The 72,089-nt window shown below is 37.8% G+C and overlaps 1 pseudogene; it reads left to right on the top strand.

Moving 5' to 3' along the window:
• The first annotated feature begins 36,133 nt into the window (after positions 1–36,133).
• Positions 36,134–38,089, top strand: LOC114321690 (putative UPF0481 protein At3g02645 pseudogene; annotated as a pseudogene).
• Positions 38,090–72,089: the final 34,000 nt, after the last annotated feature.

Genomic DNA, 72,089 nt, shown 5'->3' with positions numbered 1-72,089 from the left:
CTCCGGATTGAGCTTCATTTGGTACTTTCGTAGGGTGGCGAAGGTCTCTCGCAGGTCGTCCAAATGATCAGTGGAGAGCTTGCTCTTGACTAGCATGTCATCGACATATACTTCCATGTTCCGACCTATCTGATGATGAAAGACAGCATTGACCAACCGTTGGTAGGTGGCGCCAGCATTCTTCAACCCAAATGGCATCACACGGTAATGGTAGGTACCACGGTCGGTGATGAAGGATGTGTGTTCCCGATCAGACGGGTGCATCAGAATTTGGTTGTACCCGGAGAAGACATCCATGAAGCTGAGCATTTGATGACCGGTTGTGGCGTCAACCAGCAGATCTATGCGAGGAAGGGGATAGCTGTCTTTGGGGCAAGCTCAGTTGAGGTCAAAGTAGTCGACACAGAGTCGCCATTTACCGTTGTTCTTACGGACTAGGACCACGTTTGACAACCATCTAGGGTAGTCCACGTTCTTGATGAATTGTGCCTCAAGGAGCTTATCTACTTCTGCAGCAATGAGAGTGTTGTGCTCTGGATGAAAGATGTGTTGCTTCTGGCGGAAGGGTCGGAAATGGGGTTCAATGCTGAGGCGATGGATTATGAAGGAGGGGTCGATACCTAGCATATCGGAGTGGGTCCAGAAAAAAACATCTTTGTGCTCGATCAAGAGGGCGGTAAGGTCGAATTTTGCCTGGGTGGATAGTTGGCTGCCGATCTTGGTAGTTTTTGCTGGGTTGGTGGGATCGATGAGTACCTCGACAAGTTCTTTCACTGGTTTCCCCCTAACCAACTCGTCATCGTCTCTGACATCGAGTCCTTCAATGATCATGGCCTCCTTTAGCTTGACTTTTTTAAGTGAGGCAACATAACATTCTCTGGCCCCAGTCTGCTCTCCCCTTACTATTCCGACCCCAAGATTGGTGGGGAACTTGATGGCAAGGTGGTAAGTGGATGTGATAGCTTGGAAAACATTTAGGGCAGTGCGGCCAAGGATGATGATATAGGTAGAGGGGCAGTCAATAACAAGGAAGGTGAGTACCTTGGTGGCCTGACGCGGGTACTCGCCGATTGTGATGGGAAGATCGATAGAGTCGATGGAGGTCACCCGGTCGCCAGTAAAACCGACCAAAGGGGTTTGGAGAGGAGACAGACTTTTTTTCCCGATCTTGAGCTGGCGGAAGCAATTGAGGAAGATGATGTCTGAAGAACTGTCGTTGTCGATGAGAACCCGTCTGACATTGTAATTGGAGAGGAGAGCGGAAATGACGAGAGGGTCGTCATGGGGGTAACGGATGCCTGTGCAGTCGGCGTCCGTAAAGGTGATATGCTCGGTCCACTGCCGGGGCTGTTTGGGGGGTCGGTCCAACGTGGCAACTTCTTTGTCTGAGCCCTACCTTATTTTTCTGAGTTCTGCCCGCTGAGCCGAGCGGGATGGTCCACCACAAACAAGCCCACCGAAAATAACTCAAATTTTTCCAACAGGTGGGGCAGGGTTGCCTTGTGCCCGAGGTTGCTGTGGAGGGCGATCATGACCTTGGTTAGGTTGTGCTGGTTGTCGGGGAGGGGTGCGCCGGCGGTTATTTCTAGTAGGTTCAGTCTGTTGTGTCTGCTGAGGATGAGTATCCGTGAATCGACTGACACGTCCTTGACGAATTAAGCCCTCGACCTGATCTTTGAGGTTAACACACTCCTCGGTATTATGGTCGTGGTCCTGGTGAAAACGGCAATATTTGGACTGGTCTCTCCGACTTGAAGGAGTTCGTGATGGTTGGGGGCATTTTAGGGGGTAGTCCTACTGAATCTGATTGAGGACTTGTTCCAAGGGGGAATTAAGGGGTGTGTACCGCTCGAACCGCCCGGGCGGTCGGGCTGGTGCCGATCGGTCGGCTCGGGGGGGTCGATCGGTATACTGACTTGTTGGGTTATTATACTAGGTATGTCTGGTTTTTGGGTCTTTTCGTTTTTCCCGGGGGTCGGGTTTTTTGCTGTAGGGTCTTGGCGAGCGGCTAGGGAATCTTCGGCATTCATGTATTTTTGGGCTTTGGATAGTAGGGTTGCCATGGAGGTCGGAGAGTTTTTAGAGAGGGAGAAAAGGAAATCAGACGACCGTAGACCGGCCATAAAAGCCGTAAGGATGAACTTGTCATTGTTTTCCGCTACCTGCAAGGCTTCGGTATTGAAGCGGGTAACGAAACTACACAGCGACTCCCCCTCGGTCTGACAGATGTTGAGGAATTGGGTTGTCGGACGCCGCTGGCGCTGGGCTCCAATGAAATGGCTGAGGAAGGAGTCACTGAGGTGTTGGAAAGTGGAGACAGAGTCTACTGGCAATTGACTAAACTAAAGTCGAGCTGACCCCTTGAGTGTCACGGGGAAAGCCCGACACATGATTTCATCAGGGAATGCATGGAGGATCATGAGGGTTCTGTAGGTCTCCAAGTGGTCGACTGGATCCGTCGTACTGTCAAAAGAGTCGATGGTGGGCATTTTGAACTTGGGGGGTAGAGGTTTGTCCCGGATGGAGGCGACGAATGGTGAGTTAGCTGTGGTGGAGGGTTTATATTGTATGTTCTGCATGACTCCTTGGAGTTGGAGCTTCATGGCTCGGAGTTCTGCATCCCAGAGAGGAATGTGGTCACCACCGAAGGGCAGCGGGGGCTGGACGCTGCTAGCCTCTCCTTCAGGGGTCGGTGCCTGGACCGATGGATGTGGGGCTTGGGGTGGTGGATTTATATCTGGGGGAGGGGGGCGTAAGCCTTCCAGGTTTGGTGGATTAGGCTGTTGGATAGTATGGCTTGGGGTTCGCTCTTGGTTGGGTGGGATATCTGGAGGTGGTGGGGGAGGCATAGGAAGGTTTCTTTGGAGTAAAGCATTAATCAACACTTGGTTTTGCTCGGCCAGGCGGTTAATGCTGTTGGTGAGCTCGGTGAAATACTGTGGTGGGTTGTTTGGATTGGGAGGGTCGGCTTGGTGGTCAGGAACATTGGGGTGGGAAGCCATGGATCTAGTTGTGACCATTCACCTTTGCAGGTGGTGGGAAGGGGTTATTGGAAAAGGGCCTCCGGCAACAATGAGCACAACTGGCGCGCGGAATAAGAGGATTTCCACAGACGGCGCCAACTAATGATACAGTTCGTTCCAAGGAACGGGTCAGACTGATTCACGCTTCTCAATCCTACGTCCGAATAACCAAGCCCACCGGAAGACCTGCACAAGAGTTCAACGGGGAACGGGGAGTCCCCCAGCGAACCCTCCGACGAGCAAGTTAGAGAGAGAAGTAGAGTGTAGAGATAAATTAGAGATAGGAAGCTTAACCTTCTTTCTGTCTTCGACATTTGCTTATATCCTCTGGTAATCAATTCGTTGTCCCTTCCGACCTGTTTTCTTGGCCGAAAGTCTATGCTCTAGCTTACCTTGTTCATGATGAAGACGTTCTATCCCGACAGAGAGGACTTGTCACAATAAATGCTGTGAGGGGCTTCATTAATGGCGATGTGCAGTGGCAATAACTTTGCAGATCTTTGTCTGCTTATGTGGCTTGCTCTTCTCTTGACATGTGTCTTGATGTCATTGGTTCTTCTTGCTACATGGGGCTTCGGAAGTGCTGGGCCTTAGTATTTGAGTTGTGTGTTGAGCCCTAAATGGTGGACTATGATCTTTATGGGCTTATCCATGTCACAATCCAACCAAAAAAAAAAAAAAAAACACGGCATTTCGAACATAGTCGGCCATGTCCAATTACAAAACAAGAAGGTTAAAAAAAGGACTCTCTCTCTCTCGCTGTCTCTCTCTCTCTTTCTCTCTAACTAACCAGAGACAGAGAGCTACCATTGATGCAAGATTTTTTTATTTTCTTTCCTGTTCTTGAACAGAGAAACCCAACATGAAACAGGGTCAAAGACATTATGTTCTCTGTCAAATCACCCTCTTTTCTTCTTCTACCAGTCTTCCTCATATTCTCTTCAACCTTGTTTTATTGATTCTCTGATGGAGCTTCTCAGAATCTTCACCTTCAAACCATTCACATTTCAGGCAATTCTTCTATTCCTTCTGCTTTACACATCCATTAACTAATTTCTTTTTGAAAAAAGATATATAATTGATTGTGGTGTTTTTTAATTGTAGGAATAGCCAATGAGAGTGAATATGGAGTGGTTTGGTGGGGAACGAGGTGGTCTGCTCTTGAGGGACCATCTTTGATTTTGGCTGCTGAGAGAACTCACAGGAAAGATCCATTTGATAATTTCAAGTACTACACTGGTGGATGGAATATTAGTGATCATCATTATTTCTATGTAAGTCTTTTTAAACCCTTGTTTCATTTCAATATCATGGTTTCTTTTCTTGTCTTTGATATTGTGATGGTTAATGTTAAATTCTAGATCAGTTATCTCTTATGGGTTTTGTGTATAAATAAGGTTTCAGTTTATTTGATTCTTTGATTTTGGCTGGAGTTGTAATATTCTTAGAAATTTTGTATTGATTGAGTTGTTCTTTCACTTGGATTTCCCTCTTTTCTCTTTCTTTTAATTTTACATTGATGAAAAATTTTATAGTTCCTCAATAGAATCCCTCATCTTGATTCTTTAAGACCCATTTAACAATTTTAAGTACTACATTGGTGGATGGAATATTAGTCAAACTATTTCTATAAAGTCTTGCAAAACTTTGTCCCATTTCAAAATCAGTTTTCTTCTTTTTCTTTTCAAGGGTTTTTCATAATTTTTGTGCTTATAGACCCTCGTTTCATTTAAATATTAGTTTTTTTTTTTTTCCCCACTGATTTTGTGACAGTTAATTATAAGGTAAAACTCTACGTCATTTGTCTCATATTGGTTTTATGTATTAATAAGTTTTCAGTTTATTTGATTCTGTAATTTGGGTTTTGGCTGGAATTGTGACAAGCTTAATTTTTTAATTCTGGTTTTGTGTATTTCAGTTTTTTGATTCTCCAATTTGGGCTGGAATTGTGATATGCTTAGAAATTTTGTATTAATTGAGTTGTTCGGGTTTCCCTCTTTTCTCTTTCTTTGATTTTGCATAGGCGAAAAAATTAGAGGTACTCAATTGAATCCATCGTCTTGATGTTTTGCATCTGTCATCTCATATTGTCATCTTCTATATGTGAGCTTTTGCTGTGAAATTCAGTTTTATAATCAATGATGAATAGTGATTTTGTAATCAATGATGAATACTAACTGGCTATTTGATTCCTTTACTACATGTTCTTTAGCCAGACCCCACTTTAGTTCACGCATCGTGCATTGAGTCGCCTTTCTTTATTTTCTCTTATATAACATGAAATTCCTTACCCTGAATTATTTCTCATATTTACTGTTTGGCACTCTTTGTAATACGATTTTTCTCTTTACAAAAAAAAAAGAAAAAAAGAAAAAAAAAAGAGTACTGATATATGTTGACAAATTTAGCACATTCTCTCTCTAAAAGTTGTTCTCAATGCAGTCTGTGGCTTTTACTGGTGCTCCCCTGTTTGTTATTACTGCAATCTGGTTTGTGGGATTTGGCCTTTCTCTGCTCCTCCTCTGTCTCTGTTGTAGCTGCTGCCAACGTCGATACTATGGCTATTCTCGAACAGCTTATGCACTTTCTCTCATTTTTCTGACGTTGTTCACCATTGCTGCAATGTCTCTCTCTCTCTCTCTCTCTCTCTCTCTCTCTCTCTCTCTCTCTCTCTCTCTCTCTCTCTCTCACACACACACACGCACAATACCTACGAGTTTAAATTGAATATTTGGATTTGGATCGATTTATCTGAGAGTCCATTGTTGTTCTATGTTTTTTATTTCAACATGGGATGCGTTGTTTTGTATACTGGACATGGGAAGTTCCATACTAGTACATTGAATACATTGGACTATGTCGTGTGGCAAGCTAACACCACCGTTGAGAGTCTTGGGAGTGTATTGGATTATCTTGAAGCAGCTAAGCATATCAGAGTGGATCAACTTTTTTTGCCTCCTGATGTTCAAAACAACATCAACAAGGTCGAAACTGACATTAATACTGCTGCTACAACTTTTGAACATGAGGCAAGGAGAACCAGAAAGATATACAGAGCGTTCTGAACTCCATGTGAGTAGATCCTTACTATATATATATATATAGATATACTAGAAGGTGTTCATACTGTTGGTCAAATATCCCAACGACTTCTGAATTCAGTGCCTAGTCACACCTAACTCAAGTGATTTTATCTCAAAAAATTACTCACAAAAACTCTTTTTTTTTACAAGTATAAAATGATTAAGGGATGTAAAACCCTTACAATTTTGCCTAAACTCTCAATAAATTTTCTCACAAAAAATATAATTCAATGAAGCACAATACAATATTTCAGAATATTTTAATACCACCTATTTTTCTCTTCTTCACTTCTAAATTTTTCTCCGACCAAAACACTTTTATTTATACCCAAAAAATTCTTCTCGTTGAGAGTGGAGAGACGCTCCTTTTCAGGTTTGCATGTCACGTAGAGACAGAACCTACGCTCCTATTTTTGACTTGTTAGCTTGAGCATGCGGAGGAAATACATGCGAGGAAACCATTGAAAGATGAATAGTAATTTCAATATTTTCAAAATATTTGCCGTAAAATTAAATGATGCACAGTGACTGTATAATAATTTTTCTATTAAAATATTTGAATGCACAGTGACTTCTTTATTAAAATATTTGAATGCAGAGTAACTTCTCTATTAAAATATTTGAATGCACAATGACTTCTGGATTAAAATATTTTTATGCACAGAAAAATCTATTTAAATAACATTTAAATTAAAATTTATATACTCCTTTTAAACTTTTTGTAATTATTGTAGAGATTTTAGATACATTCTAGTAAAAATAACTAATCATCCCATGTGAGTACATCAAATTTTATCAAAAGAAAACAATTCACCAATATCGCATTTGTCAAAAGATAAATAGTGACTAACCGTATTTTTCAAAATGTGAATAGTAAATGTTATAAAATATTTTTTGTAAAATCAGATCTTGCATAGCAATTTCAATTTAAATAATATTTATAACAAATACATCAAATAATATATATTTTAAACATATAATATTTTGTGTCAAAAAATATAAAATATGTAAAAATCACAATTTATATGATAATATTTTAGATATCATCAAAATTAAATCACATAATTAACATTATTAATTTTAGAATATTTATACTAAATTAAAATAATCCTAATAAAATAATATATCAAAATTATAAATTCTAAAAATATAAATATCTCTAATATCTTGTCCAACATCAGAATCTTTCTATACAACAATGAAATTATCAAAATTGTTAATTAAAAATACTATTAAAAATTATTAGTTGATGTACGGGCACGAAATATTCTTTCCGTGTAATCCTGTTGATCAAGTCTGCGCTCCTCCGTACGACGTCGCTTTATCCCCTGAAAATACAAACGCGAGCTAGCTGGCGGGTGTGTGCCGGATACCTCTCTGATGCCTAAGTCAGTAAAACAGACAAATAGACAAAAGCTCTGTGTATTCGAGAATCAAAGTTGTGTTACCTCTCCATAGGTGATGTTTGTGAGCTTTTATATGTTCCGTGTGGCACAATCCTAGTAGGACTTTTACTCCTCCATGTAGAGTCCTTCTAGGATTCACTCTCCTGAAAGATAATGCTTATCCTTCAACACCCCCCTCACTGCTTAAACCAAGTGAGATGGTCTTACCATGGCCGGAGTCCAACATGACCGAGGTAAGCATGGCTATGCTAAGCCGCAGACTAGACCGAGATAACTCTACCTCAGTTCTTTCATTCACTGCTCCTACCACGGTTTTTCCAGTGCTGACCATAGTATTGCTTAGACAATGCTAACCATTAGCTAGGTCTGACAGAGCTAGTTGCGCTATACCGTGACCATACTAACTCTGAGTGTGGCAACCTGGCGACCGAGCTATCCGTAGTACTCTCCTGGACCAAGATAACAATAGGCTCTCAGGGAGCAGACTAACTTTAGGGCCGTCTGGAACCGAACTAACTTCAAGGTTCTGGGACCGGACTAATTTTCAAGGTCTTTTTACTCTGCCTTCCGTATTGTGGCCCATAACGGCCCATTGCCCAGCTCGGCCCAATTTATAAATATAAATTACCCTCTCAATTGCCCCTTAATTCCATCTGCGTAGCATGATAGGGATTACCTGTTTTACCAACCGAACCAAAAACTCTAGTCTTACGACCGAGCTAAACTTTTAAGCCTTTCCAACCGAGCCAAAACTCTTTAGCCTTTCCAGCCGAGCTAAATTCACACCGGGCTCTAGCTGTCTGGTCAAAACGTCTCTTCAATCACACCAACTTAATCGCTTCTCATTCCCATGACACGTGGCATACTCTGATTGGCCCAAGGCAGCTGTCACGCCGTCTTCATACTCCGTGCTTTTTGAACAGTCCCGCTCTTTTTTTTTCCTTCCTTCTACACAAAACACATTCTTCATTTTGAATCTATCAACCTACTATTCATTTCCTTCATTCTCTCTCCCTGGGCTTCTATTTCTTCTCGACCCTGAACTTTGCTAAGTTCGTGTTCTTCACTGCCGTTGCTTCCATCTTCGATTTCTTCCTCTTGACCTGGTAAGTTTACTCAAATCTGCCTTGTTTTTGTTGTTTTTCGCATTTGCTTTTATAATACATGTATTTTGTGTGTTTTTTCGAAACACATACCTTTCTTTCGTTGAAGAGCCATGTAATAGAACCTCCAATTTTCCATGAATAAACTGAAAAACATTGATTTTGATCCAAAATCACAGTATAACCGAACTAAAAGCTGTTTGTAGTTGATGTCACTTTAGCCAGACTTACCAACCGAACTAACACTGTACTAGTAATTTCAACAAGTAAAACATCTTTTGATTTAATTTTGCCGAGCTAACAAACCGTACTAAGTCTGCGTAATAGTGTGCTTGATAGTCTCGACCACGGCCGAGCTATAACCTGGGGCTTAGACCAGCCTTCGTAGTTCAGACCGAACTAAGAGCGCTGCCCCTAAAGGCTCAACCGAACTAACAAAACCCATGCACAAACCGAGATAACAACCTTCCACAAACCGAGATACCAAATCCCTTCTACAAACCGAGCTAGGACTATATTTATCTTGCCTTTATTTCTTTTAGCACGGTCCCATGATCTGTGCTTAACACTTTTCTTTTCACTTTGCAGACTTTAGGTTGCCCGGGCCCTCCTTTGAGCGCTTAACCGAGCTACTCAACGCCTTTTTCCGACCGAGCTAACACCAGTTTAATTTATTCATAACTTAATAGAGAATGGGTAAATATAGGTTTCTAGTAGACACACCTGGTGAGTATAACATTCCTGACGATGTCCATCTCACCTTAGCCAAACAAAATATCATACCATGAGGAAACCAAGGTTTTGTACTTTTTACCCTCATGTCCATTATAGAAACCGGACTAAGATTTCCTGTACAGCCTTTACTTTGTGAATTCCTTAGGCAAACTAGGATATGCCTCACCCAACTCTCCACAAATTCATACCGCATAATAAATGGTATAGCCAAGCTAAACCGCTGAGCTGGCATTAACCTCGGCTTACCCGAACTCTTCTATCAATATTCCCTAGGATCAAAAGAAGATGGCTAGGTCTATTATCTAAGAATACGCCGCCACTGAGAGAAAATAATAAAGGACACACCGGACAAAGACTTAAATGATGACGATTTTTTCTGGGTATCTGGGAATTTTGAAGACCACCAAGCCCAGATCCCAGGCCGCAATATAAACTGGAAGAAAGGAACCCCCGGTATAACTACCTCGGCTTCTTTGCATGCCTCCCTTTATTTTGGTTTCTTGTTCCTGAACCGAACTGACAGTTGTCTTCTTTATGCAGATTCAGCCCACCTCAAGTCACTGTACAGCTACCCCAATCTAAACATACTTCGCACCGCACTACGATATCCTGAAAGAAGTTGGGCCAAGCTACTAAATTTTGAACCGACATACAGATACAGCAGTCGACGAAAAGCCAGAGTAACAGACTTCTTGCTGGAGGCATCTCCTGAACCGAATCCAACTTTGCCTGATCAACTTGGTCCGAATTACTGCCGAAGAAAAGATGGCAAAGAGGAACAGAGTAAGGGCCCTCCTAACTGAAACAAACTGAGCCGGGGTACCACCACCCATCCAGACTCAGGAAACCGTGGTGGCCCTTCCATCTCAACAACCCTTCTCATCTCGCCCAAGCAAACGTGCCCGGACTACCCAAACCGAGCAATGCCTTGTTGATGAAGACGAAACCATTCTTCCACCAAGCCCGCAACTGGAGCTTTCCGACCGAGCTGGCTCCTCCAATTGGGCTCCCAAAATCACTTTCCAGAACCGAGCTATTCAGGACACCGCCTCAGTGGTCGCTGAAAAAGATCACCTAATGGCATTCAATCTTGCCTAGAGTGTTTGCCTATCAACAGACATGGAGTATCACAAAAATTTGACCGAGCTAAAGGCCATCCGTTCGGCCACCAAATCCATGGTGCTTGTAAGTAGCTTCATTTGCTGATTTTTCTAATTTTGCATTACTTTCTGCTAGGTTTTACTACAAGTCACTTCCCATTCTTTTCCAGGCCTTGCAAAAGAACCACATTGCTCACAAGCGTGTATTAGAGCTTCGGAAAACCGCAAGGCAAGCCATGGCTGAAGTAACCGAGAAAAACGCCGAGCTGGAAGAGGCTAGGAAGGAGATTGCCGAGCTAAAAATCGAGAACGGTCGCCTGACCGGTCTTGTTAGCTCGGCTGAAGCTGAAAAACAAAAGGCTGTAATCGAGCTAAAAGACAAGTATTTGTGCCAGCTTGCAGAGCTTGAGAAGAAGAAGGACACCGAGATCACCAAGCTAAAGGAAAGTGTGAAGGATGTCGAACTCCGGGGTTTTAAGGAAGGCGAAGCCCTCTACGTCCAGCAGTGTGAGGCTGCGAAGGATCTTTTTTTTAAGTGCGGTTGGCGCGGGGCCGTGGTGCAGCTCGGTCATGGACCTGAGACCGAGGTATTCAATCCTCCTCAGTACTTCATACCGAGCTCACTAGCGGAGTACGTTGCTACCCTTCAGAAACAATTCCTTGAGGGTTCAAATGATGATGAAGAAACCGAGCCTAATGACACCCCGGTCGTCAATGATCCTACTGATCAATCAGCTCGGTTGGAGCCAATGGTAGAAGAACTGACTAACGAGCTGCCGACTGAAACCATGCTTCCAGCTGACACCGAGCTCTCAACCGAGGCCGTGATACCGTCTGAAACCGGGCTCCGTGTTGATATTGATACTGATCTTGATGATCTGTTTGACTGATTTTGTTTTTTCTTCTTTTTGTTGGGCAAAAAAGTTTGTAACCGGGCTGAGTCCCCAACTATTGTACCTTTTCCTTGCTTTTGAATGAAAAAACCTTGCATCTTTCTGTTCGATCTGTGCTATACCTGCATTCACTTTTGTACACAAAGTAACATTTTCCTGCCGAGATAAATATCTCGGTCCTATACTTTGGAAATTTATTACAGTTGCCAACCACTCTTTAGCTGAGATGCCTACCTCGGCTGAAGAGTACTAAGAGTTGGTTTAATCCAGCCAACCACTCTTTAGCCGATATCCTTACTTCGGCTGAAGAGTACTAAGAGTTGGTTTAATCCAGCCAACCACTCTTTAGTCGAGATCCTTACCTCGGCTGAAGAGTACTAAGAGTTGGTTTAATCCAGCCAACCACTATTTAGCCGATATCCTTACTTCGGTTGAAGAGTACTAAGAGTTGGTTTAATCCAGCCAACCTCTAAATTGGTTATTCCAGCCAACTTTAGAATAAAGTGTTTGGTTATTCCAACCAAACGTCCTGCAACCTGGATCCTTATCCTGGGTTTAAGAGGGGTGTTGGTTATTCTAGCCAACCTAGAGTAAAGTGTTTGGTTATTCCGACCAAACGTCCTGCAGCCTGGATCCTTATCCTGGGCTTAGGAAGGGTGTTGGTTTTTCCAGCCAACCTCTAGATTGGTTTTTTCAGCCAACCTAGAGTAAAGTGTTTGGTTATTCCGACTAAACATCCTGCAGCCTGAATCCTTATCCTGGGCTTAGGAGGGTTGTTGGTTTTTCCAGCCAACCTCTAGATTGGTTTTTCCAGCCAACCTAGAGTAAAGTGTTTGGTTATTCCAACCAAACATCTTGCAGCCTGAATCCTTATCCTGGGCTTAGGAGGGTTGTTGGTTTTTCCAGCCAACCTCTAGATTGGTTTTTCCTGCGAACCTAGAGTAAAGTGTTTGGTTATTCCGACCAAACGTCCTGCAGCCTGGATCCTTATCCTGGGCTTAGGAGGGGTGTTGGTTTTTCCAGCCAACTATGTTTTTAATGCCCCTAACTTACTAAAACAATCTTTTATAGAAGGAAACAACTATACTAAAAAGAAACTACTTGTTTTATTGAGAAAGGGAAAAATTACACATACTTAAAAAAAGCTAAAAATAAAATAACTTGAGATTTGCAGTATTCCATGGTCTGGGAATTGCTTTGCCGTCCTCATCTTCTGAGTGGTATGCCCCCTTGCCAGCTAATCCGACCACTTTGTAAGGTCCTTCCCAATTAAGCCCTAACTTGCCATCTCCCGGAACCACGGTGTTTCCTATTACTTTGCGCAGCACCCAATCTCCGATCTTGAATTGCCTTGGATGCACTGTTTTGTTGTATTTCCTGGATAACTCTTGTTTGTATGAGGCAATGTGAACCAGCGCTCTTTCTCTTCTTTCTTCGGTGAGGTCGAGTTCCAATGTTATGGCCTCTCCATTCAAGTCTGGATCAAAATTTTCGCTTCTAATTGTGGGGAGGCCAACTTCCAGTGGGATTACCACTTCCATGCCATAGGCTAAAGAGAATGGTGTCTCTCTAGTTGATTACCGAGGTGTGGTACGGTAAGCCCACAGAACATGAGGCAGTTCCTCAGTCCATTTGCCTTTTGCTTTTTCTAACCTCTTCTTCAATCCATCCAAGACAACCTTGTTTGATGCCTCTGCTTGGCCATTTGCTTGGGGATACGCTGGTGTAGAATTGTAGAACTCTATCTTGTATTCTTCACAAAAGCCTTTAAAGATTCTTTCATCAAACTGAGTGTTGTTGTCTGATATTAGGGCTTTAGGTATGCCGAACCAAGTGATAATATTCTGCCAGACGAACTTCTTCACATCTTTTTCCTTGATTGATGCCAATGCCTCTGCTTCCACTCATTTTGTGAAGTAGTCTGTTGCCATAAGAAAGAACTTCCTGTTTCCGGGTGCTGTTGGAAGTGGTCCTACTATGTCTAAGCCCCACATTGCGAAGGGCCATGGGCTGGTTAGTGGTAGGAGCTCTCTAGCTGGCTGATGTATTTGGTGTGCAAACTTCTGACATTTCTCGCACTTCTTTACATACTTCTCCGAGTCTGCTTGCATGTAAGGCCACTAGTATCCTTGCAAAATGGCTCTGTAAGCTAACGATCTTCCTCCTTGGTGGCTTCTGCACACCCCTTCATGTATTTCGAGCAAGAATGCTTCCACTTTGCTGGGGTGAACACACTTTAAATACGGTCCTAAGAATGATTTTTTGTACAATGCCATAGAAGGGGAGAGCCAAAATTGCTGCGACTTTGCTCTAATTTTGTTGGCTTCCTTCTTTTCTTCCGGTAAGACGCCGTCTTTTAAGAACAGTATGATGGGATCCATCTATGAGGGGCCTAGTTTGGCGCAACATACCTTTTCTGCTTCTAGGTCTTCAATGCTTGGTCTTGGTAAGTAGTCAATTAGCAACGAATGAGGGATGGATGTATCTGCCATTGAAGCAAAGCCTGCTAGTTCGTCTGCTCTGCTGTTTTCCTCCTTGCCAATCTGGTCTATCCTTACAGCTTCGAATCTTTTGATCTCGTTTCTGACTAAGTCTTGGTACTTAGCCATTCTGTCATCCTTTGCTTCGTAGTCGCCAGAAATTTGGTTTACCACCAGCTGTGAGTCGCTGTAAACCATTAGCTCGGTGGCCTTCATGTAGAATGTTGATTTGAGACCTGCAAGGAGTGCTTCATACTCTGCTTTGTTGTTTGATGCTGGGAAGCCAAGGTTGATTGCTTGCTCCACAATTAGGCCGTCTGGTGAGATAAGGACTATGCCAAGTCCTGCACCATGGCGGTTGGATGCTCCGTCCACGAAGAGCTTCCACATCTCTCCAACGAATAACTTCTAGCAAATGGAGGGATCAGATAATGCCGTGGGGTTGAGTATGTTGCTAGTGTTTTCTTCAAGGTCCATGCTTGCTGTCTGCTCCTTGCTATCTGGTTGAACCAAGTTTTTATTCGTTGGTGAGTCTTGGCTGGGTGTAGCATGGTTCGCTTCTGTCTTGCTCTCTTTACTTTGGTCTGCCTTGGAGTTTGACCGAGTATTTTGCACCAGGGGTTGCGCTATTCCGGTGTCAACTTCCATCCCTAGTTCGGTTGTGTCAGTCAGGTCAACTGGGCAGATATGACGACTTCCTGGGGTGAATTCCGCGACAAAGTCTGCCAAAGTTTGAGCCTTTATTGCGATTTTGGGCTGAAACTTGATGTCGAATTGTCCCAACTCTACTGTCCACTTCAAGATTCGCCCAGAAAAGTTTACCCTCTCAAACAAAGCTTTTAATGGGAAAGCTGTGAGGACGACTATGGTGTGGGTGTGAAAGTAGTGCGACAACTTCCTTGAGGCCATCATCAAGGCCAATGCCAGTTTTTCCAGTGGCAAATACCTTGTTTCGGCACCCAGCAATGTCTTGGTGACATAAAAGATGGGCAGATGTTGGACTCCTTCCTCGCGGACTAACACTGCGCTGATTGCGTGCTGAGAGACTGCCAGGTACAGGAAGAGTTCTTCTCCAGGTATTGGGGTGACAAGTAGTGGTGGACAAGACATGTATTCTTTCAAGCTTTGCAGAGCACAGTCGCATTCTTCATCCCACTCGAACTTGGCTTTCAATGCTTGAAAAAATTGTCGTAGTCTGTCTGACGACCGGCTAATGAATCGGTTGAGTACAGCTGCCATGCCGATGAGATACTGTACTTCTTTTACTGAGTTAGGTCTCTCCAGATCCTGAATAGCTTTGATCTAGGAGGGGTCTGCTTCTATACCCCGGTTGGTCACCAGAAAGCCCAGGAATTTGCCAGATCCTACACCGAATGCGCACTTAGATGCATTAAGGCGCAACTTGTGCCTCTTCAGAATCTGGAACATCTCACCTAGGTCCCTTAGATGGTCGTTCTCATCCTTACTTTTGACCACCATATCGTCGATGTAAGCTTCCATTGTTCTGCCTAATAACGGCTCAAACATCTTGGTGACCATTCTCTGGAATGTTGCCCCTGCGTTCTTTAGGCCAAAGGGCATGACCTTGTAGCAATACAGTCCTCTTGGAGTGGTAAAGGACGTGACCTCCTGGTCTGGTTCGTACATGGCGATCTGATGGTAGCCTCTGTACGCATCCAGAAAGCTAAGCGGTTGTGCCCCGCTGTTAGGTCTACCAATTGATCTATCCGTGGTAGGGGGAAGTTGTCCTTTGGGCATGCTTTGTTGACTGCCTTATAGTCAACGCAGACACGCCATTTGCCATTCTTTTTTGGCACCACGACTGTGTTGGAATTCCATCTGGGGTAATGCACCTCTCTGATAGCTCCTGCCTCTAGCAGATTTCCCACTTCTTCCGCCACTATCTCGGCGTGGTAGAGTGCCGATCTGCGAGTGCGCTGAATGATTGGTCTGGCAGATGGGTGGACATTGAGTTGGTGACAAATGAAGTTTGGATCAATGCCTGGCATGTCGTAGGGTGTCCAAGCGAACACTTCGATATTAGAGGTCAAGAATTTCAAGACCTCTAATCTCTCAGTGCTGGACAACGACAAACCGAGCAAAAAGAACTTATCCGGGTTCTTTTCATCTATTCTTACCTCTACCAAGTCTTCTACTGCTTTTTGATCGGCTGCTTTGCCGACATCTGCGAACATTTCATTGCTCTCAAGTTCTTCCACCGAGTGAACATATCCCTTGGCGGCGCGGCTGCCATTAATCGTGACGAAACATTGCTTGGACATAATTTGATCTCCAAAGACCTCTTCAATTACTCCGGCTTCGTTGGGGAACCGCATTACTTGATGGTAGGATGATGCTACTGATTTCATGGCATGGAGCCATGTTCTTCCCAAGATTATGTCGTAAGTGGAAGGGACCTTCAACACCCAAAATTCCACTTGTTTTGTCACGTTTCCTGCCCTGACTGGCAGGATAATTTTGCCGACTGGCCATTCTGGCATTGAGTTGAATCCGATCAGGGGGGATACAGCTGGTGCCAGGTCTTTGTCCTTCAATTTCAGTTGTTTAAAGGTGTCATAGCACATTATCTCACATGAGCTACCTTGGTCTATCAAAATTCGCTTGACGTCGTAGTCCTTGACGCAAAGGGTGACGACCAGTGCATCGTTGTGAGGGCAATATATTCTTTCCAAGTCCTTGTCTGAAAAAGACATGATGTTCGTGGCCTCCGTTCTTCCTTTCTTGATTGTGGGTTGTGCACTTAGAATCTCCCTTAAGTGCTCAGCCTTTTTGATCATGCCCCTGAGCTCACATACGCGCTCAGGTTCGCATATCTCATGTATTACGTTTATCACGCCTTGAGGTGGGGCGTCGATTGGCATTCCGTTCGGGTGGTTGTTATTTTGGGGGGGCTGGCTGCGCCCCTCCTTCAATGTATTTGTCCAGGTGACCGGCCGCCACCAACTCCTCTAGATGTTGTCTCAATGGTGTACAATTTTCAGTGCGGTGCCCCTTTTCTTTATGGAAGGTGCACCGTGATCTTTCGTCGTAGTCCTTCTGAGCCTCTCCTAGCTTGGCAGGCCATCTGACGAAAGGTTCATCACGTATCTCGCTTAGAATTCGGTAGATTGGCTTTTTGAATATCGTGGTAATGGCAGTGCGGACTCTTAACCATCTTTTATCCTGGTCTTCTCCGTCGTCCCGTCTGCCTCGTCCGTTTTTGTTCGGACGTTCTACCGCGTTGATCTTTGTCGCGGTCTTTTTATCTGGTACTGCCGTCGTGCTAGACTTTGCTTTAGCACAGGTGCCATCTTCTTCAACCTGAATGTGCTGGTGCACTCTCTTCATTAAGGCCTCCATCGTGGGAGGCGTTGTCATAGTGATTGAGTCCCTTAGTCTGTTCCCGACTGGAAGGCCTCTTTTGTACTGTGCGATGGCGAGATTGGTGGGGCAGTCCCTAATCTGGTTGAAGGTCTCCCAATAGCGGCTATTGTAGGATTTTAATGACTATTTTTCGCCCATGTCGATAGAGAGCAGTTGATCAATTTCCACCGGGGTTTTGGTGTTCATTCTGAACCTTGTTACGAACGCCTCCGCCAATTGCGCCCAGGAGGCTATGCTGCCTTCTGGAAGTTTTTCGAACCAAGTCAAGCCTAGGTCACCAAGGCTTGATGGGAAGAGGATGCACATCAAAGCCTCGTTTCATCGATATACCGCCAACACCTGGCGGAAGTGGCTTAGGTGCATATAAGGGTCTGTCTTCCCTTCGTACGTGGTAAATTTAGGCTGGATGAAACCTGAGGGTAATGATGCGTTCTTAATCGCCGGAACGAACGGCGAGCTATGTAGTCTTGCCAACGCTTTATCTGTTGGTTCGTAGGCAAGGTGTGGTACTGGCATTCCAACCTCGACGCTTCCATGCGTCTGAGGAGCCAACCGCCAAAGGGCTGAAACTCTGTGCGGGTCGCATGCCCTAGCATCCTCCTTCTGTCGCGCCCTTTCTTCAAGCACAATCCGTAAGTCGGACAATCTAGGCAACTCCGTTTTCCTGGATGATGTATGGTGCGTGTGTGAGGGCCGCTAGGTACTTCCCTCTGTGTAAGACCTTAATGATCTCGTTCTCTCAGACCTGGAGTAACGACTTCTGGAAGTCCTTGATTGAGTGTTGCTCGTCCTGAGGCTTCTACTTTCTGCTTGCGATGTCGTGGTATGCCTACTACGATCTTTTGAGTAGCGAGGAGGCGCATTGCCTTCGCACCCCTCTCCTGTCGCCACCCATTTTCCCTTGATCTAGTGCTTCATGGCCTCCATGTCCGCCGCCATCTTCCTTATTAATTCATCTTGCTCCTTCACGCGGTCTTCCAGAACTTGAGGATCAATCCTCCGCCTTTGTCTGTCAGGACTTCGTGAACGAGAGTGATGGGAGCTGTTAGTCCGCCTCCTCCTCCTTGCATCCCTCCTAGGATTTTGTCGCTATGGCTCCAAGTCCGCCATGGGAGGGATAGAAGGTAGGCCTTCGCGCCTTGGACCCCCCTCTGGTGTTTGTCCGTCGATGGCGGACTGCGGCAAATCTTCGTTGTGCGCCATTGCTTCTAAAGAGGAAAAGCTTGATTAAGAGGTTTTGTTCTAGTCTGATCTTCCCACAGACGGCGCCAATTGTACGGGCACGAAATATTCTTTCTGTGTAATCCTGTTGATTAAGTCTGCGCTCCTCCATACGACGTCGCTTTATCCCCTGAAAATACAAACGTGAGCTAGCCGGCGTGTGTGTGCCGGATACCTCTCCGATGCCTAAGTCAGTAAAACAGACAAATAGACAAAAGCTCTGTGTATTCGAGAATCAAAGTTGTGTTACCTCTCCATAGGTGATGTTTGTGAGCTTTTATAGGTTCCGTGTCGCACAATCCTAGTAGGACTTTTACTCCTCCATGTAGAGTCCTTCTAGGATTCACTCTCCTGAAAGATAATGCTTATCCTTTAACACCCCCCTCACTGCTTAAACCAAGTGAGATGGTCTTACCATGGCCGGACTCCAACATGACCGAGGTAAGCATGGCTATACTAAGCCGCAGACTAGACCGAGATAACTCTACCTCAGTTCTTTCATTCGCTGCACCTACCACGGTTTTCCCAGTGCTGACCATAGTATTGCTTAGACAGTGCTAACCATTAGCTAGGTCTGACAGAGCTAGCTGCGCTATACCGTGATCGTACTAACTCTGAGTGCGGCAACCTGGCGACCGAACTATCCGTAGTACTATCCTGGACCAAGATAACAATAGGCTCTCAGGGACCGGACTAACTTTAGGGCCGTCTAGGACCGGACTAACTTCAAGGTTCTAGGACCGGACTAATTTTCAAGGTCTTTTTACTCTGCCCTCCGTATTGTGGCCCATAACGACCCATTGCCCAGCTCGGCCCAATTTATAAATATAAATTACCCTCTCAGTTGACTTGACGATTGATTAATGAAAATGATTATTTGTTATACGACTAGAAATTTTAAAAAGCAAAATGTAATTTTCAAAATTATAGAAATAATTAACATTTTAAGTAAATCTCAAGAGTCACATTTGTAATTTATCCTAATATTTAACTATCAATCCTATTGTTTGTACTATGTATATTGTACCCTGTGTTGGTGTCTAAAGCATTTCCTTTTCTCTATATCACGTGAAATTTTATACTTCTAAAATACCCATTATCATTACTTAAAATTTCAGTTAATTTTTTTTTATTTTTTATTGCTGTCGTCGTTGTCTATGGTAAATTTCTTTTAGAATTTTTCAATTATTTTTTATGAACTTTTAAAATTTTTCTACACTCGATGAATCTGAAAGCTAAAATATATTACACAAATTTGAAACGAAAAATAAACAATAAAGACAAAAAATTCAAAAAAATGACTTTTTAAAGCAGATCCCAATACATGTTTTAAAACATCTTCATATATTTTCACAACAAAAAGTCTAGTGTAATAAAAATTATTTCTTGAAATCTGTCGCAAAGTCGTGTCGGTTAACCTATTAGTTGATCCTAGTTTGCCAGTTGATCGGACAATGATTTCGCGACAATTTTTATAAAACGTTTTTCGTGATTTATAGCATTTATTTTCATAAAAACCCATTCTTCCACTCTCATTTTTTTTATTGACGAAAATCAATTATTAATTGATGGATTAATTCTTAAACCCCGAATCTTTCTATTGTAAATTCTTAAATACTGATACCATGCTATCATACCACTAGATCACGAGGACATGTGTTATTTTCATTTGTATATGTATCCGTACCCGCACCGCGTTAGGATGACTTAGGTATGAGACTCTACAACTCAAAGTGTCCTTTAGTGAAATTAAAAAATTCAGAAGAGACTTCACGTTGGTGGTTAAAATGAAGCCAAGTTTAGGGTTTTAACCCCACATGCAGCTAATAAGAAAGAAAAACATGGTACAAAAGAATTGAAATTGTGGAGACATAATTTTTGAATGACAACACGTGGCCGAGGTGTCACCGAAGTGCCAGCTCAGGTTCCACGTGTCCTGGTTATGACGCCGAGATCGTCTCGGCTAGGCCGAGGTTATCTGCGAATATACCAAAATCCGGGATAAACGGATAAGGGACAAGAGTCCTAGAATGAGAGAGGACTTCAGTTTGGATAGAGATAAGACTCTTGGAGAGTTTATCTCAATCCTACTGGGAGTCCAAGATTAGCAATAATCCTAAGTCCATTGAAGCTAGGCTTTTATTGGGATTAGGTAAGTGTTGGCTATAAAAGAAAGGTACCTCCATGGGTCTAAGGTATGCTTTTTGTATTCTGAATAGTGAGTTAAGCACTTTTGCTATCTTTGAGAGATAATTGACTTGATCGTCGGAGTGCCCCCGGGTGGACAAACCACCACCGGAATCTCTTCTTTTTATGACAGGTCGTTCGGACTTAATCTATTCTGCCAGTGTTCTCCAGTTGAGTGCTTGATTGGCAGTGTGGTCGGAAATTGACACACACAATTTGGCGCCGTCTATGGGAAAGAAAGGAGAATAGATGGTCAACGACGGACAGAAAGAGAAGGTTGGGGACGACACCCCTACTAAGAGTGGGAAACATATTGACCTTGACGTCGAAGAAGATAATTGCAACAAAGAGACTCGTGATAAGAATCACGGAGAAAAAGACGTCGGCCAGAAGGGCGACATGCCAAAGAAATCAGACCGAAGCGAGTATTATAACGACGATGACCTCCAGGTATGGAAGCATAGATGCCTGCGGAGGGGCGACGAGATGAAAGGAATGGCGAACAAATTGGCGGAACTGCAAACGGTCATCAATTTCATGATGCAGAACAACGTCATGCAGTCACCGTTCCCTTTACAAGATACGCCAATTCTAGTGGTCAAGAAAGATGCCCAGAAAGGGGGGCAGAACACAGTTCCTGTAGTCCCTCAACACGACAGGGCAAAGGGGCATTCTCACCAGCCTTCACGGGAGGTCGGGCGTGGAGAATCAAAGAGGGCTGGAGAATAACGCTTGGGAGTTGGAATTTTCAAGCCAAGATCGGTTTAATACTTGTTGAAATTTTATGAAAAATTTACAAGTTGAAGTTAAACCGATGACGTGTTTAACACTTGTTAAAATTTAAATTTATAAGTTCAAGTTAAACCGATGTCATGTTTAACACTTGTTGAAATTTTAAAAATTTACAAGTTGAAGTTAAACCAAGATTATGTTTAACACTTGTTGAAATTTTAAGAAAAATTTACAAGTTGAAATTAAACCGAGGTCATGTTAACACTTGTTGAAATTTTAAAAAAAAATTTACAAGCTGAAGTTAAACAGCGGTCATGATTAAAGGAAGGAATGATATACGTTCTATCACCTTAGGATGTCGAGGTAATAAAACCTAGGGGGCAGTTGTGGGGACATAATTTTTGAATGACAACACGTGACCGAGGTGTCACCGAAGTGCTAGCCGAGGTGCTACGTGTCCTGGTCATGACGCCGAGATCATCTCAGCTAGGCCGAGGTTATCTGCGAAGATACCGAAATTCGGGATAAACAAATAAGGGACAAGAGTCCTAGAATGAGAGAGGACTTCAGTTTGGATAGAGATAAGACTCTTGGAGAGTTTATCTCAATCCTACTGGGAGTCCAAGATTAGCAATAATCCTAAGTCCATTGAAGCTAGGCTGCTATTGGGATTAGGTAAGTGTTGGCTATAAAAGAAAGGTACCCCCATGGGTCTAAGGTATGCTTTTTGTATTCTGAATAGTGAGTTAAGCACTTTTGATATCTTTAAGAGATAACTGACTTGATCGTCGGAGTGCCCCCGGGTGGACGAACCACCATCGGAATCTCTTCTTTTTGTGACAAGTCATTCGGACTTAATCTATTCTGTCAGTGTTCTCCAGCTGAGTGCTTGATTGGCAGTGTGGTCAGAAATTGACACACACAGAAACAATGGAAGCAACCTCAACACACTGTCGTCAAATGTTTTCAAAAGCAAAAAAAAAAAAAAAAAATTATATCAAGAAATAGAAATCAGACTGTTAAATGTTGAATGTTCATTTGGAAGGAAGTCCATCAAAAACTAGGTTCATTTTTAGCAACCACGAAGGCAAGTAATGTTCATTTCCCTTTGTCTTGAAGTCAAAGATATATATATATATACATATTAATAGTCAATGCTATGGGTTTAAAAAAACGATTCCTCTAAATTCTGTAATTGTGGGACCGTTTGGGAACATATCAAAAAATAAAAAATAAAAAATTAAAAGTCAATTTTTAATTTATTTTGGATCACATCACATCTCATATAAAAAAGTCCAAACAAACTAAAAAAGTCAAAAAATTAACTTTTAACAAACTTCCTAAATCACATTGTCTCCCTATTGACGTAGTTAAGATTCATTTGAAGTGATTCATTATGCTCCTCTTATCTTTAGTTTTCTCTAATTAGAAGTGAAATTGAGACTATGGGAAATTAAGATGATGAATAATTTTTCTTAAAAAAATTACTAAAGAAGTTGTCAAAAATGGGTTAAATGTGAAATGTGATATAAACGTTAGTGTGACTCATATGATATGGAGGTGTTTGAGTTTGACGTTTTTTTGGTGATTTTGTTTTTCATTTTAGTTTTTAAAAAAGTTTTACACTTTAAGTTCTATTTGACTAGATGGTTCAGAAAAATAATAAATAAAATAAAAAATTTGAAAAAAAAAAATTTGTAATTTTTTTTTTTTTTGATTTTTAGCGAACTTCTTTTTGGGTTTTTTCATATTAATTTATTAATATTTTTTAGATTCTTCTAAACTAGACAAATCAGAAAAGTAAAAAAATTATGCACAAATTTCAAAAAAAATAAAAATAAAATTAAAATAAAATAAAAAAAACTTTTTTAGCTAGATGCCAAAGCTGCATTAGGGAGAATCTTATGATACACGCCTATTTTTACGGTATGTATCATACATCCGGTTATGTCCCTAGTGGGCTTTGGTTATTACTTTAGTGTGACTAATTATTTGATAGTTTTCGAACAAGGTTTTACACTATTCTAATTTTGATATTTGTCTTGGTGTCACCAAAGAACTAACATGGCTCTATTTGGGATGTTGGGTTTAGTGGGTTTTTTTTTTTTTAGCTAAAATAGTCTATAAAAATAAAATAAATTAAAATAATTAATAAAATAAAATATTACATTTAAATTATAATCATTTCATTTTCTCTCACAACCATCAAATCAATTATATTAAAAAAAAAAAAAAAACCAACTATCATCCAAAACACAACTTTTTTAGCCAAATTAAAATTGCTAAATAATTAAAAAGTCAACTAAAAGAGAAAGCCATGACTTTTCTTATTATAACCAATGAAATTCAAGTTGCGGTAACATTATTTGCCTCAAGATTAATAAATAATTTTCTCTGCTTTATTGATGTTTTGTATGCCACATTGTGGTTCAAAATAGTTGTGAGGCAACTTATACGTCAAATTACAAAAAGATGATACCTTAATGGTGTTTAGTTATGGCCTGTAGTTGTTGTTGGTTATAATTCATAATGATTGTTTTTTTTTTTGTTATGAATCTAGCAGTGTTTAGTTATGATTAATAATGCTGTTACTTATGCATCAAATTAATGGTTTAAATTCATTTTTAAAAGATCTAATAGCTAAAAATGTTGGTGTATGTAAAAAGGAGTGTGTATAATAGTTTCTTCCATTGAATTTAGGAAAAATTACAATCCAATGATAACTTCTAAAAATAACAGATTTATGAAAAAGTTTAGGGATATTTACGTGTAGGTCTTAAGTGAATTTATTGTCTAATAGGTCCTATGAAAAAAATGTCATGAAAAAACGTCACTAATTATAAGTTTTAAAGACAATTTATAAAAATCATGACAAAAAAAAGTCACTAATTGTCAATTTTTAGCGACATATAAAAAATTATCACAAAAAAATTATTTTTAACGATAATTTTACCAAGTCTTATTTTCAATAGGACTTGATGGGAATTAAGTTCAACTATTAGGACTTATTAGTAGTTTAAGATTTTGTTATTAAAGTTTGTAAACTTTATCATTGATCTATAATTTTTTCTAAAACCTGCACTGTATTGCTATTTCTCCTTAAATTTACATCACACATTTTATTTTTAAATAATTTCTCAAAATATTTTTTCAAAATTTCCAACTTTTTTTCATTATATATCCACACTAGTAGAAGTGACCAAAAAAAAAAAAAAAAAACAAAAACAAAAACAAAACAAAACAGAAAAACAAATTAACAAAATCCTCCTTTTTTCACAGCTATTATGTATACATCTATTTCACATCATATATATATATATATATATATATAAAAGTATAGTGTGTTTTCTTTTTGGACTTTTCTTAAGTGTGCAACTTACACCTTACACTTACACCTTTTCTGTTTGCTGTCCTGTTTCATGTTTACACCTTCCACTTACACCTTTTTTGTGTTTGTTGCATATGGTGTGCAACCTTAAGGGGTTGCACACCATAACAGGACCCTTTCTTTTTTAATGTGGTACATTCTAAAGGCTTATTTAAAAAAAAAAAAAAAAAAAAAGGTACATCAACATGTCTTTTCCATTTACATATAAAGTTCTACATAAATTCAATTTCAATTATAATAACTAATTTTATATGAACTCTATTTGAGAAATACTTATTTTTCATATATATAATTATAACTTAATTATTATGATATTTGAAAAAAAATTATTTTTATATCTATATAATAAGATAGAATGGTTTTTGAAAATGTCCAAAATGTATCAGAGATACATTTGGTTTTAATGGTCTAGATCAATCCTAAGTATATATCAATGGTTCATATGCATTTAATTCCCACCCAAACACTCATCTCTCTCTCTCTCCCCCACGTCTGTCCATTCTCTTTAACTCCCTCTCTAGACGCTCTCTCTCACGTTCTCTCTTCAACTCCCTTTATGGTGGATCTCTCTCATCACCCATAATCTTCTTCAAGGTGTTGTAGTACAGAGAAAGAGATGGATGTTGTGTTCTAGCCTAAGATCAACCAATAGAGAAAGAGTAGATGCTGCCACTCACCACTACTGCCGCTACTCATCATCTTCGATGTCATTGATCAACATCAGTCTACTGCCATAGCAACTCTGCGACTGTCCACCACCATTGAAGAGAAAGATCAAATTCAGCAAACAGCAAAAACACAATTCAACATACAGATTCGTACACATACATACATAAATCAATGTCTCCCACTTCGCTACCAACGCTGCTCTCGAACTCGGCTCCCTTCAAACTCGCACTCGCAAGGTAAGATTGAGAATTGTTTTAGTTTTTTTTTTTTTTCCGCTTCAGAATTGTTTTTGCCTCTCTCCTTCTCTCTCCATTTTTGTTTTTGGAATTTCCCTTACTGCAATTCAAACCCCAATATCGTCTTTATTTTTGATATTGGCCTCAAGGTTTTGATAATGGCATCAATCTTTCAACACCAAAATATAGGTATTTTACATTGTCTTTTTATTTCCCTCTCTAAAAATTCGCTATCTTCATTGTACATTTTAAGGGTTATTTTAGATTGTTTATGGGTTATTTAGATTGGGTTCCATACTGTTATTGATTTGATTCTTTTGGGAGTTTATTTTAGAATTTTTAATGATTGTGTAATGCAGAGAAATTTCCTTTCGTTCAAATCAATGTTCCAAGTAAAATTGATTTTGTGTGCATGAGCTCCATACTGTTATTGATTTGATTCTTTTGGGAGTTTATTTTAGAGTTTTTAATGATTGTGTAATGCAAAGTGAAAAATTTAAACATTCTGAAGATATTGATTTGTGATTATGTATCAATTTTAAACAGTAAATAACAATCCCAAACAAATAATCAAGATAAATCGACATGACAATTATAATGTGCAAAAACCATAATTGGAGCGCCTCCAATTGTGATAGAAAAATCACAGGCCAAAACTACAAAATAATCCATTAAGAAGACACAAAGGAATTACACAAGTGTACTCTTAATTACCTAGCGAATCCACGCCCGAATCGAACCGACCCCTATGTGCCTCTTCCAGCCCGGTCTTTACCTCGGAATTGTGTTTCCCAACGTTGAATCCACAATGCTGATTTCGAATCCACAACGATGAACTACTTCGAAATCCAGCAAAGCTTCAGGTCCAAATTCTCCGAAATCCACCAAAGAACAACTCTCTCTTTTGTATTGAATAAATAAAGCAAATAAACCCTTTGATATAATCCACTCAATTCATGATGTAAACTCTCACAAATATCAAAGGAAACAAGTAAAGAAACTTTGGAAGAAAACCCTAATATCCAAAAAAAAAGATCTAGAAGCCGTACCCTAAAACCTGACTGAACCGCAACTTTTATAATAAACAGATTCGCGACTAAAATGTGTGTGACTAAACAAGGTCTACGCTTGAGCACAGGAATGGCAGCTCGAGCAGAAAAAAAAAACAACTCCCAATACTTTTGCAAGCAAGTGAAACTTTTGAAACATCTCTACAAGGCACAATTTGGGTTGGATTCACATCTAAAAACTTATAACCTCACTGAAATAAAAGTTGAGTAAAATTATAACTAAAAATAGTTTTGTCAAACAGGATTGCCAATAACAAAAACCTAACACGGAGAAATTTCCTTTCGTTCAGATCAATGTTCCAAGTAAAATTGTTTTTAATGAGCAAACACTTTGGGTGTTTTTCAAGTTTTGTTTAAGTTGTTTTAAACTCTTAAGTCATCTGTTTTTAGTTCTTTCTTTCTTTATTTCTTTCTCTTTTTTTATGTTTATGTATTTATTTATTTTTGGGGTTCTAATTTTTAAGTTGTTGCTTATAACTTTGCCTTTTGGGTTCTAATTTTTGGGCTAGTTATAGGATTATGAAAAAGTTGGGGCACTTGCGAGGTCAATTACGAAGATGGAATAATGAAGTGTTTGGTAATGTGAATGAAAATCTGAAAAAAAAAAACTGAGGATGAATTACATGAGTGGGAGCTAAAGGCTGAGTCTAGAGAATTGCAGGAGTTTGAGAAAAGTCGCAAAAGAGATGTGCTAAGTTCAGTTTGGGACCTGAAGAGAAAAAAAGAGAACATGTGGCAGCAAAAATCCAGGTTGCTTTGGGCTAAAAATGTTGATAAGAATTCAAGGTTTTTTCACATGGTGGCTAGCAGAAGACAGAGGAAAAATTTACTTGATTCTGTGGCAGTGAATGGGTCTTTGGTGGTTCAGCCAGACTTGGTTAAGCAGGCAGTGGTGGATTTTTTCGAGAAGTTGTTTTCAGAGGAGTGGGAGAGTAGGCCTACATTAGTTGGTGTAAGTACTAAAATAAGTGAACAAGTAGTAGCTATGTTGGAATCTGAATTTACAGAGGAAGAAATCTGGGTTGCTGTGAAAGAATGTGATGGGAATAAGGCTCCTGGGCCGGACGAGTTCAATCTAGCTTGTTTCCAAAGGTGTTGGTCCATAATGAAGGATGAGGTTATTCAAGTGTTGAAGGAATTCCACTTAAATGGGAAGCTAGCTAGAGGTGTAAATAGTTCGTTTATTTCACTCATTCATGTCCTATTGGGTTGGCTGATTTTAGGCCTATAAGTTTGATCAACTCAATGTATAAAATTCTTGCGAAGGTTTTATCTAGACGATTGAGGTAGGTTCTTCCACAGATTATTAGTGAAGCGCAGTCCGGTTTTTTGAGTGGTCGATGCATTTTCGATGGAATTTTAATTGCTAATGAGGTGGTGCACTGGTAGAAAAAATCCAAGAAGAAAAGAGTTGTTCTTAAATTAGATTTCGAGAAGGCATATGACTTAGTGAATTGGGGGTTCTTGTGTTCCATGATGTTCAATTTTGGTTTTGGTGAAAAGTGGGTAGGTTGGATAAAGGCATGTATATCATCAACTAGGGTGTCTGTATTAGTTAATGGGTCCCCAACTTCAGAATTTTCGCCTCACAAAGGTCTAAGGCAAGGTGATTCTCTCTCACCTTTTCTCTTCAACTTGGTGGCGGAAGGTCTGAATATCTTATTAGAAAGAGCAAAAGAGTTTGGTCTCATCAAAGGAGCTTCAGTGGGTCACAATCAGTTTAAGGTGTCTCATCTTCAGTTTGCAGACGATACAATTATTTTTTGTGAGGCAAGTTGGAAGGAAATCCTTACGATGAAGAGAATATTGAGATGCTTTGAAGTAATGTCTGGGCTTAAGATTAATTTTCATAAGAGTAAAGTTTGTGGGATTGGTGGTGAAGATGAATTGGTGCAGGCATTTTTCAAAAAGCTGAATTGTTTAACTAAAAAATTGCCCTTGAATTACCTTGGTATGCCTCTAGGTGCAAATCCCAGGTGTAAAAGAATGTGGCAGCCAGTAGTTGACAAATTCAAGAAAAAGCTAGCACTATGGAAAAGGAGATGCCTATCATTTGCAGGTAGATTAACCTTGATCAAGTCTGTATTATCTGGACTGCCTGTGTATTTTCTGTCTTTATTTAAAATGCATGTGGGCATTGCTAACAAGTTGGACATAATTCAGTCTACTTTTCTGTGGGGAGGTGATGAGATGAAGAGAAAAGTACATCTTGTTAAGTGGGAGGAGGTGTGTAAAAATAAGTGTCAGGGTGGGCTTGGCGTGAGGAAGCTTAGTGAATTTAATGAGTGCTTGTTGATCAAATGGTGGTGGAAATTTGGAGTGGAAGACAAGGCCTTATGAAAAAAAAGTGTTGTGCAGCAAGTATGGTCAGCATAGAGGTAGGTGGAATCCATTGTCAGTAGAGTTAGGGGGCGTTTCTGTTTTATGGAAGGATATTCTGTTCTTAGCTGCTTGAAATCCATATTTGAGGGAGTTCTTTTTCTGTAATTTTAAGATTATGATTGGAAATGGCATTAGGACAAATTTTTGGGTGGATGTGTGGTGAAATAACCAGAGCCTTTCTCTTGTTTTCCTTAGACTTTTTTCCTTATCAATTCATAAAGATGGTTCAGTATCTGATTTTGTGCAAAGGAAAAATGAGGGTGATGATTGGAATCTTATGTTTAGAAGCCAACTGTTTGCTTGGGAAGAGGAGGATCTGGCTGACTTGTGTGAGTACCTTCGTGTTGTACCCAGTTTAAGGAGTAATGTAGAGGATCAGTGCACTTGGCTGGCTAATCCATCTGGTGTTTTCTCTATTGCCTCTGTGTGGCATTGGATGGCTTCGCATAAAGGGTGTAATCTCAGATTCGTGATGAATATCTAGAAAAATATAGCACCTCCTAGGGTACAATTCATGACTTGGTTAGCCTGGAGAGGTAGGATGAAGTCTGCTGCTTTTATGCAAAGGGTTGGGGTGCTCAAGTCTAATGCAAATATTCTTTGTGTTTTTTGCAAGTCAGAGGTGGAGACTCAGAGTCATGTCTTGCTGCATTGTAGTCGTATTTGGAAAGTGTGGTCTGAGATTATTGATTAGTGGGGTTTGTGTCGGGCCATTCCTGAATCAGTTCAGTCTTTGTTTAGTTGGTGGGCTGGTTTTAAGGTGAAAAAGAAGGTAAAGATGTTGTGGAGAATTGTTCCTATGGTTGTGCTATGGTCAGTTTGGGAATTAAGAAATGCTTGTTTGTTTAATAATGAGCAACCTCATTTTGTGAATTTGGAGAAGTTGGTGAAGGTTAGAGTGGCATTGTGGGCAAAGTCCAGGTTGAAGGATTTGCATTATTCTGTGCATAACATTATCTCAAATTTATGGCAGATTTGTTATTCAGTGTAATGGGGGTGATACTGGTGTATTGACTGTAAGCTAAGGCTCTGTTAGTAGGTTGGGTATCTGGCTGCGGTTAACGTCTGTTTTGTGGCTGCTGCTGCGATTAAGCTTTAGTGCCTTTTGTTGCTGTTGAGAACAAATTTCGCTTTTGCTGTTGCTGATGCTCAGCTAAGGTGTCCGCTATTACCTGATTGATAAAGAGCATATAGGTGTGGAGTCTGATTTAGCATCAGTGTTAGTATGTTTTGGCTATCTGCTAAGAGATGGGTGAAGGTCTATGCAATTCTAAAAAAAGGGTTCATTAGGGTGGTCTTGGAAAACATAATGGTCTGCATTCTGTATGCTGCTGATATATGATGTTGCAGTTGGAGCCTCATTGATTTGGAGATGCCATGGGCACTGGTTTGCTGTGTAGGTGTATGCTCTTCTACCTTGGGCTCTGATCTGGAGTGCTGAATGATTGAGTGGTTACTGGTTGTCTTTGAGGTCTGCTGATTGGTGCTCAGGTCTACAGAATGATGTGTAGTTGCTGGTTATTGGCTGCTTAGTTTTGCTTCAAGGGAGCTGGTGCAGTTTGCAGTATTGGCTGCAGATGCTCTGAACTGATATTCAATTTGTTGAGTGCTGTTGTTGTGATGGACTCTTCTGTTATGTGGGTGTTCTGCTTCTTGGATGCTCAGTTTGTTAAGTGCTGCTGATGTGTTGGTCTTTTTTGTGCTATGTAGCTGGTGTATTTGCTGTGTGGGTGTTCTATTTCCTGTTGCTGATTTTTTTTATTTGAATTGTCCTGTTGTAGTGTTGTTTGCTAGTTTTGGTTTGTCTGGTGAGGTTGTTTTGCATGTTTGTGGTTGGTTCCTCACCAACCCTTGATGGTGTGCTGGCATATGATTGAGCGGTCTAATTAGTGTCAACCTAGTTGGAATTGATATGGCTCGCTATGATGCTTTTTGCACTCATCATCTTTTTACGTTATCTTCTTTATTGATGTATTAGATTTTCCTCTTCATCAATAAATTTTATTTTCTTTGCTGATCAAAAAAAATAAAATAAAAAATAAAACTTTGCCTTTTTGTTATCGTTTTATTGGGTGTTTTTAGATTTTAAATAATTTGTTTTCAACTTTTGTATTTTTTCTGTCCTAACTTTTACCATTTTTTAACTATTAATTACGTTTTTTTGGGTAATTCAGTTGTTAATGCAGCTGTTTTTTTACTGGTTCTTGGGTGTTTTCTGGATTTTTTTGTTATCATTTTTAAGAAGGTTGTAAGATATTAATTCAACTAATTCTTATCATTTTAGAATTCCATTCTCCCAAACCCACAATTTTTTTGAATCAATCTAATACATTTTATTTGAATTTCGTTCTCCATAATCAATTACAACCCATCCTCCACAATTAATTAAACTCATTTCGTTCTCTCTCTCACGGGTCTCTCATGGGTCATTTGTTTATTAAACCCATTCAAGCACGAAGAACTTTGTTATCCACCCGACATATAATAAGATCTATATTTATATTTGAAATTTGATTAAACAGTAGGTATGAACTGGTAGTGTATGAAGATCTGTGAAGTATTAATTCAACTAATTTTTATCATTTTTAGAATTCCATTCTACCAAACCCACAATTTTCTGAATCAATTTAATACATTTTATTTGAATTCGATTATCCACAATTAATTACAATCCATCCTCCACAATTAATTAAACTCATCTCATTCTCTCTCCCACGAGTCTCTCACGGGTCATTGCTTATTAAACCCATCCAAGCACCAATAACTTTGTTATCCACCCGACATATAACCGAATCTATATTTATATTTTGAAATTTTTTTTTTAATATCTTTATCAAAAAATGGCACAAATTTCAGAAATTTCAACATTATATAAATTACAAATACATTTTGATCCTAACATTATTTATACCGTGCCTTTAGGTATAGGCATACACTAGTAAATTAATAAGACAGAACGTGCTTAAGTATGTGTATCGCACGGATCAAATTAATTTTTTTCTATATTTTATATTTTTTTTGTCTATCTTATTGATGGCTTAATATTAATTTATATTTAATTTTTTATTTATCATAAAATTAGTTATTAAAAATATTTATATTTAATTTAAATTTTATATCCCTATATGCAATATGTATTTATAATTCAAAAAGAATATTAATGAAAAAATCAACACTCTACATAATTAATTTATGTATTTTCTTTTTAATCCAATCACAACATATTTATATTTAACCTTTTAAATAAATTTTGTGTAGTTCTATTTCTACATATTTTTATTTTTCAAATAAATATAAAAATAAATAATTAAAATCACTTTTAGTTTTATATTACAAATTCCTTTTCTAATTTAACTATTATTTTTAATATCAAAATGAGTGTTTATTTTACTATCTTATAATCTTATATATATCATATAAAACTATTATATGATAATTACAATTTTATAACATAATAGAACTAAAAGTATCAAAATAAATAAATAATTTAACTAAATTTATTATATATAAGTATTCGAGTAACACTTTTATGAAATGATGAGGTTAAGATTATTAAAATAAGTAATTTGAATTTAAATTTTATTTTAAATTAAAATTAAAATTATTTTTTTATAACACATATCATAATATAAAATAAAATTACATTAATTAAAGTTAATTCCATTGTGATTTTATGTCAAACATCATATTTATAGAAGTGATTTACATATACGTGTAATGTCCAATTTGATATTAATTGATTAAAATAATAGAACTCAATTTTTTGGTTAAATTTTTAGAAAATAAATTAACAAATATCAAATAATAAATATTATGGAGTTTTATTTTAAAAAATAATGATTTATCGAAAATGATTGTGTATATTGAAATAATGGTAGGCGTGGTCGGCAGAGAGGTAGGTGTAGGAGTCTTTGGATGTGTTTCGGTCATAGTCCTTGGTCAAGGGAGTTTTCCAGCATGGTTTTTCCGGCCATGGGAGGTGTGATGGCGTTCTCGGTCGGTTCAATGAAACTCCTACAGTATATGGAGTCACTGTTGTGCGGCTTGCACAGTAACGACTGTTGTGCGGTTTATGAGCATTATTTCAGACTTTATTTTCATCATTTGAACTGTTTAATATTTAAAAAATATCGAGTAGAATATACCCGTAAAAAATCAAATTAATCGAATATTTATAGACCCTTCATCAACTCACATTTGTATTCAGTTTAATACTTATATATTTATTTTTTATATATACAAATTTAAATTGATGAAGGGTCTATTAATATTCGATCAACTTAATTTTTTACAAATATATTTTACTTGATGTTTTTTAAAAATTAAACGATTTGAATAGTGAAAATAAAGCTTGAGATAATTTTCATAAGCTGCATATATTGGAGGTGTTTGTTTCAACTTTTCAGAGCCAACTTATAGTTTTTAGCTTTGAAAAAGTTATTTTGGATTGTTTGGTTAAACTTATTTCAAATAGCTTCTGATTCTAACAGCTTATTTTAACTCAAAAAAGCTGATTCTGAGAAGCTGCTCACCCCTTGCTTCTGATTATCAGTTTCTGTTGTAGACATGTTAATTTATAGTTATACTCTTAAATTTTTTTATTTTTTATTTTTTTTAAAATAGAAAAAGACTCAAATGAACTATAGATTATTATTATTATTTTTTATGAGAAATGTAGACAAACAAAAAATAAAAATTAATTGAAAAAGCTATTTCACAGCTTATTTAACAAACACTACTCAACAACTTAAATCTATAATCCAACAGTTACACTAAACAGATTAACAACTTCTGATTGAAGTTATAATTTATAATATATTAAGTTATAATCTATAAACTGTTTTAACAGGTACACCAAACAGACATTTACTGTTGTGCAAGTCATATAACAGTGGCCCTGATCCTGAAACTACATGGTGGCAATGATCCTTACACGTGCGTCACGATTTTTGATGCTATGGATCAGTTGTACTGCAGCCGTGGGGGTCTTGTCTTTGGTTTGTGTGGGGCTATTGAAAAGAAAAGTGTTGTAGCTTTTGGTGGAATAAAAGAGTGTGAATTGATGAAAGGAATAGTGATTTGGAATTGAAAAGTAGAGCGTGGTTTGTTGAGAATAGGAGTGCAGCATGCGTGTTGAAAAGAAGATTTTTGTTTGTTGAAAATAGGGGTGCAGGAGCAGCATGGGCATTTTTGTTTTAGGTTGTGTAGGTTGATTTTGTAAGAATTTATGTATTTTTATTTTTTTAATTAAGGCCTCGTTTGGCAAGAGGCTATTTTAACCAATTAGTCAAAAAGTTACTAAATTAGCCAAAAAGCCAACAACCCATACCAAAAAGTCAAATATTCTCTTTTCTCTCTGCTTTTTGCACATCTTTTTGTAATTAGCCAAAAAGTCATCCCAAACATACAAGTTTTTTTTACCTACCTTTTTAGCCAAATAGCCAAAAAATTACTAAATTAGCCTGTTCCCAAACGAGGCCTAAGTCTTTAATTTTTTTTATTTTATTTTTTGGTATGTCTTTTATTATGTTTTTTTTTTAAAAAAAAGTTGTGATGTCAAGAGATTGATTGTATAAATGTGAGTAGTAGTAGTAGAAGTAATTTGTACTTTCTGAATCTCTCTTGATGCATGTCATCTTCCTGTACTTTTAATTTCATATTGTTAATAAAATTTTTCTTTGCTTATAAAAAAAAAATGAAAGGCACCTGTTGATATTTCTTGAATAATTTTTAAATAAAAATTTAAAATTTATGATATTATTGATAATGCACATTCATGAATTCTCCTAGAAAATATAAGCAAAATAATTTTGCTAGAATAAAAAATTTGCGATTATTATGATATGTCACATAATTAATCAGAACCCCTTTGAGAATTGAAATTATTAAGGTTGTAGAGATTTTGTACCTGATTCCCTTTAAGAGCACTGTTTATGATTTGAATTTGCAATTTTTTTTGCATTAATGTGAATAATTCTTACGATCTTATTGGTATAAGCATAAATCCTACCTTTGAGTCAACCCACCTTAAATACTTTTTCGTGTAATAAAATACTTAAATATTATCATATAAAAATATTATAATAGATCATAATCGAACACCACTTAAAGTATAATTAAAGATCCACCACTTTAGACATAACAAAAAATATAAGAAATTAGTAAAGATCTTTTCAATTAATAACCAAAATAATACACCATGAGTTATAATCAAATCATAATTTGCATATTATAATATTTTTCGATATTTTTATTTTTTTGGGAAAAAATATTTTGATATAAGTAGAATTCATAATTTTTGGTAAATTTGATTAACATAAATGAAGATTTTGATTTCAGTTTGAGAATATATTTTTTAAAAAAAATTTTGAAAGAAATTATTTTTTATGAGCATTTAATATAGGTTCACACACAGTAATAAAATTTTTCATCAATTATTAACAAATCTGTTTATGTTTGACTTTCAATTATTAAAATTTTCTATACAAAATATTAATATGCAAAATTATTTTTTTATTTTAAAAATAAATTCTTATGTATCACACGGATCACCTACTAGTCAATATGACATACCGCGTGTTGTACCTATGAAGAGAAGTGATTATGAAGGGAGACGTAGACTTTTAAATATATATAACATGTTCAAACGTATATTTCATCACATGAGAAATGCATTTCTAACTAAGGTCAAGTTTGGCAACTCTTAAAAAATTTAAAAAGTCAAAAAGTCACTATCTTATTTAAATCACATCATCTTATTTAAGTCACATCACCTCTCTAACACATCACTTCAAACTCAATCAAAACTCAACCCATATTTCATAAAAAGTCAAAAAGTATATTTATTTAATCTTCCCAAACTTAACCTAATTAGGTAAATATGGTGAGACCACTTCAGGATCTACGAAAGTTCGTCATTTTACTTTTTATATATAAAAGACTCACTACCTCACCTCCCCATCCTCAATTAAATTTCTTTAAAGTTTTCATTAATTTCCCTCTTATAGAAACATACAATTGTACACATCTTATTCTTTTCAAACTCTGCAGTAGCAAACGTTTCATCTTTTAAAAAAATTATTCTCAACTCCCTTGTCCTCCTTCCAACAAACCAAAGAACTACCACACACGATACATAAAATTGCATGTATCTCTTTTTTCTCCGACTGCAATAGTGAGAGCCACGCATTTTAGAAGGTTTCACTCTCAACTCCCTTGTCCTACCTTTTACAAACCAATAGAACAACCACCCAAAGAAGCCTACATGTCTTATGTTCAACCCAACATGGTCTCAAACTCGAACTTTGACGAGGATCAATGGGTTATTCAAATTCGTCGAACCCTAGACGAAGAGCTCGAAGACGGCACTGAAATCCCTGTCAGCATCTTCAATGTCCCCAAAACCCTAATGGTTTGTGATCCGGATTGTTACATACCACAAGAAGTAGCATTAGGCCCTTACCACTACTGGCGTCCTGAGTTGTATGAGATGCAAAGATACAAGCTTGTTGCAGCTAAAACAACACAAAAGCAGCTTCAAAACATCAAGTTTCACCACCTAGTCGACCAACTAATGAAGTCCGAGGCGATGATTCGAGCTTCATACCATAAGTACCTGGATATCAATGGTGAAACCTTGGCTTGGATGATGGCCGTTGATGCATCATTCTTGCTTGAGTTCCTTCAAATCTATACTATCAAGGAAGGTAAAGCGTGCATGCTAACAAGAGTTTCATCGAGTATGTCACATTTGCTTGATATTGAAAGGAGGAAATCAGCACATAATGCCATTCTTAGAGATATGGTGATGCTTGAGAATCAAATCCCACTATTTCTGCTAAGGAAGATGTTGGAATTTCGATGTTCGTCATTAGACTTGGCTGATCAAATGTTGCTCTCCATGTTAATGGGGTTCTGTAAAGAGCTTTCTCCGTTTAAGATGATCAAACAATTGCCTAATTTTGATCAAGTTACGAATTGTGCACACTTGCTAGACCTTCTATACCGTGTGATCGTGCCAAAATGGGAACAAGAAGTCGATGTTAACACTGTTGAAGTTGATGATCAAACTGAAGTTAAAGAGAGCAACGAAAGATCCTTTGGGAAGTCAGTTTATGTCAGACAACTTCTCGATGAGGTTTGGAAGCTCCTTTCGAATCTAAACGCTGGACCGATACCTTTTCTCAAAAGGGTATTATTTTCAAAACCTGCAGAAGTCATATCGAAGTTGCCCTTGAATATCATCTCTGAGCTTCCTGGATTTAAACTTTTGAAAAAACCCATTGGATTCTTATTCTCCCCCAAGGACCAAGAAGAAGACAACCCCGAAGATCAAAATTCTTTGAACAACACCATTAACAAACCTCCACTAGTGGAGGAAATCTCAATCCCTTCTGTTACTGAACTCTTGAAAGCCGGTGTATCTTTCATACCCAGTAGTAATGACAACATCTGCTCCATTAGTTTCGATGTTAAAACAGCTACATTGTATCTCCCTACTGTTAGTCTAGAGCTAAATACAGAAGTGGTCTTGAGAAACCTAGTAGCATATGAGGCATGCAATGCATTAGGGCCATTGGTTTTTGCTCGTTACACTGAATTGATGAATGGGATTATCGATACCGAAGAGGATGTGAGATTACTTAGAGAAAAAGGGATCATTTTGAACCGTTTGAAGAGTGATAAAGAGGTGGCCAACCTATGGAATGGGATGAACAAGTCTGTTAGGTTGACTAAAGTGCCCTTCTTAGACAAAGTGATTGAAGACACCAACAAGTATTACAATGGGAAGTGGAAGGTCAAGATGGGAAAGTTCATGAAGCTTTACGTGTTTGGCTCATGGCAGTGTCTTACATTTTTGGCAACTATTTTGCTCTTGTTGTTGACCACTTTCCAAGCCTTTTGCTCAGTGTACAACTGTTCTCGTTTATTTCATGTCAAGAGCATTTCGTGATTCAATGGGAGTCTATCTCTATCATAGGCGATGGAGGTTTTGATTGGTCCATAGCTTAGGTATATATGCTTGCAATTAATTTGAATATCTTTTATAAATTAATTTTTGTATAAGATTTTCAATGTAACAATTGAATCAGTTGTATTTCTTTTAAACAAATGAAAAGCTATGGACACTGAAAAATATATTAAAAAAATAAAATGGATGACATATAAATTTCCCATAATGAGTCACATTCAGCATAAAATGAGTCTTCAACGCCACAATCCTCCCAAGCTAACCCTTTGGCAGAGGTATATCATCAATATCTGAAAGTTAGTTTTCACTTAGGATGAGATAAAACCCAATAGAGATAAATTTAATAATCTGTATGATGCTTAACAAAGTCATATGGTAAATGCATATGAATGTCATTATAAAAACATGCATTTTCTCTTTTAAACAATGCAATCCTATATTTATATCCCAATTAATAAACCATTCTTTCCAAAATAGAAAATAGGACAGTAACACACTGGAAATCTCTAGGTACGTGTTTGCAAGTAGGCTATATGTTAATCATGTGGTTTAATTTCGATGATGTCTAAAATATAATGGGACAATTTGTGATTTTTAAATATGCATATTTTATATTCTTTGACACAAAATATTTTCTATTTATAATATATGTTGTATGATATATTTGTTATAAATATTTTTAAAATAAAACTTACTATGCTATATCAGATTTTACAAAAATATTTTAGAAAACTTACTATTCATGTGTTGAAAAATCCAATTGTCCACTATTCATCTTTTGACAAATTTGATATTGATTGGTTATTTTCTTTTGATAAAATTGATATACCCACATGGGTGGTGGGTCATTTTTTACTAAAGTGTATTTAAAATCTCTACGAAAATTGTAAAAGGAGTATATATTTTCAGATATGATATAAATATTATTTAAAGAGATTTTACTATACATAATTTTAATTTTAAAGTTATTGCGCGCTAAAATATTTAATAGAAAAGTTACTATGCAGTCACTGTGTACCATTTGATTTTTCTATGAGAAATTTGAAAATTTACTCTTAATTATTTATCGAAAGCGACCTTTGGCTATATTTTTCCATCCTCTGCCTACAAAATTTGAAAAGGAAAATTGCCCATTGCTCTATGCGTCAGAGGCATCGAATTCAGCATAAGGAACGCCTCTCCTCCAACGGATATGAGCATCTCTTCTCTTCCTCCAACGGATATAATTTTATGATATACAAAGAGTATTTTGGTTGGAGAAAAATAAGTAGTAAAGAAGTGAAGAAAAGAAAAATATGTGATATTGAAATATTTTCAAATATTGTATTATACTTCATTGAGTTATATTTTTTGTGAAAAAAAATTATTGAGAGTTTGAGCAAAATTGTAAAAGGGTTTTCTATCTCTTATTCATATTATTCTTGTAAAACGAGAGAGTTTTTGTGAGTGATTTTTTGAGATAAAATCACTTGGGTTCATTATGACTAGGCATCAGATTCTAAACTAATCAGAGTGACTGGGATTAGTCACTTGTTGTAAAGGTTAGTAGCACTCGTGAAGCTAGCAGTGTAATTACTGTTTGAAAAATAGTAGACAAATTCCCAAGGAGGATACTTAGAGAATGGATGTAGGCTCGGCGTGTTGAACCACTATAAATCTCTGTGTTTGATTTCTCTTCGCTTTGCTCATTTTGTTTCATTACTTTATTTTATATTGTTGAGCATATTATTTATTTATTATTTGATTAATTTTTAATTTGGCAATTTATTTAGAAACCCAATTCACCCCCCCTTGGTTTGCCTACCTAGGATAACAATTTGTATCAGAGTAAGTGCTCTTATTTATTTTTTGACTTAACCATCTAAGAGTAGATCATGGCAACCAATTTTGATGTTAATTTTGCTAAAGGTCAATTGCCCTATAGACCACCATTGTTTGATGGCTCAAATTATACTACTTGGAAAGCAAAAATGAAAATTTTCATTCAAGCTTTTAACAATGAGCTATGGAAAATTATAGTCAATGGTCACAAGATACCCTCCAAGACCATCCAAGGGCGAATTTTGCCCAGTGAAGAACACTAATGGGATAATAATTATTTGAGAAGCATTCAAATTAATGCCAAGGCCATGAATATTTTATTTTGTGCTTTAGATTCTAATGAGTTTAATAAAATTTGTACATGTGAATCAGCTAGGGAAATTTGGAATAAATTAGAGATCCAGTAAATATTATACTAATGTTGAATTGATGAGAAAACTTCTCATATTTTTGCCAAAAAAATGGGAGTCAAAAGTGACTGTTATTCAAAAAGCAAAGGATTTAACAAGATTGAGCATGGATGAGCTTTTGGGGTCTCTCATGACCCATGAACTTGTAATGATGAGTAGAAGTAAAAACAAAATTAAAGCCGCATAGGGAGATAGCGATAAAAGTAACTTAGAAAACGATGACAGTAACAATTACGTTGCTAATCAATGCCTAATGGCATTTGGAGATGATGATGAGGTATGTAATTCTAACAATAAATCTTATTATTTTGATGAATTACAATCCGCATTTGAAGAATTGTATGATGAATTTTGAAAACTTAGCATTAAAAATATTACACTTAAAAAATTGCTTTCAAAATCAACAAAAGAAAATGAATATTTATCTAATAAAATTGAAGAGTTACAAAAAGATTTTTTAAAGATAAAAGAAGAAAATGATATTTTGAAATCAAAAGAATCTCCTATCTTGAAAAATGAATTAAATAATTTGGAACTTGAAAATGATGTTTTTAAAAATGAAAATAAAAATGAAGTTTTTAAAAATGAAAATGATATTTTGAAAAAGAAAAATGATTCCTTAAAAGAAAAAATTAAAAATTTAAATAAAATAATTTTCAAGTTTATCCAAGGAAAAGAAAATTTAAATAAATTACTTGGAAATCAAAGATGTATTTTTGACAATGCCGGTATTGGGTACAAACCCCACAAGAAACAAATGTTTTATAAAAACTTCTTTGTTAAAGAATCATTATTTAGTAATCCTAATATTGTATGTTATTATTGTAATAGAAATGGTCACTCAATTTCATCATGTCAATTTAAAAAGGGAATACATGGAACAAAAATGATATGGGTTCCAAAATCAAGTAATTCTAAAATTAACATTCACGGACCCAAAAAAATTTGGGTACAAAAATAAAAAAACTTGATTTTTTTTTTTATAAGTGTGATTAAAGGTGAAATCTGGTAGAAGAAAATGGTATTTGAATAGTGAATGTTCAAAATATATGACCGGAGATAATATTCACCATATCTTCTCGAATGAACAGTAATTACGCAACGTTTAGCAACAACAATAAATAATTGGTATAGATGATTTTGGTAAAAGTTGGTTTTCAAATTTCAAAATATTTCATATTAATAATAAAATATTTACTCTCTTGCATATATGAAATACATACATGTTTATCTTGCATACTTTCCATACCATGTCATTAAATCACAGATGAGTCATGTGAAGGTAGAGGAAAAAGAGAAGAAAATAAAATTATTACTATTTCGATATACTGAGATTTTAAAAAAAAAAAAAATAGAGATTTTTTTTGTATGCACAAAAATGTTTAAAAAAAATTATGATTTAATTTCAACTTTAATGATTTTGATTAAGCCACATTATTATTAAGATGATTTTGATGATGTAGTATATTGATATTTTTCATGTAAGCTAATATTTGTTTTATGTGTTACATTTTGAAAATAGCATTCTAAACTCTTAATTGATCATGGCACCTATTGAAATCTTCTCATATTTTGAGTTTTATCTATTTTTATTAAAGATAAAATAGGAGAGTGAAATATAACAATATTTATTATGTGCTTACTTAACTTGATATGATTACTTTTTATACACTGTATATTTTATGTGATTGTTTTATAATTGTTATATCTGCACAAAATCACCATAGAAAAAGGAAGTACCAACTTAGGGAGAGAAACAATTTTGCTAAACATTTTTATGTGATTTTTTTAATTATAAATTCTCTCTCTCTCTCTCTCTCTCCCACTTGTCGTCTCGTTCTGTAACGCCCCCAAATTATTACAATAAAACCAACCCTTAAAGTAGAAGAATAATAGAAATAATATGCTTTCATTCATCAGAATTCGTTTACAAAAGTTAACACATGCGATATACATTCACAAATGTTCATCCTGAATCTACAGCATGTGTTGCAATGTTAACAAAACTAAAACTAAACACATTATCATATGTCCTACAGGCTTACATCTTTTCAAGTCATTGCTTGGTTACACAAATATGAGCCTCGCTCAATACAAGTTAAGCCCCTCGGCTATACAAAAGAATATAACAAAATAAAGAAACTCTTCCTCCCAAAAGTCCCTCCCAGTTATTGTCTTAGCGGAAGCATATCACTAACTCTTGAAAATGGTTTTTTTTTCAAATAAGGTGAGCCAAAACCCAGTAGGAATAATCTATCACAATATATAAGATTTAACAAAGATATAAGTACAATGTGCATATACAATGGTTGTGACAAATATTCACATTTTTATATCATCATAAAATACGAAGTTCATATCTTATTCCACTTTTCTTCAATTCATGAGTCAATTATATTATCTTTCAATAACCCAACTGAGATTGTAACTCAATGGTTTTCTAGGTCAATACAATACTACACAAACACTTCAATCTGCCATTTTACGAAAATTTTGTCCGCAGAATCGACACCTATGTATGCACAAGATTTCAGGACTTTTACCCGGACACTCCGGCCAACTTAATTTTAATGGAATCCATCCCTTGTCTCCTGCCAAACAATGGAGTACATCCCCTTTCTCCTCCCAAACATCATACATATACAATGTATTTAAAGCAAAGTTACATTCAATGACAACAACATTAGATTAGTTTCAATTTACTTAATCCTCATGCAATTTCTACAACAATCATAGCTATTCTCTATCGATAGCCTAATATAGATATTTTTAAACAGATATACAATCTTTTCAATAGATAAATTATTCAAATTTTCATGGATGAGAGACAACACGTGTCCAACTTCACTATTTATATCAATACTCATCCAATTTCACATTACCAATGTCAATGTCAATTTCAATTATTTATACAAAATAACTATTTGATCCAATTAAGGCAAAACTCCCCATTTTCCAAATATCAACCCAAGTACCAAAATCAATAATTTTGACACAATACACCTTCATTTTCAAACTCCATAACCATTTACTTTCTATTCACCAAAAACCCCTCCTTTTATTTCACACACAAAAGGGTTGTTCAAACTACTCCCAAATCCCACCATTGTTACACAACGACAAATAACTAAGTTAAAGACCATATAAAGGTGTAGAAAATCCCTACCTTAAAGAGAGAAGACGAGCAAGGCAAGAATGAAACTCCAAAGATGCTCAAACCCAACTTTGTTCGGATCAAAATGAAAATCTTGAGATGTTCTACCTTTTTCTCAAAGGCACTAAGGTGAAGATCCCAATGGATCTAGGTGAACTAGTAAAGAGAAGATGAGTTTTATATAGAGAAACTCAAGGTCTAAGTTTTTGAAAAGTTTTAGAGAGAGAGAGGAATGAAAAAGTGATGAGAAATGTCATCTTCTCGGACTGTTATACACGCAGTCCACTCGAGCGTGAAAAGTGACGCTCGAGCGTTAGACACAATGTTCTGCTCAAGCCCAAGAAGTGATGCTCGAGTGTAGAATACACACTTTCAGAAGTTTTGCAGACGAAGGACATCGCTTGAGCGCAAGACTGAACGCTCGAGCGTCCACTCGCTCGAGTGTAGGAAACCCCACTCGAGCATAGAACATACTCTTTCAATATTTGTAGGTCTGCAAAAATATTGAGAGTTTACAAATCCTGCTCGAGCAGTCTGCTCAAGTGCAAGAATGACCGCTCGAGCGGAGGAGAAAAATTACGAAGCTCGTTCGAGCGTAATAATGGCCGCTCGAGCGAAGGAGCAAAAATCTGGACAACAAAGGTTTGGAAAAACAAGCAATCAACCTGTTCCAAACGCACAACTACAATCCAATAACCAAATTTAAGGGGATTAAGGGAAAAATGACAATGAACAACATTTAAAAACTATAAGCCCGAGTCCAGAATGCAACAAGAGTCGAGTCAAAACCATAATCGCTATACGTTCTCTCTCTTGCTCTCTGTCTTTCTCTCTCTTGTCTACTCTTGCTCCCTATTATCCTCCAACACTAACTTCATCACCACTATCATCCATCTAAATCTATCTCCAATATACACAAATCCATATTCGATCTACATACATCATTCTCCGATCTACACAAAACCGTCTCTAATCTACACAAAATTCATCATCGATTTTCTCCATCATTTCTAATCATTCCCATCGTCTCCAATCTACATCATCATCACCGCTAATCTACACTATCACCGCTGATCTTCTCTATCATCACAGTTAATCACCATCATCAGCCATCCAAATCCCTTACCAATCTACCAAAATCCATCACAAATCTACATAAATCCATCACTAATCTACCAAGATCTATCTCCGATCTACATCATAGCCATTACCGATCTTCATCGTCCTTTTCAATCCTCCATCATCGCAGATCTACATCAGCATCACCGATCTTCACTTTTGTCACTGATCTTTACATCCACCAGCATCTTTTCCCTTATCAAAATGCTAAAATTATTTTTATAATTTGTAATACTTCTTTTGTGGTTGCATGTGCTACAAACTCTTTGTTATTGTATTAGTATTGCTTCTACCTGATATGAAGCATTTGGTTTCAAGTGTTTTTTCTTTTTTTTTTGCTGGTACACTCAGTACAGTTGTATTTGGGCGGATCCTAATGGCCCTTGTTTTTATTAATTAAGAAATTATTCTTTAATTTTTTTTTTATGAGGCATCATAACTTTAGAGGGAGTTTTCTTAAAATTATTTTCTGATCATATGCATTAACTTATGGGGAGTTTTTATATTCAACAGATATTGTGTTAAATGCTTGCATCATTGTTGTTAAAAATTTCTTGTTGCCTTTATTTTAAAAGATAAATAATTTTCTTTACCCGCATTGATCTTTTATTTTGATAATGTCAAAGGAGGGAGAAGAAATTTGATTTAAATATAAATTATTTGACAAAAATTTTGTTAATAATGGGGGAGAAAATGTAATCAAAATAAATGTCTGTATTATGATTGTTGAATATTTTCATGTTGCATTTATTAATGTGAAATTTTGTGTCATATTCATGCTTGTATAGCCATCATAAAAAATGGGGCGATTGTTAATAATATGATTTAATTTTGATAATATCTAAAATATGATGGGATAATTTGTGATTTTTAAATACACATTGTAGACACCCCATTTTTTACCGTCCTCAAGACTTGGACGTCACCGTTTGAACACCCGGTGATCATCCATGTTTGTGTTCGTTTGGAGTTCCCGGAGGTCTCGGCTACGCGCCTTGCCTCAGGATCTCCGAACTCGACTGTTTAGTGTCTGGTTTTGCACCAAACACTTGTGTTTTGCCTTGGAGGGGCAGGGATGCCTTGTGAGGCATCCCCACACATCACCGGCCATGGCCAAAGGCCACCGGCTGGTGTTTTGTTGCCATCGACAATGTATATTGCCGGTCGGCATTCTTTGTTGCCGGTCGGCAGTCCATTTTGTCAAAATGGCAATTTTGAGCAGCCGACTACTGTTCATCTGCTTTTGCAGATATTTTAATACAGCTGTATGGCATTTTGTTCCCCTCCATACACGTGTATGGAGGGATGGCTTCCTTGTTAGCTTACCTTGTAAGCTTTACAAGATTGGCTTCTCTATAAGAGGAGCCCCCCTCTCCCTTGCTTAGGGTTAGACATTTTAGAGACAAAAAATACAGAGGAGAGCTCTGGTTCTAGGGTTAGAGTTTATATACATTCTATCTCTATATATCTCTCTCTTGAGTGTTCTAGGTGTATTTGTTCATAGTATTGCACACAAACACCTACCATTACACCTTCCCTTGGCTATTGAGGTTCTAAGGGATTGTTTTCAGAGTTTTGGAGCTGGTTTGGAGCTTAAGGAGCTGCTGGAGCTTCATTTGTGAAAGAGGTCTTCAAGGGTAACAATCTTGCCCTTTTATTTTTCATTTTTGCATACTATTTTTGCCTATCTTAGAACTGTTTTTGAGCTTAGTGTATAATATAAAAAAGTTCTGTTTTTAGACCCTCTAAATAGTTTGTTTAGAGTGTTTTGTGGTTTGGAGGTGTTTGACCCCTCCTAAGCCTTGAGAGGCTCCATTTTGTGCCATTTTGAGTGAGCTCCGGGACTTTGGTGTTTGGGCCTCCTCACCACTGAAATATTAAGGGATTTCAGAGGTGAGGATGGTGCCTTGAGGTCCTAGGGAGGAAAGGGCCACCCCCTCTCCTTGTTGTCCTTGAAAAGGACCATTTTTGGCCTCTTGAGGGAGCACCTAGCTAAGCTTCATGTTGACCATGCCTTAGCAGATTTTTATGCTTATTATGTCATAATATGCCTCTGTTTTTAGTTGGTTTTGGTACACCATGCATGCTTAGCATACCTACCTTGTAATGCCATGTTTAGGCCTTAACATGCCTTAGGTTGTAAACCATTGTTCAAGCATGTTTTAGGTTTAGCTTTGTGAAGCTTTTGTGCTTATTTTGCCATGTTTGAGGTCTGTCCATAGTTGTTTGGGTCGACTTTGCCATGCATTATATGCCCCCTTTGCATTTTGGCTTGTTGGCCTTAAGTGTGTGAGTGTGTAGCATGCATTACTTGCCTTATGTTGATGGTTTGGCACCATTTATAGCATCATTTCAGTCCCCTTAGCATGCTTGTATGCTTGACTTGGATGCTTCTTTGATGCCTTATGAGCATGTGTGGTATGCTCCTTGAAAGTGCATTTGTGCATGCTTTTGAATTCAAGCCATTTAGATGCCGTCTAAGTGGTCTTTTGGGCTTTGTTTTATATGCTAAAACTCTGTTTTTGGTCATTAAATTCATGCCATGTTTGGTCTTGCTAAGTGTGGTCAAATACCCCTTTAGCTTGCCTTGAATGCTTGGGCCATTTGTTGCATGTTTAGCCTATCTTGTTTGCTTGGTTTGGCACCATGTTCTTGCATGATTTTCAGAGTTTAATGCATGCCCCATGTCCATGATTATTCCCTTTTAAGTGAGCTTAAAAGATGCCCTTTGATGCTTAAGTGTTTAGGCCTTAACATGTGCATGTGTGTATGTGTGTTTGGTCCCATCTTCTTAAGCTTTGGCCACTGTTTTGGGACCTAACTTAGAGCCGTCCAATTAGTGTAAGTCCATCCCTTGTATGCCATTCAAGTGCTATTACATTACCTCATGTTTGCATGCTTTGGTTGCATGTGTTGCATGCTTGAAATCACTTGCATTTGGCATGCATTCCCTTGGTCAAATTACTAGCACGTTGCATGATCAAATCACATCTTGCATGCTCTAAGTAGTTTGCATAGTTGTGGCATGCTTGTTTGCCTTGTTGCTTAGGTTGTGTACCTAATGTGCATTGCATGTTTGCATGTTCCCTTTTATACCATGTTACATGTTAGTTAACATGCTTAGGTAGCATTGAACATGCATATCTTGTCCCTTGATTTAGTGATAGGGATTGGACCCCTTTGGTTTGTTGGTTTGCATTGCATTTGACATCAAAGTGTGCACACTTGGTCCCTTGGGCCATCACGCATGGAAATGCGCGATTGATGGTCCGAGAACCAAGGAGCATGTCCCTTTGACTCACTCACATGATAAGAGACATGATTGATGCATATATGGCTTGAATTGCATTGCCATGCAAAGTCCTGTCCTCTGCTGCTGTCAAACAGGTTCTGCAGGCACCTTCTGCCGACCGACTGCATAGAGTGCTGACCGGCAACCCATCGATGGCCGATGGATGCATTCTTGGCCGATGACCACCAGATCACAGCCGGTGATGTTTCCTTCCAGCCGATGGCATTTCCCAGTATCCAGAGAAGCAATTCTGAGACTTTGACAATCTTCAGGGGAGCAGAGCAGGGAAAACAGAGGTAGATTGCGCATGGCAGTGAATTCCCGAGCAAGACCGAGCATGCATTGCATTGAGCTCTCTTCCCGAGGCGGTTTACTGTTTTTCCTAGCTTAGTTAGTTTGTTAACTAATTAGGTAATTTGTAATAATTAATTAGCTAGGATAGTTCATTATTCTCGAATTGTATTATTCTTTTGGCCCCTCCGAGCGAGGGCGAATCTGTAATAAGTGTGGGTGAGTGTGTGCATGTCTTCCAACCCCCACTTCTTTCTCCCTTTTACTTACCTGCTTTGATGGTTAGTAATAGGTCATGTTTAATTTAGCATACCTTATGCCATGCATACGTGCATCATTCATCAGTATTGCACGCACCGGGCTCGGCGCATCATGCTAACTGCATTAGTATTTCAAATCAAACTTGAATACATGCTACTTGTGCATTTTCACATGTCATTTATAGACTAGCCGAGCCTACTCTAGTGACATTCCGTATGCGTTGCATTAGACATTCAAACATGGACTTGGATCATGCATTGATTGCTAACAAGTTCTTCGTTTTGGCACGGAGTACGATGTAAGTATTTTCATGCTTTAGCATCCTCGCATGCGTGTGAATGCTATCATGACGGCATGCTTACTATGTGGCTAGATGCTTATGTGATAAACTGTTTGGATGTCTGTAGGTGCAGGTTGGATTGTCTGAGTTGGAAAAACTCGTTCAAATCCGTATTTTAGCCTACTTGCGAGTAGCAAATTCCAAAACATTTTTCAAAAACAAACGGATATGCAATGCTTATTTCCAAATTAGGCGATCTAGTCTATACTTTGGTGCTGTGCGCATAACATAGTAATTCTAGGCTAATAATCGGGATAAGAACACATAACGTTTTCAAAAATGGATATCACGGTTAGTAGAGGCCGATCTTCGGATCGGGCGAGAGGGGGTGCTCATAGCTAACCTTCCCCAATCGTACCCAAGTTCCCGAGCCGAGGCAACTTTGGTGATGACGGACACGTGGCCTTTGGCACCGAGTCAGGGTTTCCTAAATTCTCCCAAAATAAAATATTTAGGTGGCGACTCTGTATCTGGCAAAGCAGTCCATGTTTGGTACTTCTTTTCAAAAATCTGTTTCTCAAAACGATTTTCCGGATTTGGACTCTTTGGTTCAAATTAAGAACCGTGACACAAATCGAGTCCAAACTGTAGCGAGGGCCCCCCACGCGGGCGCGTCTACACACATATTTTATAGTCTTTTATACAAAATATTATTAGTTTATAATATATGTTGTATGATATATTTGTTATAAATATTTTTTAAATAGAAGTTAATGTGCTATATCTGATTTAAAAAAAATATATTTTGAAAAATTTACTATTCACGTGTTGAAAAATCTGATTAGTCACTATTCATTTTTTGACAATTTTGATATTGATTGGTTATCTTCTTTTGATAAAATTGATATACCCGCATTGTAACGCCCTCAAAATAATACGTATAAACCCAACATTCATGATATTCATAGATAAGAGAATAAAGCATATTTCCATTCATCAGAGTATTCTTACAAAAAGTAATACATGTTGACAACAAAAGTAAATGCCCTGTAGGCTTATAACTTTCCAAGTCAACACTTGGTTACAACAAAAGAAGAGTTCTAACTCTCTACACAAATAAGCCCTTGGCTTTAATTTACATGTATCACCAAAATAATAAAACCACCAAAAAAGTCTTCAACTCCAAAAACCATCCAAGCTAAGGCCTTAGAGGTGGCACAACACGTGAACCTGAAAATATTGTCCCATATAGGGTGGGCCAACGCCCAGTAAAGATATGCTAAACATAATATGAACAGTAACTAAAACATTGGTATTTGATAAATGTTTAACTCATATAAACAAACATACATCTCTTTCCATTTCATCATCCAAACCAATTCATAGATATGGTTCCCTATTCAGCCAGACAGTTCATAATGAGCCTACAACTCATATCAACAATACTTCAACAATTCCATTTCAAATGAAACTACAACTCATATTATGATCATTTCAATACTTCAATTCATTTACATTATGCAAACGTAATTAGGATTTTGGGACTTTCACCCTGGACATTCCGGCCAACTTAGTTATCACTGGAGTCCATCCCCTATCTCCTCCTAAATCCGATTTAGGAGTCCATCCCCTATCTCCTCCCAAACCGTGGAGTACATCCCTTATCTCCTCCCAAACCATGGAGTACATCCCCTATCTTCTCCTAAACAACATACATATACAATGTATTTAAACACTTATCATATACAATGATCAAGCAAAGCACATATTCAATGTGCTATTCCATCCGTCATATTCAATCACATACTCATATGATTAGTTTTAATTCACCTAATCATCATGTAATGTCTACAACAATCAAAGTTATTCTCCACCGATAGCCCAAAACATTTATTTCTAAACAGATAATAAATTATCAAACAGATAAATTATCTACAATTTCAAAGGTGAGTGATTAATCAATCCAACTCCACCATTAAATCTCATAATTACCCAATTTCATTATTTCCAACTGAATTTCATATTTTCATAACTTTCCCGAATTAATTATACAAATTAATTCATTACAATAAATTAGGGCTTTTCTCTCATTTTTCTCAACATTGACCCAAAGGTCCAAATATCATCAATAAGCATCAATACCCTCATTTTAAGACCCAAAATACATATGTATGGGTCAAAAGTACAAAATCCCTCTTTATACATGTTGAAACCTTAACGCCCAAAATTTCCCAACTTAACATTAAATCAAAATGACCACAAGTTTATGTCAAATATCATAACTATGAGTAGTTATCCCTACCTCAAATTTCGGAGCTCAAAGGAGAAGATGAAGAAATTCGAAGGTGCTCCAAACCCAAAGATTTTCGGATCAAAATGTAGCCCACGCCAAGCTCCACACTTTTTACAAAGGGACTAGGGTGGAAAATCACTAAAGCTAGATGATTTCATAGAGAGAATGTGTATTCTAGAGAGAGGAGCTCTCAAATGAGGGTTTTGAAAAGTTAGAGAGAAAGAGAGTCGAAAAACTGACCAAAAATGGCTTCCCACGGACTGATATACTACACAGCCCGCTTGAGCGTAGAACGCCCCGCTCGAGCATCAGACACAGACTCCCGCTCGAGCGTCAAAAGGGTCACTCGAGCGTCGAATGCACACTTCTAGAAGTTCTCCAGACGAAGGTCCCCGCTCGAGCGTGAAAGTGGACGCTCGAGCGTCCGATGACCTGCAGGGAAAAATACTGGAGACTGAATAATCCCGCTCAAGCGCCAAACTACCCGCTCGAGCGGAGAAACAAAAGCAAAAGGGCCCGCTCGAGCGTCAAAAGCCCCGCTCGAGCGTGAAGGCCAAAATCTGGGCATCAACTCTTGATTTCCAAACACAACCAACATGTTTCAAGCTTGCCCAACACAACCCAAGAATCAAATACAAAGAGTAAATGATGGAAACGAGAATAAGACAACAACCAACATCCACGGACCTGAGACCGGAATACAATTAAACAATGAAGGAAAAACCGAGATCGCTATACGCATGGGTGGTAGGTCATTTTTTACTAAAGTGTATGTAAAATCTCTACAAAAATTTTAAAAAGAGTATATATTTTCAGATATGATATAAATATTATTTAAAGATATTTTACTATACATACAAATATTTTAATAGATAAGTTATTGTATGTGGTCAAATATTTTAATAGAAAAGTTACTGTGCAGTCACTATGTACCATTTGATTTTTCTATGAGAAGTTTGAAAATTTACTCTTAACTATTTATCGAAAACGACATTTGGTTATATTTTTCCACCCTCCGCCTACAAAATTTGAAAAGGAAAATTGCCCATTGCTCTATGTGTCAAAGGCGTCGAATTCAGCATGAGAAGCATCTCTTCTCTTCCCCCAACGGATATAATTTTATGATATATAAGGAGTATTTTGGTTGGAGAAAAATAAGCAGTAAAGAACCGAAGAAGAGAAAGATATTTGATATTAAAATATTCTCAAATATTGTGTTGTGCTTCGTTGAGTTATATTTTCTAGGAAAAAATTTATTGAGAGTTTGAGCAAAATTGTAAAAGGGTTTTCTATTCCTTATTCATATTATTTTTGTGAAAAGAGAGTTTTTGTGAGTAATTTGTTGGGATAAAACCACTTGGATTAGGTGTGAATAGGCACCGAATCCTAACCTAGCCAGAGTGATCGGGATTGGTCACTTGTTGTAAAGGTTCACTAGCACCGGTGAAACTAGTGGTGTAATTATTGTTTGAAAAATAGTGGAGAAATTCCCGAGGAGGATACTTGGGGAGTGGATGTAGGCTCGACATGTCGAACCACTATAAATCGTTGTGTTTGATTTCTCTTCCCTCTACTCATTTTATTTCATTACTTTATTTTATTTTGTTGAGCATATTTATTTATTTATTATTTGATTAATTTTTAATTTGGCAATTTATTTAGAACCCAATTCAACATCCCCTCTTGTGTTGCCTACCTAGGATAACACTATATAAGCACTACCAAAAGTCATTTTACCGATACTAACTGGAAGGATTGCACCTAACTGCACAGGTTTCTAAACTTTCACCAAGAATACAAAGACCAACATAAATAACCAACCACACCTCCTAACCAGATTCATTCATTTTTCTCAAAATAATACTTTTCAATGTATAAGGATTAAAACCAAATATTCAGATGGAAATGCATGAATGAATGGTTTTAGTTAACCTATTTCTCATATAATTGCTACAATAATCAATGATATCTTCCACTGATAGCCAAAACATATAAATCTATTCAAAAGATAAATTTCAGGAGACAAATATAATTTTATAATTTCAATAAAGGAGTAACAATTACCTGTTCAATCTTCTCTTCCCAACTCAACAAGGATAAAAACATTGTTTCACAATCACAACAATTCCCATCCTTATTCCAAACTAGAACCCCCAAGGATTTCCAACGTTTTCGAAACAATAACTGCTTATTTAAAAAAAAAAAAAAAAAAAAAACCATTTAAGAGTAATTTTATAAATTCCAATACATTTCCTCCACAAAATTATTTCAACAGTATTCCGTAGAAAACCATTAAAATCCCCTATTTTATAACCCAAATTACACCCAAATCCAACCCAAATCAAATCTAAATTTCTCAAAATGCTATCATAAGTGATGGAGGTTTTGATTCGTCCATAGTTTAGGTGTATGTCCTTGCAATTAATTTGAATAGCTCTTGTGTGGGTAATTTTCTGACCACACTGCCCGCCTAGTAATCAGCTGGAGAGCACCAGTAGAATAGATGGCTTCAGCAAACCTGTAACAAAAAGAAAAGGCTTCGGCGGTGGCTCTTCCACCTGGGGGCACTCCGACGATCAAGTCAGTATATCTCTCAAAGATAATCAAGTGCTAAACTCACAAGCTTAAGCATAAAACTGCGTACCTTAGACCCACGGGGGTGCCTTTCTTTTATAGTTAACTCAATCCTAGTCCCACTAGAAGCCTGACTTCTATGGACTCCAATTCAGTACTTACTTTGAATTCCTCAAGAGATAAAGATAAACTCCCTAAGAGCTTTATCCTTATCTTAGCAAAGTCTTCTCTTTACTCTAGGACTCCTGTCCCTTATCTTTTATCCATTTATCTCGGATTCCGATATCTTCGAAGATAACCTCGGCCTTGCCGAGATAACCTCGGCGTCACAACCTGGACACGTGGCACCTCGGTTGACACGTCGGCGTCACCTTGCCACGTGTTGGTATTCAGAAAATGCATCCCCACAACTGCCCCTAGGTTCTATTACCTCGGCATTCTGAGGTGATGGAACCTATATCGATATCTTTTTCTATACATTGGCCTACAAACTCTTCAGCCGAGATCATTTATTTCAAGCAGACATGTTCTCTTCAGAGAACAAGAATTCCAGTGAACTTTCCCACGCACATGAGCTGTCATGCATCACTTCTCAACCGTTTCTCTTACGCGTCTTTACCTTATTGGTCCGTGTTTGTGACGCGCTTATAAACCACGTTTTTCCTGCGTACGCCGCCTGACGTATGCGCTGCTCCAGGCGCATTGATTATCCTTTGCCACCGTTTTTGGTTTTTGACAAAAACTCTTCTTTCTTCTTTCATTTTTTCACTATTGCTTTTGCTGTTTCTCTCTCTAAACTCGTTCTTTCGAATCCGCCATTGCTGAAGCTTCCAAGCTCTGTGTTTGTCTTCCCGGTGGAACTTTCGTCGTTCTGCCACATCTGTAACAACCGACTAATTTCGGCAGTCCTCACATCGGCTTCATTTTTTCTGGTAAGCAACTATTCCTTCTGATTTCAATTCTTGACTATTTCTGGAATCTCCTGTTATTACTGCTTTGCTGAAATATCTATTTTGTGAATCATTCATCTGAATGTGTTTACTCTTTGATTTGGCCCTTGCCTATACCTTGAACACACGCACCGTTGCACCACTTCACTGTATTTTTGCCACTGATCTTGGTGCTTTATTTCTCGTATTCTTCATGTTCTTGATAGCCCATCCCTGTTCTTGTTTCTGAAACTTCGCCTTTGTTTTCTGTTTTTTGTGTCTTTGCCAGATCTCTACCTTCAATTTTCGCTTTCAATCTTTGCCTTCATAGATTTAGGTTTGGGATTTGTCTATAGAACCTATCAATTCTTAGGAAAAAACTGAAATATTCCTTACCAGCATATACCTAGGGTTTCACCGAGGTCCGATAATCCTCTTAAGAGCATCTTCTTTTTGAAACCTAGCCCTCTGATTTTAGGCCGACGTTATGGGTATGTGAAGACATAGGGTAGACACCCCGACCAACCTTGAGTACTTTAGGCAAGAGTTCTCTATTCCTGCCGATGTCCATCTGAGGTTGGCTGAAGATAACGACTCCATCATGCCCACAGATGATTCAATGCCCTTTCCTATAGTAGCTTTTATTGAGTGCGGACTCCGGCTCCCACTTAATATTCTCTTTCGCGAAATTCTTCACTTTTATAAGTTGAACCCTATGCAACTTGCCATAAACTCTTATCGAGTGATCAATGGCATCATAGCTTTAGCTAGGCAGGAGAACGCTAGGATCACCCTTGCCGACATCCAGTACTGTTATACCATGTGCCCTCTTAACCTGAAGGAAAAAGGCTTCGTCTATTATCTTAAGTCGAGGTCGACGGAATACAAAATCGTAGCCGACCCCCCAGACTCCAACAAGGGGGCTGGAGATGATTATGTTATTGCTTTGGGAAATTGGGAGTTTGGCGCAGACGAGGACGCCCATCTCTACCCTCTTCCCCGATCAGTTAAAGAGGGCAAGGGTAAGAGTCCAACGTCAATAATTTAGTTGTTTCTGTTTAAGTCTTCAATATTTTATCTGTTTCTAATGTCTATTTCTTCTTGCAGACGTTCGCAAGCCACCAAAAGACTTTCGCCAATCCTCCGTCCCCAGCAAAGACTTAAAGAGGCTCCTAAATCTGCCAATCCAAAAGCGCAAGGCTCCGTTGGTACTGAATTTTATTCCGACGTATAAGTCGACTTTACCCGACGTCCCGAAAAGAAAGAAGAAGAGCTCATCTCCTCCCTCTGCTGCCACTCTACAAACCGCCTCAACATCTCGGGCTGACCAAGGGTCAACCTCTGATCCAGCCGATCAACCATCAACTTCAGCTCCATACTTGGTCCCAATATCCGAAAGAAAATGTCGGCGACGACTTGTCAAAACTGCTGAGATGGGTCGCCCGAAGCCTGTTGCTGTAGATCTCTTAGCCGACCTACCTGCCGACGTTGATGCTGTTTCGACTCAATCCATGCCCCCACCAAAGCCAAAAGAATCAAAAAGGCCCAGCCCAAGGCCAAAGCTACTGAGGTTGAGGCTGAGGATGCTCTGCCCATCTCACAATTGGCTGAGAGTAAAAAATCTACTTCTGCTTCTGCAAAAAGGTCTGCTGAGGCCCAGCCATCAGAGTCCACCCAATCAAAGAAGCCGAGGTCATCGTCTGCGATGAACTCGGGTTCCAGAATACCAAAAGTCCCCTGGACACCTGAGATCACTCTAGAGGATAAGCCTGTCCTTGCCAACGACAGCGCCGATGATATAAACGTTGGCGTGGCACTCAGTACTGCTCTACTCCTCCCAGGCAATCTTGAGCGGAATGCCAAGATGAGTGAGTATGAGAACTACGCCTTTATGCTGCAACGTTCTATCCAAGTAAGTGCCTTTGTGTTGAAATTTGTTTTCTCTCTTACTTTGTAAAATCTTGTAACAATTTGTGCCTTGTGTTCTTTCAGGCCATCCAACATGCCCACTCTCTCTCCATGCAAGCTTTTGAAAATCGGCAAAGATTGGCTGACATGAAGAGGGAGGTTTCTGCCCTGAAAAAGGAGAACAAAACTCTCAAATCAAAGATGAAAAAACTGGAGGACCAAGCTGAGGCCGCCACCAAAGCCCAAAGTCTAGCCGAGGAAAAAGTCGAATCTGCCGAGGCTATTAAGAAGGTCGCTGAGGCCGAGAAGAGAAAGGCCGAGGACAAAAAGGCCCAAGCGAAAAAGGAACTTCAAGATGCTTTATCTACTAAAGATGTCGAAATCAAGGCAGCCGACGAAAAGGCCTATGCTCAAGGAATGGCCGACGTTACAGAAGAATACAAACTACAAGTCAGGCAGGCGTGCAACAGGGGCTTCTCCCTTGGTTAGATGGCCCTTACAAAAAAACTTAATCTTCCTGAGAATTCACCATTGCGCCAAGCCGACGCTATTCCTCTTCCATTTCCTCCACCTCCAAGCCAAGCTGAAGATGAATCTGAGTCTGAATCTGAGGATGAGGATAAGGATGATGATGAGGCTTTGGTAAGGAAGCCCAAGGACGCTAGTGAGACCAAGTCCCCTCCTCAGGATGATCAAGTCCTAGACTTGACTCAGGAGGAGGATGAGGAGGTTATCAAGGAGACCACTCCTGAGCAAGCATCATCTGATGTTCCTCCAATCGACAGAAGTCTTGATCAAACACTTGCCGAAATTGATGCTGAGTTGGCGGCGGAAAAGATTACCGAGGTGGTTCCACCAGAATCCTCCGAGGTTCCAGCCCATCCAGCTGTTGATACTGAAAGAGCCTGACTCCAATGTCTTTCTTTGTTTGAACATTTTTATTTTTCTGTGTTTTGGACAATGTAAACTTTCTTTTGTGGCCGATGTGCCTATCTTTGTTATTTCGAAACAATTTACTTCTGTAGTGCCTTCTTTTGTACACAACTGCAACTGTTTTTCTATGGATGCTTTAATCTTTTAATTTCTCTTGATTTGCTTCTGCATGGTTCTATACTTAGAATATTTTGTATGCCTTTCATATTTTGCCACCCTTGTGCAATCTTCTCGGGGTTACATATCTCGGGTATAATAACTACAAACTTTACTTCAGCAAGATACTGACCTGTAAACTTTTCATAAATTTCAACAAGTGTCAGACATATACTATTCAATGTCAACTTTGCGAACGTTTCTCAATGTTTCAATCAAGTGTTTAGACAGTGATCTTAGTCTAACCTACTTGTAAATTGCTACCAATTTCAACAAGTGTTATCATATACTGTAAACTTTTCTCAAGTTATAACAAGTGTTTAAGCAATGATCTACTTGTAAATTGCTACAAATTTCAACAAGTGTTTAAACAATATACTTAGCTTTTACCTCAACCTGCAAATTACTGCAAATTTCAACAGATGATCACATGTCGGCTTAACATTATCTTGTAAATTGCTACAAATTTCAACAAGTGTTAAGCATCTTCTTTGGTTGGACCAACCTGTAGATTGCTATAAGTGTGCAAACTATAACCTCGGCTTCACTTCGACTTGTAAATTGCTACAAATTTCAACAAGTGAAGAGAAACAGTAATCTCGGCTTAACTTCAACTTGTAAATTGCTACAAATTTCAACAAGTGAAGATAAGGAATTAGCTTAACTCCAACTTGTAAATTGCTACAAATTTCAACAAGTGAAGATAAGGAATAATCTCTGCTTAACTTCAACTTGTAAATTGCTACAAATTTCAACAAGTGAAGATAAGGAATCAGCTTAACTCCAACTTGTAAATTGCTACAAATTTCAACAAGTGAATTAAGGAATAATCTCGGCTTAACTTCGACTTGTAAATTGCTACAAATTTCAACAGGTGAAGATAAGGAATCAGCTTAACTCCAACTTGTAAATTGCTACAAATTTCAACAAGTGAAGATAAGGAATAATCTCGGCTTAACTTCGACTCGGCTTAACTTCGACTTGTAAATTGCTACAAATTTCAACAAGTGAAGATAAGGAATCAGCTTAACTCCAACTTGTAAATTGCTACAAATTTCAACAAGTGAAGATAAGGAATAATCTCGGCTTAACTTCGACTTGTAAATTGCTACAAATTTCAACAAGTGAAGATAAGGAATCAGCTTAACTCCAATTTGTAAATTGCTACAAATTTCAATAAGTGAATTAAGTGTCTCTGTCTTCTCTCTGCCCCCAATGTGAACCTGAGTTCTACTTGGGTTCTCATTATTCATGTCTCTAAAAACACCAATATGTAGGGAAAAGATTTTATTGATGACATCGGCCAAAAAATACTGCACATCTAATGATAGAAGAATTTCAAATTACAAGTGTTCCAAGGTCTTGGCAGTGCTTTGCCCTCGTTATCTTCAAGCCGATAAGCTCTATTGCCTAATACCGAAGTAATTCTGTAGGGTCCTTTCCAATTTGGGCCAAGCTTTCCCTCTTTGGGATCTTTCTTGTTGCCGACGACTTTTCTCAAGACTAGGTCGCCGGCTTGAAAATCTTTTGGATTGACCTTCTTGTTGTAAGCTCTAGCAAGCTATTGCTGGTATACTGCAAGCTGAATTGCAGCTTTCTCTCTTCGTTCTTCCAAAAGATCCAGATCTCGGGCTAAGAGTATGTCATTGGTGCCATTCTCTACTCCCTGGGTTCTGATCCCTGGGATGCCGATCTCCAATGGGATAAATGCTTCTATGCCATAAGCCATGGCAAAGAAGGATTCCCCTATTGATCTTCTCGGCGTAGTCCGATATGCCCAAAGTACGTTGGGCAACTCGTCTACCCACTTTCCCTTTGCTGCCTGCAGCCTATTCTTTATTCCATCCAAAATTACTTTGTTGGACGCTTCTACTTACCCATTGCTTTGGGAAAAACTTGTTGTTGAAAAGTAATTCTTGATCTTGAATTTCGCACAAAAGTTCTTGATGAGTTTGCTGTCAAACTGTGTTCCGTTGTCGGCAACTATTGCTCTTGGAATCCCAAATCTGGTGATGATGTTTCTCCATATAAAGTTCTTGACGTCCACATCTCGGATTTTGGCAAGAGGTTCTGCCTCTATCCACTTTGTAAAGTAATCTGTTACTACCAACAAGTATTTTCTCTGCCCAGTTGCCTGGGGAAGTTGCCCAACAAGATCCATGCCCCATTGAGCAAATGGCCAAGGGCTGGATATTGGGTTCAGGTCAGCAGCTGGCTGATGTATCAAAGGTGCAAACCTTTGGCATTGTTCACACTTCTTCACGTAGGCTTCAGCATCCTTTTGCATGTAGGGCCACCAATACCCCTGGGTAATGGCCCTGTGGGCTAATGATCTGCCCCCAGCGTGGCTTCCACAAATCCCTTCATGAATCTCGTATAGAAAATCTTCAACCTGCAAAGGGTGTACGTACCTTAAAAGGGGTCCAGTGAAGGACCTTCTGTAGAGATGGCCCTCTGCTGTTAGACTGAATCTGGCCGACTTCAATCTGATTTTATGTGCTTCTTTATGGTCTTCTGGCAGCTTTCCCTCTTTTAGGAATGCAACGATTGCATCCATCCATCTTGGTCCTAAGTCCACGCACATTGCTTCTTGCTCTGTGCTCTGTGGTTCTATGCTCGGGCCCGACATATAGTCGATCATAATTGTCCTTGTTTTTCCAGTCTATATTGAACTTGCCAGGTTAGCCAATGCATCGGCGTAGGTGTTATCATCTCAGCTAACTTGGAGTAGTCGGCAGTTCTGAAATAGGGTTGCCAATCTGATGACCTCTTTTGCATATGCCGACATCCTTTCGTCCCTGGCTGCAAATTCTCCTGTTGACTGGTTAACAATAAGTTGTGAATCACAAAAAACTATTACCTCACCTGCTTCTGCTGCTGCTGCCAGTTTTAGCCCTGCAATTAATGCTTCGTATTCCGCTTCATTGTTTAAGGCCTTGAACCCTAAACGGATGGATTGTTCTATTATTTCTCCATCTGGAGATATCAGCAATACTCCTGCCCCTGCTCCTTGTCGGTTCGAACTTCCATCGACAAACAGTCTGAATGAGTCGCCGATGTAGATGCTGTAGGGTCTGAGTTTTTCCTTCCTTTGCTCTTTTGCCTTTGGCTGGGATTCTCCTTGCTTGCTGGGACAATGCTCATCCTGGCTCAACGGAGCCCGATGTTCGATGGTTTCGAGCGTGAATTCTGCCACGAAGTCGGCCAAAACTTGGCCTTTAATTGCTGTTCTCGGCCTGAACTCCAGGTCATACTGACCCAGGGCTACTGCCCATCTTGCTATTCTTCCTGTTAAGTCTCCTTGTTGCAACAAGGACTTCAGTGGATGCTCTGTTAGGACCACAATCTTGTGCGCCTGAAAGTAATGGTTCAACTTCTTTGAAGCCGTTACTAAGGCTAGCATTAATTTCTCCAGTGGTAGATACCTTATTTCTGCGCTGGCCAAGGTTTTGCTTACATAGTAAACAGCTTTTTGCTCCCCTTTCTCTTCTCGGATTAGTACTGCACTGACTGCGTGTTCTGAAACTGCCAAGTACAAAAACAGTTCTTCCTCTTGTTCTGGATTGGAAAGAACCGGAGTTGTGGTCAAGTACTTCTTCAGGTCGGTCAAAGCAGCTTCGCATTCTTCTGTCCACAGAAAGTCGGCGGCTTTTTATACCAAGTTGAAGAAGAGTCTGCACTTATCTGAGCTTCTGCTGATGAATCTGTTTAGGGCTGCGGCCCTTCCAGTAAGCATCTGAACCTGTTTTGCCGATGTCAGGCTCTTCAGCTCTAGGATGGCCTTGATTTGGTCTGGGCTGGCCTCAATGCCCTTTCTTGTTACCAGATACCCTAAAAACTTACCTGATCCAACTTCAAACGCGCACTTTGATGCGTTAAGTCGGAGCCGGTATGTTTTGAATATATCAAACACCTCTTTTAGGTCGGCAAGATGACCCTTAGATTCCTTGGTCTTCACGACCATATCATCGATGTAGACTTCTACCGTTTTTCCAATCAGGTGTTTAAACATCTTTGTTACTAACCTTTGGTAAGTTGCTCCTGCATTTTTCAACCCAAAAAGCATTACCTTGTAACAGTACAGGCCTTTAGAAGTGATGAACGCGATTTTTTCCTCGTCTGGAGGGTACATGGCAATCTGGTGGTACCCCCTGTATGCATCCAGAAAACTCATCATTTCATGCCCTGAAGTAGCATCTACGAGCTGGTCAATCTTGGGCAGAGGAAAGCTGTCTTTGGGGCAGGCTTTGTTGAGGTTGGTAAAGTCTACACAAACCCTCCATTTGCCGTTCTTCTTCTTCACCACTACTGTATTGGACAGCCATGTTGGGTAGTGAACTTCTCGGATGGCCCTGGCCTGCAGAAGTCTATCTACTTCTTCTTCTACTGCTTCGACGTGCATCAACGTCGGTCTTCTGGCTCGTTGAATCACAGGTTTTGCCGACCTGTTGACATTCAGTCTGTGGCAAGTGACCTCGGGGTCAATGCCAGGCATTTCGTAAGGTGTCCAGGCGAACACCTCTATGTTTGTTGTCAAAAAATCTTCCAGTTCTCTTTCCTCTTCTTCGGCTAAGCCTGAGAAGAGAAGAAAGAAACGCTCTTCGTCGCCCTCCTGGACGAGGATTTTCTTTAGTGTCTCTTCGCTTTTCTCGGCTGGTTCTTTGCCGACGTCTTCTAGGACTTCCACGTCCTCGTCTTCAATTTCTGCCTCTTTTGGCTCTCGAATACAGCAAGTAGACTTCATTGCTGCCATGGAGCAACTTTTTGCCTGCAGTTGATCTCCTCTGACTTCTTCAATCCCATGCTCTGTTGGGAACCGTAGTAGTTGATGCAGTGTTGAGGGAATTGCCCCCATTGCATGCAACCATGGTCTTCCCAAGATGATGTTATATGGCGAGGGTGTGTCAATCACCATAAATTATGTCTTGATCTTCTTAGTACCAGCTTGTACTTCCACGCTTGCTGCGCCCAATGGCCACGTCGGCGTTCTATTGAAGCCGACCATAGGGTTGCTGGATTGTTCCAGGTCGTCAGGATGAAGGCCCAGCTCCTTGTAACATCTGACGTACATGATGTCACAAGAGCTGCCTTGATCTATTAGGATGCGTTTTACTTGGCACTCCCCAACCTGGAGGGATACTACCAAGGCATCATTATGCGGATGCTGGACCATCTCTAGGTCGGCTTCAGTGAAGGTTATCATCGGTCCTTGGCATTCTTCAGGCCGAGGTCTTTTGTGTCCGACCTGGTTCACATGTTACAGGTGTTTTACTCTTTGGGTTTCTCCCCGTATGTCGCTTTTGTTTACTTTTGAGTGGATTACATTAACCACCCGTGGTCCTCCTGCCTGTGGTTGCTGTGCTAGGGATGGCGGTGCTGCTGGTGCTTGAGGCAATCTTGCCTGTTCTTTCCTTGTCCTGGCTTCATCGACCAGGTCCCTCAGGTGGCCTTGTCTTACCAGGTCTTCTAAGTGTGCTTTTAAGGCTCTGCAACCTTGAGTTAGGTGTCCTTCTTCATTGTGGTAAGCACAACGCCTACCAACGTTTCTTCCCATAAATTCCCCTGGTGCTCTTGCTGGTGCCCTCAAATAGGGTTGGTTTCGTATTTGATCAAGGACTTTATGGATAGGGATTCGGAACACCGTCGTCACTGCCTGTTTACCCTTCAATTCCGTTTCTTGTTTTTGGTCGGCCCGTTGTTATCTCGGCCTCGCTTCGGCGAGCCGTTTCCCTTCTCCTGCTTTATCTCTTTGTTTCCCGACATATCTTCCTCAGCTCTGGCGTACTTCTCGATTCTCGTCATGAGTTCTTCCATGCTTTTTGGCAATGTTTTTGCCAAAGACTTCCGTAGTGGGCAGTCATCTTTTAGGCCGTTCTTGAAAGATACGACCGCCACTTCTTGGTTGCATTCGGGTATTCGATTGAACACCTCGTAGTACCTCTTCGCGTAGGCCCTAAGGACTTCTTCCTTGGTGATTCTTAAAGCCATCAGGGCGTCGACCCTCAAGGGCTATAGTTTGTTCGTCACAAACCTGGCCACAAACATCTCGGCCAGGCCTTCCCATGTCTTTACGCTTCCCTTTGATAGTTTATGGAACCAATCGGATGCAATTTCCCCAAAGGATGAGGGGAATACTTTGCAGAGCAATGGCTCGTTCCCACTATATAACGCCATTGAATTTAGGTATAGTCCAACATGAAAGTTGGGATCTGACTTACCATCATAAATTTGGAACCTCGGCATACTGAATCTCTTTGGCGCTTCAAATTTGTCCAGTTCCACTGAGAATAGTGTCCTCGGCTTAACTGGGGAAGTTACCTCGGCTTCAACATTTTGTTACTTCCTTTTGAGGTAATTCCTTAAGTCTTCTTTACTCCTACCTGGAGCTCGGCTATCTCTGGACTTCAATCTTTTTGCCATACTACTTTCGGCCTCGTGGTGGGTCCGTTTTGATCTTTCCCCATAGGTTGTGTCAAAACAGAGTGCTTGCCCTTGAACATGCCGATGTTCTTTGGGTTCAGGGTCCTTCGAGTGATACGTCCTTCGGGACTCTTCTCGTCTCGGCTCCTCTCGTCCGCCTTCCCTGGAAGGTCGGTGAGAGTGCCTTCCGCTCCTGGTGTGCTGAGGGACTTCGGGGATTGTTCTTCTTCCTCCCTTCTGGGCATTGGTTGCTGGCATCGGTGTGTCCTGCAGCGGGTATGGTGGCTGAATGACATTATTTTGCATCATGAAGTTGACGACTGACTGTAGGTCCGCCAACTTGTTTGCCAAGTCTTTTACTTCCTCATCCCTCCATAGGCACCTATCCCTCCATACCTGAAGGTTATCTTCGTTATAGTACTTGCCTTGGTTTGTCTTCTTCGAAGTGTTGCCCTCCTGGCCGACATCTTTCTCGATGTGGCCCTAGTCATGAGTTTCTGCATTGTGGTTGTCTCTTTCAATGTCAAGGTCAATTGGTCTGCCACTCCCAGCAGGAGTGTCGCCCCTAATGTTTTCCTTCTGTCCGTTACTGGCCATCTATTCTTCTAAGATTCCCACGACGGCGCCAAATTGTGTGGGTAATTTTCTGACCACACTGCCCGCCTAGTAATCAGCTGGAGAGTACCGGCAGAATAGATGGCTTCAGCAAACCTGTAACAAAAAGAAAAGGCTCCGGCGGTGGCTCTTCCACTTGGGGGCACTCCAACGATCAAGTCAGTATATCTCTCAAAGATAATCAAGTGCTAAACTCACAAGCTTAAGCATAAAACTGCGTACCTTAGACCCACGGGGTGCCTCTCTTTTATAGTTAACTCAATCCTAGTCCCACTAGAAGCCTGACTTCTATGGACTCCAATTCAGTACTTACTTTGGATTCCTCAAGAGATAAAGATAAACTCCCTAAGAGCTTTATCCTTATCTTAGCAAAGTCTTCTCTTTACTCTAGGACTCCTGTCCCTTATCTTTTATCCATTTATCTCGGATTCCGATATCTTCGGAGATAACCTCGACTTTGCCGAGATAACCTCGGCGTCACAACCTGGACAAGTGGTACCTCGGCTGACACGTCGGCGTCATCTTGCCACGTGTTGGTATTCAGAAAATACATCCCCACAGCTCTTATAAATTAAGTTTGTACAATATTTTCAATGCAACAATTGAATCAGTTGTATTTCTTTTAAACAAATGAAAAGCTCTGTACACTGAAAAAATATTTAAAAAAATAAAATAGATGACATATTAATTTCCTATGGTGAATCACACTCAAAATAAATTTAGTATATAAATTTTATTTTTGAATTACTTTGTTATTTTTGTTCTAAGGATAGGTGTACGGATTGAGTTTTTGGGAGCAACTAATGCTGCGAAGGCAATTTACGGTGTCATGCCTATTCAACGTGTCTCACACTCTCACCTTTACCAGTTTTCTGACTTTCTTGTTGGACTTTTCATCCATTTTTATACCACTTTCGTTAAAACACCCTTTTAATTGTGATGTTTTGGAAGTAAAGTTTTTAGTTAAAAAACTTTTTTTAAAAAAATTTATTATAAATTATTTTTTTTATGTGTATATATATTTTAAAAAAAATTAAAAAAATTACTAAGAAAGTCAATCATCAAACAAACTTTAGTGATTATTGCTTGCCTTAATCCTTTCCAACAACCTTTTCTATTTTATTTCCATTTTATTTTATTTTTAAGTATTGCTTCTAAAAATTAGATTCACTTTCTAGATTCAGTGATGTATTAAGAAAATAATTTATTATCAATTAAATAATTTAAAAAGTGGACTTATATATATATTTTTTTTTTCCAATCCAATTGTGATGTGACATTCTTTTGACACCCCAGTGCACACAGACAAGTGAAGTTAGCTTAGCCATCTCCAGCCCTTACTCAAAGTTTTGACTTTGGTAAAACTTTGAGAATAAACTTCATTTGAAATCAACCACTCCAATGGATAAATTCATATTTTTTTAATGGTAAATTTGAGTAAGAGCTTTAACAGTGGACCAGTAAATTTGAGAGTTACAAAATATTTTTGAAAATTTTGAATAAATATTTGAGTATCCCTTAAATGGGTAAAAATTTGAGTACAACACAATTTGGTATAAGATTGGATTAATGAGTGTTGTGTTTCAGGTGATTTTTTTCTAAATTTAAATTTGATATAGGTTGGAATAAATAATTGGATATGCCCTTAGAGCATCTCCAATACATCTGTTATTTGAGCTGTTATTGTTATAATATAGTAACTTGATAAATAAAAATAAAAACAGAGCTATTGTAGTGCCATTCAAACTGTCAAATTTTAGTATTACTATAATTTATGTCAAATTTGGCAGAAAGTTTGACAAATTGCCAAATTTGCCAACTCATCAACCAATCACCATTTATCTCTTTTTCTCTAAAAAACAATAACAATCAACATAACAAAATATTTACTAATATACATATACACAAAGAAAAATATATATGAAGATACGTATACATACATACATATTACGGCCCGTTTCAGAATAGATTATTTTAATTGATTTTTTAAGTTTTTAAGAAAAGATATACAAAATGTAGAGAAAGTGATGTGATTGGGTATCGTGTCTTTTGGCTATGAAGATATGTATGTATTCATACTTGCAAATTTGAAAGAGGGAAAGGTAGAAAAAAATTCAAAAAAATACAAACTAATTAGGTGAAAAAAATATGAACGAAAGCAGAAAAAATATTTCATATGGTTTTGTCTTTTTGTAGAAGTGAATAATTTTTTTAAATTCAAAAATACATTTTTTGCTTTTATTTTTGTCGACATTGTGTAACGTTGACACCCATGTCAACACTAGTGTCGACATCATACAATTCAATTTCAAGAGTTTCATACTAGTGTTGACATTGGAAACTCATGAAATTGAGTTGTGGTGTCGACGCTAGAAAGATGTAGAGGGGAAAGTGATTCTGCAAAAATATAGTATTTGTGTGTTGGAGTAGGATTCTTATAATTTGATATTTTGATATTGTTGCAGTGCTATAATTTAGTGATGGAGATGGCTTTTCTCTGGTTCATATAGTGGACTGAAGCATATTGTTGGCCCATGAAACTTACCACGGGTCCCGTTTCGATCGGATATCGGTAGCCTTTTGATCGGAACACATTTTTGTTAACAATTTTTTTTTAAAATCATATTTACCGAAAAAAATGTATTCCGATCAATGAACTATCAATATCTTATCAATGTGACTTTTTTTGTAAGTATAAATTATTTGACGAGCTTTATATATTTAACGGTTTGTATCATCAAAAACGGACCTACGGTGAACCCCACAGGCCCAACACTATGCTCCCGTCCACAAGCCTCTTCCTTTAGTAATAACATGCCAATATAGCAATTGGGCTTAGAGATGCTCTTAGGGATGTATTTTAGCTCAATGAGTATTCAATACTATTTGTTTCACGCTGTTTAGATTGTGTCAATTTGATTCCCAATATATAGAAATGTTTCAATTTAGTTCACCAATGTTTAAATTACATCTATTAATAGAGTTATGGTATCAGTTTGATTCCTAATGTTAATTTTCAAGAATTTTTCTTTTTTTCACTTCTCTCTCTCTCTCCCTTTTTTTCTTCTCCACAAATTCGTACACGAATCCAAGATCCAAATTCAATAACAGTATAAAAAAAAAAATGAAAATGACCAAGGCCCAATATCAAAAGGCCCTCCAAAAACATAAAACTGTTTTTCAAAAGGCCTAAAGAGAGGGAGGGGGACTCCTTGTGCTAAAGGCCCAGCATAAAAAAGGTACACTATTTGTCCAAAGTTCACAATAGTAATGTTATGTTTAGTTGGAAGATTTAGAAAAGAATTTAGAAAGAAAAAGAAAAAAGATAGATGAAATATTAATAAAATATATTTACATTTTATCTAATTTCACGTATTTTTTTCTTTTCTCTTTTCAAGTTTCTTCTCAAATCTCTTAATCAAACACAACATAAAAAAAAAATTATTTTTTAAATGGGGACAATAGTAAAGGTTATAATTAGTTATAAGGTTTGACAGAAAAATATTATTTTAACATAAGGTAGCAGCAAATACTAATTTATTAAGGGTTAATAATGGCACTTTTTTCACTAAAATTTTACAAAAATCGCACTCTATCCACTACAAAAAAAAAAAAAGTTTTACTTTGCATCCTATAATTCTGGAAAAGCTGCGGTCAGCAACTTGTAAAATAAAAAGGTGTATTTTGCAATACTTGTTTGTTTAGTTTGATTTTTTAAAAACTATTTTTAGATGAGTTTTTGTTTATTTTTAGTAATTTTTTTCTATATATGTTAATCAATTATTTGTACATTTTATATGCACCTAATCAAGATATATCTAAAAAGTAAAACAAATTGACTAAAATATTTTTAAAAAATTGATGAAAATTCGAACAAAAATCTATGTACATTTTTGTTTAGATTTTCGTTTGTTTTTAGTGATTTTTTTCTTCATATTTTAGTTAAAATATTTTACTTTTTAAATGCATCTACTCTTGTACCTACAAAATAAAAATAAAAAAATTGATTAAAATATGAAAAAAGTTTAGCAAAGACAAATGAAAATCAGTTTAAAAATAGTTTTCTGAGAGCTGTAACCAAACAAAAGTTTTTGTAAAAATTGCAGCACACACCTTAGTTTTCATTATATTTTAAAAAAATAAAAAATTAAGAGTGCAAGGTCCAATTTATACAAAATTATAGGGTGCAACACGAAACATTTATTTTACAAGGGGCAATGTTTAATTAACAATTTTACAAGGAGTAAGGTGCAACATCAACCAAACTACATGGTGCAAACTGTCATTCACCATTTTAATAAAACTTATTAATAATTTATTAGTTATATAGATAAAAAAAAAATGATATTATCATATTTTTTAAACGAAAAATGTATGCTTGACGCTGTTTATTTTTTAATTTTCATATCATTTAAATTAGTTTCGATTTATTTAACCTTACTTAAAGAAATGTTAGTAGGTGTTTGACATGTACTAAAAAAATGTATTTTTTTTTTTTGCATACATACACTTATTTGGGTCACATCAATCAACATCTCATTTTTACTTTTCTACCCACTTTCTCTATTTTTCTACACATTTTTTTTTATAAAAAATTAAAAAGTGCACTTATTTAGAATATTCCAAATCACTCCTTAGTCTAATTATATCAAAACTATTGAGTTTATTGTATTTCTTTAAATCCCAAGAGTTGCCCATTTAAATATAGGTAAATTACCCATAAGTCCTGTTTAAAAAGTGTGTATTCTATTTAATTTCAAAACTTTTTAGATAGACTCAAAAGTCATATATTCATTTATCTTCTCCTCTCTTCCCTACACCTTACTTCTTCTCTTTATCTTTCTTTCTCTGATATCAATGGTGATGACGACGACGACCATGATCGCGCCCAAGTCGACGCCTTCATTCTTTTCTTTCTCTTTCTAATCTACAGTTACTGGCGACCGATGATCACCATTGATTGGAGTTCACAGGCAACCACCGAACACCAACTCCTTGCTTTGTGCTCGCTGACGGTGAAAGAGATGAGTTTTGAGAAAAAATATGAGTAGATCTACTTAGATCTACATCAAATTTGAGTAGATCTACGTTAGGTTCAGTTAGACCTAAATCAAAAAATAGTTGTCAAAGTATAAGTATTTCTCTATATTTGTCTCTTTCCTTCGATCTCTCAGTTTTAATGCTTTGTATGTACTATACATTTCTATTTTCTTGTTATAATGGAGAAATTTTTTAAATTTTGAACAAGTTATTTCCGAGTTTTAGTTACAGGCGGTGAAAATTGTAAAATTTTACAGTTTCAAATTTTTTTTTTTTTGGTTGAAATGAATAATTCTTTAGAACTGTAAAATTTTACAGTTTCATAACTTTCTTTAAAACTGTAAAATTTTACAATTTCATAACATGTTTTTCAGTTTGATAAGAATAAATACTTAATAAAATCATACTTTGAAACTGTAACATTTTACAGATTCAAAATTTGCTTTTCAGTTTTATCAATATTGAAAATTATTTTCTTAAACTTTACAAAAATTGAAAATAACACATGTTTTTTTTTTCACTGTTGATGTTGGTTGCTCTTAGGTTTTTTTTCTTCTTTCAGTTTATCAATATTTAGCACATTTTGTTATGTTTTTTCATTTTTATTTCTCAATTTACTCTTCTTTTTTTTTTTGCAATATTCTAGACATTTTGATGAGCCTCCGGCGTTATTATTGACGTCCAACGAATATTCTAGATACGTTCAAAACATTCCGGTGATACTCCGACGAATTTTCGGTGATATTTCGGCGATTTCCTGGTGATATTGAACATTCCGGTGAGTCTCCGATGATCGTCTGACGGAAATCGGGCAGTGATGGGATGTAACAGCGTCTTTAAAAAAAAAAAAAGTAAAAATAGATTTTTTGATAACAATTAAAAATATATAGAATTAATTGGTGTAAGTATTTTATTTTGGAGTTAAATGGATTTTGAACTTTATGTATGGAACTTATAAATAAGTTTCCCTTTAAATATTTAAATGTAAAGAAGGCCCCATCTTTCGGGCCTCATCATCGAGGTTGGGTCGGGCCTCAAATTTAATCGAGCCTAGTTTTAGTTTGCTCGGCCCTTTAAAGCTTGTTGAGTTTGTTAACTTACATTTGGGCTTGGAATAAAGGTTTACAAGTTGCTTTTTATTTATTTATTTATTTATTATTGTTGTTGTTGTTGTTAGGGTTTACAAGTTGATCAAGAACAAATATTTGATTATTAATATTTGTAGGATGAAAAACAGTTCTTAGGCCACATTATTTTTTATGGGAATAGATAGGACATGATTATTGATAAAATTGTGAAGAATAAATTATACAATGAGATGAAGAATATAATATATGATAGGATTATGGAGATAAGTTACACCCTCGAATACATTGTTGGGATACATGATTGGATAGGAGAGAGGTATTATATTTAATTAAGATGAAATAAAAAAATCATAATTATTTTTTACTTTTGAATGAGGAAAAAAAAATATAACAATATTTACGGTATTATCTAATTCCCTATTTTTTTATTTAATGTTTAGTATCAAAATTATCAAGAGTTTTAATACAATGTAAAACAAACACGTGATTAAAATAGGTGTGGAGCTCACATGTTCCTCTCCTCCAATCCCTTCCTCCTTATTTCGTAATTAAACATGGGATTAAAAATTCGATAGGTCTCATATCTTCCCCACTTTCAATCCCATCAATAGTAATGCAAACAAACATGGATTCTATGCTATTTTGGTCCTTCAAATTAAACTTTTGTCAATTTCATTCCTAAAGTTTTTACTTTAAGCCAAATTTTTTTGTGCAAGAATTTGAGTCAAATTGAATGAATAGAATCATTAATGGAATATTAATAAAATTCAACTATAATCCCTAAAATATGCTTTCAATATCACTTTTACTATTAAATTTAAACATTGTCAATTTAATCCCTAAGCATCGTACAGCTTTTACATTACCACACCCTTTACTTAAAAAAATTAAAAAAAAAAAAAAAAAAAAGACTGAAAAACTCTTGAGAATTGGGCTAAAAGCAATTAAGTAATGAAATTAAAAATTCTAAAGACCAAAATGATATATTACACATACTTATAAGGTGACACTACAAGAAAATGGGGCTTAAAAGACGGAACTATTTGCGACGGTACACTTGCCGTCGCAAAAAGTCATTTTTTGCGACGGTAAAAAATACCGTCTCAAAAAATCAGAGTATTTGCGACGGTAAAAAATACCGTCTCAAAAAACAGAGTATTTGCGACGGTAGAAAAATACCGTCGCAAAAAAGGAGAGTATTTGCGACGGTATTTTCTGCCGTCGCAAGTACTCTGATTTTTTGAGACGGTATTTTTTACCGTCGCAAAAAGTCACTTTTGTGGTTTTTTTTTTTAAGTGAATATTTTTAAATTTTTAAATATTTTTTTTAGATGCACTTTACTTAAATGTATCTAAAAAAAAATGAAAAAATATTTTTAAAAATTAATAAATACATACAAATATAAAAAAAATGTATTGAATTATTGTATTTCTTTTGTATT

The sequence above is a fragment of the Camellia sinensis genome, chromosome 4 (genome assembly GCF_055761805.1).
Source record: "Camellia sinensis isolate YWXY chromosome 4, ASM5576180v1, whole genome shotgun sequence".
NCBI lineage: Eukaryota > Viridiplantae > Streptophyta > Magnoliopsida > Ericales > Theaceae > Camellia > Camellia sinensis.
Note: the sequence above shows the minus strand (reverse complement) of the source record. Positions and strands in the feature narration are given on the sequence as shown.